This window comes from Lygodium microphyllum, chromosome 7 (genome assembly GCF_053477565.2).
Source record: "Lygodium microphyllum isolate KBCC chromosome 7, Lygodium_microphyllum_v1.1.10, whole genome shotgun sequence".
Taxonomy (NCBI): Eukaryota; Viridiplantae; Streptophyta; class Polypodiopsida; order Schizaeales; family Lygodiaceae; genus Lygodium; species Lygodium microphyllum.
The window spans coordinates 115,771,588-115,843,676 of NC_141141.1; the positions used below are offsets into that span (position 1 = coordinate 115,771,588).

At 38.1% G+C, this 72,089-nt stretch overlaps 1 protein-coding gene across 1 annotated transcript; it reads right to left on the reverse strand.

Moving 5' to 3' along the window:
- Positions 1-17,840: 17,840 nt before the first annotated feature.
- Positions 17,841-20,839, reverse strand: LOC148033864 (uncharacterized). Its single transcript, XM_087681863.1, has 5 exons — positions 19,666-20,839; positions 19,420-19,509; positions 19,101-19,270; positions 18,653-19,010; positions 17,841-18,513 (listed from the first exon to the last, which is right to left on the reverse strand). Exons 1-5 carry the CDS (start codon positions 20,575-20,577, stop codon positions 18,286-18,288), a joined length of 1,758 nt encoding a protein of 585 aa, XP_087537989.1. The 5' UTR covers positions 20,578-20,839; the 3' UTR covers positions 17,841-18,285.
- Positions 20,840-72,089: the final 51,250 nt, after the last annotated feature.

The following is a 72,089-nucleotide window of genomic DNA, read 5'->3' on the forward strand; positions in this document are numbered from 1 at the left end:
CGTCATGGTCTTGTGCAAGGTATGGATCTTAAATCTCATCCACGTATGGGAATATGTGAGTACTGTGCACTTGGAAAACACCATCGTTCGCCTTTCCACACTTCTACTTCATCACATTCCTGTGCTCTCTTGGATTTGGTTCATACCGATATTTGCGGTCCTTTTCCTGCCTCAAAGTCTCAATATCGATATTTTATAACTTTCATTGATGATTTCTCACGGTACACACATGTCTATCTTCTTCGACATAATTCTGAGGCTTTATCTATATTTAAACAATACAAGATAAGTGTGGAGCTTCAAACTGGATTCTCTATAAAGACGCTTCGCAGTGACAATGGCGGTGAATATGTATCCAATCTATTTGATGACTTCTGTAAGGATCAAGGTATTCATCATGAGTTTACAGTTCCTTATTCTCCTCAGCAAAATGGTGTTGCTGAGCGCAAAAATCGCACGATTCTTAATGCTATACGTTGCATGCTTATACACTTTGGTTTGTCTCGAAAGTTTTGGACTGAAGCACTTCTAACAGCTGTTTTTATTCAAAATCATCTTCCAACTACTGCACCTGCTGGTAAAATTCCTATAACAATTTGGACAGGGAAGACACCTTCAGTCTCTCACTTTCGCACATTTGCCTGCATTGCTTATATTCATGTGCCCAAGGACACTCGACATAAGTTGGATTCTCCAGGTTTGAAGGTTATTTTTCTTGGTTATTCAGATCATTCCAAAGGTTACAAATTTTATGATCCTTCTTCTCAAAAGGTTATCATTAGTCGTGATGCTATATTTGATGAGAAGACTATGGGTGGCACATGGTCGTCAGATGTTTCAGATGATACACAATCTTTGCTTAGTGCATTTCCTTACTTGCTTTGTGATTCTACTAATTCTGATGATCATAAACCTCCTTCACCTCCAAAGAAGATTGATGAAAATTTGGAGATCTATGTTGATCTTCCTATTGAGATAGAGCATGGATTCTATTCTAGTGAATATGATGTCTTTGATGATGCTATGTCTGTCCAAGAGGATCCAATATCATATATGGAAGCTATCAATTCGTCTCAAAGGGATCAATGGCAAGAAGCTATGCAAGCTGAGTACGATTCTTTAATCTCCAAAGGTACATGGATTCTTACTGAACTCCCCCCAAATCGTGTTCCTATCAAATGTAAATGGGTTTATAAAACCAAGACCAAAGCTGATGGCTCGTTTGATAAGTTCAAAGCACGACTTGTTGCAAAAGGTTACTCACAGATTGCAGGAGTAGATTATCAAGAAACATTTTCTCCCGTTGTGCGCTCCACAACTGTTCGTATGATTTTGGCTTTTGCAACACTATTTGATCTAGAAATTCACCAAATGGATGTTAAAACGGCTTTTCTCAATGGAGATCTTGAAGAAGAAATCTATATGGAGCAACCTGAAGGTTTTATGATTGCAGGAAAGGAGCATCTTGTATGTCAACTTCATCGTGCATTATATGGATTGAAGCAAGCCTCTCGTGCTTGGTATATTAAGATTGATCAGTTCCTCACATCTAAAGGTTTTGTTGCATGTTTTGCTGACCCAAATCTTTACATCAAAAGGGAGGACAAATATTTTATTATTCTTGCTCTATATGTTGATGATACTATTCTTGTGTCAAATAATATTGCTTTCTTGGATGCTATGAAGAAGCTTTTATCGACTGCATTTGAAATGGTGGATCTTGGTGAGATACATTCTTGTTTGGGTATTCAAGTTCAACGACACCGACAACAAGGCATTCTTCTTCTTCGCCAGACAAAGTTTATTAATGATATTATTAAGAAGTTTGGGTTGACAAATGCGCACTCTGCTAACACTCCTATTCTTTCAAGCTCTACCAAGGGTACATCTACAACACGCAATGAAGAATCAGTCATTCATCAACCTTTTGCTAATCTTGTTGGTTGTCTTCAATTTATTGGTTTAAACACAAGACCAGATATTTTATTTGCAGCTAACTTTTTGGGACAGTATCTTTCTTCCCCTTTCACTATTCATTGGAGTGCTGCAAAACGTATTCTTAAGTACCTCAAGGGTACTAAGGAATTTGGTCTTATTTATCGTCGTCGAGAGGATTCTTCTTTATCTTCTTCAACTTCTCTTGACCTTATTGGATATACAGACGCTGATTGGGCAAGTTCACACTTATCCATGAGATCTACAAGTGGGAATTGTTTCTTTATAAATGGATGTTTGGTTTCTTGGTCCAGCAAGAAACAACGATGTGTTGCGGTTTCTACAACTGAAGCCGAATATGTTGCTGCATCATTAGCAGCTCGCGAGCTAGTTTGGCTTCGACAACTACTTGCAGATTTGGGACATCCTTCATCATCTAGTACACCTCTTCGATGCGATAACCAAAGTGCTATTAGTCTTACGAAAGACTATATATAACATAGTAAATCAAAGCATATTGCTATTCATTATCATTATGTTAGACATGAAGTCAAGAAAGGTTCCATTATGGTGGAGCATTGTCCCAGTGATCAAATGGTTGCAGACATCTTCACAAAAGCTCTTAGTGAAGCTCGCTTTAGCTCATTAAGACATGAACTTGGTATTGTTCCAAGTTCTTGTCTCACTGATTGAGGCATGTATCATTGTATTCAAGAAAACTTTATAGTAAATCATTTTTGTATCGTAGGTATGTGTAGGGGCTCGGGTTTTTCCCTTGTTCTCCCCAAGGGTTTTTTCACTCGCAGCCAGAGACCTTTGTTTGAGTGGGGATGTTACAACTATATATATCATCTCTCACTTGACTTGGGTCTCACCTATATATACTAACTTTACATCAATATGAATCATTCTTTGGGAGCATGTCTTGTGTATCTCTCTCGTACTCTCTCTCTCTCTCTCAACATAAAAGGGAGAGACATGTAAATTTTCACATCTTTTGAACATTAATACATTTACTTCTCTTGCCTCACCTTCTTCTTCACGGTTCTTATGGCTTCTCTCTCTTATTTCGTGTCTTTATCTCTTCATTTTTAGTATTTCTCTCTCCTCACCACTTCTTTCTCTCTCCTCTACTCTTATTTCTCTCACCTCTTAATTCTCTCCTTTTGAGACAATTAATAAGCCACCCTATAGATTGTCCAAGTGTGAGCATGAAGAAGTAGCCAAGCAAATCAAGGAGCTTCTAAAGATGGGGTTCATTGAATCTAGTTCTTTACCTTATGCATCTTTGGTCTTGTTAGTAGTGAAGAAGAAAGATGGATCCTTCATGATGTGTATTGACTATAGGGATCCAAACAAGATCACACAGTGAAGAACACGTACCCAATACCCAAAGTTGATGATTTACTTGATGAGCTCATGAGGGCTAGATTCTTTACCAAGATTGACTTGAGGTCAGCTATCATTAGATCCGTATGTGAGAGGGTGATGCACTTTTAAGACGGTCTTTAAGACTAGTTGAGGGCTATACCATTTTCAGTGATGCCATTTGGACCTACTAATACTCTAGCTACCTTCTAGAGTAGTCTGATGAACAAGATTTTGCAGCCTTTCCTCTTTCAATTTTTCCTAGTCTTCTTTGATGGCATATTGATTTGCAGCAAGACTCTACATGACCATTTATAACATATGAGGAAGGTTTTTGATGTATTGAGACATCACACACTCTTTCCTAAGGAGAAGAAGTGCTCTTTCATGCAAACTGAGGTGGACTTCTTGGGTCATATTGTCAGTGAAAAAAGTATACATGAGACTGACCCTAAGAAGGTGCAGTGTGTTAAAGATTGGCCAATACCTACTACCACTACTTCACTTAGAGGGTTTCTTGATCTATCCTCATTTTATCGCTGATTCAATAAGAATTATGCTGCTATTGCAACTCCTTTGATTGATAGGTTGAAGAAGAAACTTTCTTTTGGGATCCACTTGCAGATAGTAGCTTCAACCACTTAAAGGAACTCCTGGCTTCTACTCCTATTCTAATATGCTAGAATTTTTTACATAGTTTACTAGACAGTGTGATGCCAACATCTATGGCATAGGGGTTGTTTTGTTACAAGATCATGGAGTCATTTCCTTTGAAAGTCACAAGCTTACAAATAAGAAAATGGCTATGAATATCTATGACCAAGAGATGTTGGCTATCTTACATGTGATAAAAAAGTGGCACCGCTATTTGTATGACAGCCGATTTAGAGTTCAAAGTGATCACAAGATCCTAAAGTATTTTCTCACTCAGTCTAATCTCATTCCTAGATAGTGTAGATGGTTTTCTACTCTACAAAATTATGATATTGACATCATTCATACGAGGGGCAAAGACAATGTAGTAGCTAATTCGCTTTCTCACATGTGGGCATATAAAGTTTTAGCTACATGGCTGAGCTACATAGTGACTAGATTGAAGAATTACATGAAGCCAATCTTTTGGATGATGACCTTAGCCATGTTTTTTAGGAATTACAGCAAGGTCTCATAAAGAAAAACTCACATTATCAGCTTAAAAATTGCCTAATTTGGTTAAATGGCAAGATTATTATTTCCTCTACTTTTGTTTTTACATGGAAATTTATGGAGTTGCATTCTTCACATTTAGCTGGAAATTTTGGATTTTTTAAAACTATGATAAGATCAACAAAAGCTTTTATTGGAAAGGAATATGGAAAAATGTTAAATATTTTGTCGTGAAGTGTATGCCTTGTCAGCAGAATGAGGACATCACCCATAACCCAAGTGGTTTGTTGCAACCACTACCTATCCCTGAGGGCAAGTGAATGCACATCACCATGGAATTCATTACTAGTTTTCCTACTACCAAAAGGGGATGGAATAGTATATACATGGCGATGGATAGACTCATCAAGGTAGCCAATTTTATTCCTACTAAAGTACTGCTTCATAGGTGGCTAATCAATTTATGGACTAGATCTTTCAATTACATGGATTACTGTAGATGATTGTACATGACAAAGATTCAAAGTTCATGAGTAACTTTTGGTAGGCGGTATTCAGCTCCATGGAAAATAAATTGGCTCCTTCTACAGCCTATCATCCATAGACTGATGGCCAGACAAAAAGGGTAAAGAAGTGGTTGGAGACTTACCTTTGCCATTTCTGTCGTGTTGTGTAACATACATGGGATTATTGGTTAGATTTGGTTGAGTTTGCCTTCAATAACTCCACTCATGCTAGTATTGGATTTTCACCCTTTGAGGCTATGTATGATTATAAGGTGCCCTTACCCACAGTCATTTTCAATGAGAAAATCAATCTTCATGGGAAAGATAAATTGGAAAGAATATAGACCCTTCTTCAACAATGTAAGATAAATCTTAGGAAGGCCCAAGATAAGATGAAGATGTATGCAAATGAGAAGAGGCAATCCTTAGAGTTTCAGGAAGGAGAATTAATTTTGTTGAAAGTGCCCAAGTCTCGTTACTCTACCTTGAAGGATGGATCCCATAACAAGCTTGCTCTCAAGTTTTATGGACCCTACAAAATCCTAAAGCGCATTGGAGACTTGGCATATATATTGAAACAACCCTCCTCCACTAAGATTCATAATGTACTCCATGTTAGTCATCTCAAGACTTTCTATGGTACTCTTGTGGATACAAATGATGAGCTACCACCTATAAATGAAGAAGGTCTTATTCTGTACATCCCCAAGGCTATCATAGGTCAATGTGAGAAGAAACTTCACTCTCGCTCTATCATTGAATATTTGATTAGATGAAGAGGTTTACCACCTGAAGAAGCTTCTTGGAGGCCCGAATCTATATTAGATTAGTTTCCTTATCTATAGGATACATTCATGATTGAAACATAATTATTATGGAGTCAGTTATGGTGCAGATAAGGTCTTGACAGTAGCCTATTTTAGAACAATTTTTATTCTACCAAATTTTCAGAAATATACCACCTACATAGGTCAACATACTCTTCAAGAGCTGTGTTTTGACATCTAGCACTCTTCATTTGGATACTTCTACCAAAATTTATAGCAAATTTGGTTGAGCAAGGTCCATTTTTACAACAAGCTATCTTCTTCATTTTGAGTCTATTTATTGAAGAGTTAAAGGCTCCAAACTCTTTTGAAGAACTCGAGATCGTATATAAAGCTGAGGCTTACTTTATGTCTTCATTTCAGTCTATATCTCTTCAATCTTTCATTCATTTCCTTACTTTGTATAGCTAAAAACATAGTGGTACTCTGTTTCATCCATCCTTTCCAACTCTTGTAAGTTTATTTTATGGGCAAAAAACTTTGGGATGGGATGGATTGTAAGAAGATTGGCAGAAGATATGTTTAGTATGGAACTATTAATAATACCTTGCTTCTATGGCTTTTCTCTCTTCTCTCCTATCTTTCTCTCTCCATTTCTATTATTTCTCTCTCTTCACCACTCATTTCTCTCTCATTTGCTCTTCTTTCTCTCACCTCTCAATTCTCTCCTTGACAATAAGTGGTGTGGTGGTTTGCACTTTTCGAGGAACTAACTGAATATCAAATGCGACATATGTGGAAAGTCTGGCCATTCACCTAGTACTTTGCTGGAGTAAGATCAGCTACCTATAGCAAGAAAGTAAGCAACCAAGTATAATTAATCATCGAGTATAAGGAAATAACCTTCAACAAGATGAGGGTCCAAAGCAAATATTACAAAGAGGAAAAGCTATGGTAGAAGAGCTACCTAGTTGTAGTTTTGTCAGACTTATCGAATTTGTGTGTGTCAAGACCATTGAGGCTTCCAATTATTACAAGCCATTACAAGAGGAGAGAAGGTTAGAGAAGGTTTTAGATATAATGGAAAACTTGTTGAGGCAAACCCTAAACAAGATTACAAGTGGATACAAGTCCTTAATCTTGATAAGGAAGCCAATCCTTTAAAAGCTACTGGTGGCAAAGCTAACTCCAATAAGGAGTTGTCAAAGAAGAAGGTACAAACCAAGAAAGAGGCACCTAAGCATGTTCAATGATGACCAAGAGAAAGAATGGTATGGCAAGCAAAGAGAACCATTGCTAATTATCATGAATTTGACTTAGCCAATTCTCTTTGTGAAGTAAATCCTGATGTGAATCTCCTCTAGTTGATGAAGTTACCTCCAAAAGTTCACAAAGAGTTCAAGAAGATTCTTTGCATTGGGTATATCGTTGAACCCTTGGGAATAGCCCGTGTGGGAGATGACTAGTTTGAACATGCTGAAATGCATTGCCCAAGGGTGGCAACATATGTTGACGGCATATTAGTGGATCATGCCATTGTGGATACAAGATCTTGATGTTTCCTCATAACAGGATCTTCACAAAGGTAACTATTAATATGATCAACATATGCCTTCTTTTCAGATTCACTGAGTGTATGTAGCAGGGTTATGATGCATCTTCAGAAAAGCAAATGCATTCTTTGAGAGCTCCACCTTTAAGTCCCCATTCTTTAACAAGTATACATACATCTACAAGAAAGCCTCAAAGTCAAGTCTAGCATCCAAATTTAGCCCTTCCTTTGTTGATATAATTATGATGCATCTTGTGTTATCAGACATTGGATTCCTTTCATTATGCTTAATCCTAACTCTAAATCAAAAATTGACACCAAAATTGATGATCCTTTGAGGGAGTCAAACTGAGACTTGAACGTATAAATCTCAAGCTATGTAAATTGTGTAGATAGCCAAGGATCAGTCAATACCAAATTTGACACATTCTGTGGGTCGAGATTTCATTGCCTCTGGTGCTAGAATAGGTGCAACTCATCTTTTCTCATTGAAAGCCCAATTTTTCTATTGGCCTTGATGAACATTACCCAAACTTGCTAACTCTTAGGCAATAGATTTATGTACTAGGAACTATTAGTCATCTGGTTCCTCCCACTCAATTCTTCTCCGTACTAATGGGAATTTTGACCAACAAGTGGACTTGGATAGATATGCTCTTTGGTGGCCACATCATGGATGGGTCTAGGAAAAGATGCAAAACCATCCATTTGAAACTACAAATTCTTGAATAAGGAGTCTAAACCATGGACTTCCCCATACGTTGGTCTACTAGCACATTTAGACCTCCAATATATTGCTCCAGTTCAACATTCTGTTTGTCCTAATAAAAGGAGGTAGCAAGTAGAGCTCCATCCCTATTGCCTGCATAAGGAGAACGGTCCACTTGCACACCCTTAGGAAATATCAATTGCAAAGCTAGATTATGGTTATGTTGAGAGGGTACAAGGGATGCAAAGTAGAGATTAAGATTGTCGACTCCCAGAAGTCTCTTTGGGGGGTCTTTCTTGGTAGTTGTTATTATTGTCTTTTATAAGAGCAGTGGTAAACAAAACTTTGTGCAGAGCTTCTTTCTAGCTCGATCAGAAAGAGATTACTTTATGCTCAATGATATTTTGAGGTACTTGGATGACAAACCTCAGCTTGTAGAACTTGTTTATCAAATGGTAAATAATGCCCCCATGGCTAGAGCCCCAAAGCAATATCATTATCAATAGAACATGAGTAAAGAGACCTTTCTCATCTGTATGTGGTAAAGGAGGATATAGCTTTTGGAGAAGTTAAAATTTGCGATGAAAGGAATGCTATTAATCTTAATTCATGATGGCTATAATCAAATGGATTATGGTTATGATTATGGGGATCTTTCTTCCTACCTGTTTGACCCGGGTGGTCAAGATTATGAGTTTGATGACAGTTTTCATTAGGCCAACATCCATATTGGAGTCCAAATGTTTATCTTTCAAAGGTTTATTTGGTTGAAAACTACTCATTTTATCTCTTATTCGACTATAGATAGTTTGTAGACAACTCTTCGTTTTGGCTCATTTTTATTCTAATTTGATTATAGAGGAGTCACACCTATATGGACTGAAATTTATTCAATGTGCTTTATTTTGACTCATAGCACAATTGATTTGGATGTGCCCATCAAAAGATATCTCAATTTTACTACAGCAAAGTTTGTAGTAGACAGCAAGCTGCCTATTGTTTATAGGTGTCTTTTCTTAAAGTTATGGTAGTCTAGTTCTCAATTTTATCATTGCAAATAGATGTCCATGTGGTCTATTTTAATTTCTACTTCTAATTCCATCCATTACTTAGTACACATTAGTGCTTTTCCTATTTTTGTAGCCACTTGTAACATAGTACTCGGATTCCCTTTACATTCAGCCATTGTACACGGTCCACCAATGTTTTTAAGGACAAAAACTTCTTTTGAGTGGAGATGGAATGTAAGAGATGGAAAATAGGGTACATAGGGATCGGTATAAAAAGTGAAAGTACTAATTATTTTGTATCCAGTTTTATCATAATACAAGTCTCCTTCATCTTCCCTCTCTCTCAGCTTTTACGACTGTCTTCTCCCTCTTTCTATCTTTCTCTCTCCTTTTTAGTATTTCTCTCTCCTCATCACTCTCTTTCTCTCTCTTTTGTACCTCTTCTCTCTCTTTTGCAATCTTCTCTCTCCTCTTTCTCTCTCTCCAGTCCTCTCCTTGACATTCAAGACAACCACAAGGTTGCATCACCAAAGTCCATGTGATTGTTGCTAATGTGGAATGCATTTTGGACTTTAGGGTTATTAGCTTTGCAAGGTGACCAAGCTATCAAGTATTATTAGGAAGGCCATGGATCTTGCAATCCAACTATCAAGTTGATACACCTGTTGGTCGTCTAATTTTTGGCAAAGGTGCCTGACACATAATAGTGGATGCATATCCTGAATCTCCTCAAAGCAAGTGAGTACCCTTATCCTCGATAAAATTAGATGCATTAGAGGATTATTCCAGTAGTGAGACTTCATCAACTGATGAATCAAGAGAGGGGTCCACTATAGAAGATGTCTAGCAAGTGACTCTGAATGAGCCAATAGCAGTTCGAGACAGAATTAGAGACATGGATGTGATTGAGCTAGATCTCAGTACATTGGATGATCCACAGCATATTAAATTAGAATCTATGCTCAATCTAGAAGAGAGGAAGGACTATGTGTCCTTGATCCAAGAATTCTGTGATGACCTCATGATTGAATTTGAGAGAAGATGGATCAAATCTTCTTTTAAGGTCATGTTGATCAAACTTTTGAAGTGCCTAATGGGCACATTCTTTTCAAGGGTGATCAAAGAGGTGCGAAACTGCTTGTATCTCAAACTAAGATTTTTTCTTAGGTCTCCAAATTAATTCTACATCATGATACTATTTCAACGATGTGTCTAGATTTGGATTCCTTGCGTGTGCAAGGGAAGCCCCTTCTACAAAAGCTATAGATACCAAGTCTCAAGTCTTAGCATCCCTTAAGTGAGAAAGGCTTACTAGAAAGTGAGCTAGCCACCCTTCCTACACCAATAGTTGATATGGTAAGTAACAAAAGGGTTGCTACACACATGTCAAGAATGGACAAAAGAGTGAGTCCCATACGAATGTGCAGACCACTACAAATCAAGCTATCTATGAGGACTTGGAGGATGTTTTGTTAATCCTAAAGATCAAGATTAAGTGCCTCCCCCCCCCCCCCCCCTACTTATATTTTTTTCTACATTCTATGGTCTTCCTGGAGGGGATCCTATGATACACATAGAGGATTTCGATCTAGCATGCTTTGCTAATGGGTTTGATAATACTCATTGTTTATTTGGGTTCTCTAGTACCCTTAAGGGGGATGCTTTAAAGTGGTACAGAAATCTACCTAGAAGGACCATAACTTCAATCCAAGACCTTTATCACCTATTTTTGGATGAAATTCAAAAGATTTTACCCATTGATCAAGTGCTTGGGAAGCCATTGGCTCTTAACAAGCATGATTTTGGTGATACTAAGTCTTATATAGCTACCTTCAATGATTGTCTAAGACTTTGGCCAAGGAAGATTAGCCCTTTTTCTAACAATGTATTATGAGAACTATTTATCAATGGGCTAGACTTGATGCAAGTGTATGTGTTACATTGGGTAATCCAAAAAATCCAGCTAAGGCCAAAGAACTAGCCATGCAATATGAGCATGATGTCCAAGTTGCTTGCCATGAAAAATTGTGAAGTTTTTCCCACGAAAATTTGTGAAGTTTTTCCCATAACTTACATGTGCACAAAGATTTTATATACCTTTTCCAACAAGGAAATGAGAATAGGGCCACTAGGGTATTTTCTAGGGACCTCAACTACAAAATCTTCCAAGAAAGGGAAGTCAATTTTGTGCATCCATTCATGAGTCAAGAGACCCTAGGCACTACGGTAGGGATCTCAATTCTATTGGACAACATGTTGACATTGCAAAACCTTCAAGTCTTTTTCGGCATGAAAATGGATTGAATGCATCCACAAAGAGGCCATGTGTTTCCCTAATGTGGTCAATTCATGATAGTTTACTCTAAGTTTGTGCAATGGATTACTTTGGAGAAAGAAAATGGGATGTATGGCTTTAGAACCATTAGCTTTTCTTTTGATGTAGCAAAGATCCATGTTTCAAGGAGGCCATTAAAGGAACTAGGCCCTATCACATCAAAGAAGATGAAGAGAAACAAGAAGAGGGGTTTAATTCTTTGGCTCACTATGTCTCTAACCCTTTACAACAAGTTTCCTTGGGAGATAATTGAGTTGATAACCAAAGAACTACATTGACTACTAGACAAAAGGCATGTCCTTAGTATGTATGGAAGCCTTAAAGTTTAGTTAAAGAGAGCAATGTTGTAACTAGTAGCTTAAAGGACAAGCTAAGTTTATATGGGTTGGAAAAGACATTGATTACACCAAATGTAGCCTAGTTTCAAGTTGGACATGATAAAAGTGTCTAAGTGGAGGACAAAGAGTGATGGTTTAAGGTGACATTAGTCTCACATTATGCAAAACCTTGCAAAGTGTTTGCAAATAGGGGGTGTGGACCTAATTGTGATTGTAGGTTAGAGCTTTTTTTCTTCTAAACATGACATTAAGTGAGCATCTTAGATTAAAAATATATTTTTGAAAAAGGTAAACATTGAAAATCCCCCACTCCCACCCCCAACCTCTCCTCATGGAAAGAATTGTAGACTACAAATTAAGAATTTCAAAATGCCAAGCTATCCTTCAAGAAAGACACACTAAGAAAATATATTTTTCTTGTACATGACACAAAATGAGCATATATTACCCCTTTTGAAAAGGGGAATATTGTGAACTCCCCCCTTGTCGCCCACCCGAACCCCCAAAAAATCACAAGAATATTGGAAAGAAAAAATAAGAACACCATTTTCATATACTAAGTGTCAAATTGCATAACAATTATCGATATCAACATAGCTAAATTTTTTATGTTTCCAAAGTTAAGTAAAAGGTAGCTCATATCTAATCAACCAAAGACCTTGAGGTATTATTGTACTTTCATTTGCTTCAAGGAATATATCCACATGATTTATAAGGAAGGGGTTTTTTTGTAAAGAAAATAAGAATTTCAAATTGCTTGAAAATTTCATCCAAGGATAAAAGTACTTCATTTTTCATATATCTAGGAAAGTCAATTTGGAGTTTAGTCAACATCATCAAAGGCAACCTCTACATTTGGTGCAAAGCAAGTCCAACTTAATCAAAATCTTGCATGCCATTTGTCTTGCATTTGTGTGGATAAATCTCACATTGTTAGCCATAAGTAAAGGCTACTTGCATGTACAAGACTTTATAGGATGTACAAGGACCCTCATATTTTGAGGCTTGTTTAAGGTTAGAGTTACTCAAATTAGTTGAAAAAGTTGCACCCAAACCTCCAATTGGTTGTGTAGTCTAATGTAGAAACATGCTTCAATGTGGATAAATCTTGCATTATTAACCATAACCAAAGGTTGCTTGCATGAACAGCTCATGACTTTGTAGGACATAAAAGAACCCTTATATTTTGAGGCTTGTTTAAGGTCAAAGATGCTCAAATTATCCAAAAAAGTCACACCCACACCTCCAATTGGTAATGTAGTCTAATATAGAAACATGGTTGAATGTTTATTTGATCTACCCCAATACCATGCAACCTCTATGATTAATATAATACTTACTTTCCAACTCTTCTATTATTGTGTTACACTCATCTCTTCGTATAGTAGCATACTTTATACAAAAAAATTTACAATATTCATAAACTCTAATGAAAGGAAGCCAACTAAGACAATCATCAATTCTAATGTTATATCTTAGTGTAAACAAAATACGAGAGATTTGCTTCTTAATATCTATATGGTTCTCATAAGCAATGTCAAGAATAGGACTGAGAGGAGAGAGAAGACTGTAGAAAATAGAGAAAGAGGAGAAAGAAAGACTAGAAATGGATAAATAAAGAGAGAGAAACCATGAAAACTACAAGAGAAGGTGAGATGAAAAATGCTATCTTTGTTATTGTGAATGATAAAAAAATGAAAGTCCTTTATATCTTATACCTAGCCAATATAGTTGGTATTTTATTTTTCCCAAATTTTTAATATATTCTCACCCTTTATATTCCATTCGACCCAAAGGTTTTTACCCTCAAAAACAAAATAAGACTTATTACAATGATTGGAATGATGGGAATGACATAGTACTGCTCTGTTTCAGTATCACAAAGATACAAAGATCTTGGGGAATCTCAAAGAGTTGATTTAAATGAAGACTAAAGAGTAATTTTCTCTTATGTACATCATATAGATGTCTCCAAAGTGAGTTTTTAGCCACCAAATTCACTTGAAAAGATACCCACAATAGTAGACAATTTATTGTCTAATGCAAACCCTACTGAACCAAATCTGAAATAACTTTTCATAGGCTAGTCCAAATGAAGGATACTATACCATCAAAAAAAAGCTCTTTTGAAGTACTTTTAGCCTATGTAGGTTACACTTTGCTATTCTTAAGGCAAAGTAAAATATGTTCTAAAACAAAATGATGTATGTAGTAAAACAAGGCTAACTTTAGCTAGATCTCAACCAAAAGAGTATCTTTAAGATAGGGAAATTCTTTCATAACGATTACTAGCCTTCAAGAAGCTTCCTCAAGAGGTAAACTCTTATATTTGATCAAATACTCCATGATTAATTAGGATTAAATCTTCTTTTCTTGCTACCTTATGACTTCCTCAAGGATGTATTGTATAATGTCTTCTTCATCTATGGGTGGCAACTCTTTCACATAATCAATTTGGGTGCCAAATAAAGACTTAAGCTAGATTACATGGAAGACATTATGAATCTTTGTGGAGGAAAGAAGTTCAAGATGATTATCCAAGTCTCCTATATACTTGAGGATCATGTAATTCCCATAAAACCTATGCGTCAACTTATTACTTCAATCTCATCCCAAAAGTCCACAAGCTATAATTTATTAAATAAAGCACCTCTAAGCATGTGCAAACCCTTCCAAGTGTAGAGTGACAAATTGTATCTTTTGATCAACTGTCCTTGAGACAGTATCACAATAAGCCTCCAATTTAGAAATCCACTCATCAATTTGGACACAAATGAAGATTGATCATTACATTTAGGTACCACTATCTTGTCTCTTAGCTCATGCTCATTGTAAGTAGGTTGTCCATTATAGAGCTGATCATTATGAGTTCATGCAAGGTCACTAATACTTGAATAATTTATGCCATAAGAGAATTGAGATCTCACTGCAAGAATTGGCGCTCTTAGAACATGAAAATTTAACCCATTGGCATTGCCAATATGGTGCTCATTTATATAAGTACGCTCACCCACCTCATGGGTGCTATTAGGAATTTCCAATTTCTAAGAATGCCTTATATTTATTGATTGAAATGATACTCTTTCCATGTGCTTGTGGTTTTTTCCTATTTTTATTTTCCTTCATTTAAAGTTATTATTCCTTCATTTAGAATCCTATCCATTTTACAAATTGACATGTAAGTCTATCAATAGATAGCCTAGTTTGATTCATCACATCATCAATTGCTTATGCCTTGGGTGTTGAGTTTCATGCTCACACAAAATAACATTCAATTGAATAAGCTCCCCATAAATTTGAGCATCATCTAAGGATCCTTATATCACTCTCCAAAGAGAATCTTTGATTTGAAGTACATGCTCCTCCAAAGCCTTATTTTTGCATTCTCCAAAGAGAACCTTTGATTTGAAGTGCATGCCCGTCCAAAATTTACCCTTAAGCCCTATCAACATTGTACAATCTTACATTACCTACTATAACTAAATATGCTTTAACTCTTATCGAGTAACTCTAATAAGCAAATTTATTTATTCAAATCAATGCTTACTTCACTCTCTTCAAATAGAGCACTTAATCTTACAAATTCGTTTAATATAGGAAAATTTCCAACTATTGAAAGTTGGCCAATCTCCAACGATAAGAAGAAGATATGACAAAGGAAGGTCTAACATGACTCCATGCGATGGGCTCTCAATTCTGAACCAAAGACCTATGGCTTTTGTATTACTTGTCAAGAAGAAAACAAATATGAGAGAGAGAGAGAGAGAGAGAGAGAGAGAAAGAGAGAGAAGAAAGTTTAAATGGAAAAACTATTATATTACTAAATCATGGAAAAATCAAAGTCTTTTACATCTTATACCTAGCTAGTGTAAATTGTACTTTATTTTGCCCAAATTATTAATATCTTCCCAATCTTATACAAGCAAGAAAACAAATTCTTGTACGTTCCAAGAGTATCTAATCTAATGTGTCCATCTATTGGCACTAATCACTCAACACTCCAAACGACTGCATTACTATGAACAAGATCTTATGAAGTTTGAAATAGATTTATAAGAAACATTTTATTGTAGATACAATTATTTAATTACAAGTACCACTATACATTCGCATTACTTTTACAAAACATAGTATATCATGCCATAGTTGTGAAGAGTTTCAAAAACGTTGTATGGGTAACAACAAAGCTTTGATACCCACCTAAAACAATGAAATAAGAAAGCTTGTGTATCCATCTATAATATACTACTACATTTAGCCTTTGTATATTGTGTGTGTGTGTGTGTGTGTGTGTGTGTGTGTGTGTGTGTGTGTGTGTGTAGCTTTTGCACATTAGATGCTTGCATTGATACACATACACATTAAACTCATTGTATAGTAAATACTTGCTACTAGCACGTGGGATGAGGGATCTAGTAGCCCCAATGGCATATTGCCACGTCAAGGGCAAGCAAGATGTGTGGGGTGAAGCCAATCCTTCACTATCCCTCTTAGCACTAATGGAAAAGGCCATGCTACACTATGGTCTCAATTCATTGGTGGGAAAAGTGGAGACTCAACCAATGGAATCCTTGCAATGAACATTTCTTGCAAATGATGGAAAGGTGCAAGCTTTTAATACCATTGGAAAACCCTCCATACAACCGTTTAAGTTGTCAAGATCCACTCCCCAACAATGAACATTTCTTGAAAATGATGGAAAGGTGCAAGCTTTAAATACTATTGGAAAACCCTTAATACAGCCATTCGAGTTGTCAGGATGTACTCCCCCCCTCTAACTACATTTCCATTGCCCCAACACATGCCAACACAACCTAGTTAACAGTTAGCACTGTCTTGAAAGGCTACACAAATCTTTGATGGGTACCGACTCCAACATTCTCTCTTTGTAGATGGCGACCTAGTTAACAGTTAGCACTATCTTGAATAGTTGCACAAATCTTTGAAATGGCTAATGGCTCCAACATTCTCTCTTTGTAGATGGCTATACTGAAGAGAAACATGGTGCAGCTGCATGCAAAAATAAGTGGAATTCAAAGACTAAAAATGAAAAATAACACTAAAATGCCTATTGACCAAAAGGGGAAAGACATGTGGGTGACCAAGGCCTCTATTCCTCATCAACTTTTTCTAGACCTCTATAAAATCTGATACCCCAAAGGAAATTTTGCTGTTCCTGAAGCATTTCAGTTTCTGCTTTTCAGGCAACTATCCATATGCAGGCAGAAAGGTATCGACTTCCTAAAAAATGTCAAACAAATTCTCAAAACAAACATCATTCCACAGCTCAAACATGTAAAGCACAAGGCTTGTGCATAGATTTTGAGGAGTTTGTTGTGAATTATCCACAATTATCTATAAAGCCCTGATGATATTTCTTCAGACACTCCCATATTTCTGGATCACCTGTTCACCACTGAATTTGTGCACAAACAGTGTGTGTTTCAGACATTACCTTACTGAGATTAGTTTGCCATAAGCTTTAGGGCATATATTTCAAATAATTTGACCCCAACAAAGCAGCCTGTTCTTGCTGCAACTACTTGATTCAACTTTAGCACAAACCAGGTGACAGCTGCTCCTGTGCAGCGCAAATTTCAGCAGGCTTCAACCTGAATCAGTTGTTGCAACATCTTACAAAACAGGTGACAGCTGCTCCTATGCAACCCAAATTTCAGCAGGCTGCAACCTGAGTTGTTGCAACATCTTACATTACTTTACAATAGTACCCTTTTAACCCAATAGAGAAGAAACAGAAAAACAACCATTAAGACATGAACGTGCAAAATCTCTCTACCAACAAAGAAAACCTTCAAAGCTTTACCTGGGGAAAGGAGATGCATCACAGTACAATCACACAAAATGCAGGCCTAACTGTCACAGTGCAATCACTGAAAATGCCAAACCATAGATGCAAATAAGCCTCACCATCCAGAAATCATGTTCCTGAAATCATTATACCTGCACCTTGAACACGCTCGAGAGTCACCTAGTGACATCAATAAATGGACTACTCAGGAACTGCTGCTTATCTGTAGAGGGCACCAATCCTACCTCAATAAGTTAAAAGCCTTTACCTAGTGACATCAATAAATGGACTACTCAGGAACTGCTGCTTATCTGTAGAGGGCACCAATCCTACCTCAATAAGTTAAAAGCCTTTCCAAACACGAATTACGAACTTAGTAACATAGCACTAAGAAGACAAGATATTACAAAATAACAAGAAAAACATGTCAGCAATCAGTTTGTCTGCTAGGAGGGGTAATGCATTGTCTTGATCAGGGCTAGAGCATCTCCTCACAATGGTGACACAAAAAAGAGCATCTGCATAGTGAACTTGTCCAGATATGCTTATGAAAACCCTCCTTGCAAATATATGTTACCTGGCAGTTGACCTCTAGAGTTATAGGTGCTACTTATAATATATTATAAGGTCTGTATAGGGACATTTTTTGAGCCATGTTATAAAGCACTCAGTGAAGACCACTACCATTTCCAAAACAAAAGCCTCCAAAGAGCAATTGATCAGCAGTTCAATAAAGATGCCATAATCAATTGGACCAAAAGTCTGCTGAATGGAGCTGGTGAGCAGCAGCATCACTACTAAAACCTGGAGTTAAAGGGATAATCTGAGTTCCAAATCCAGAGAATCATTTACTGCGTTGGAATGTGGAGATCCATAATGATTCTTAACTTTGTGCCACGGTGAGTAAGAAGGGAGTTCCATGTCAATATGCAGAGGAGTATAGAAAGGCTCGCTTTCAATTTCCTCTTGTGATGTCATCTTAGTACCATTATTGCCCCTCCTTGACACCAAGGGTAATAGCTTTATAAAGTCCTTTGCCTGTAGATGAATGCAGATATATATCAGAAAGTTTCAACAGTCAGCACATTGGTGCCTCAGGTGATTACAGCACTATTTTCACAAGTATACACAGAATCAAAAAATCACTTTTGTAACTGCTACAAATAAAGATGTGCACCTTTTCCGTCAATCCTTGTCCCGGTAAACAAGTTGTCATACTGTTTCTGTCATTGTGAACATTCAAAGGTTCTGTGCAGCTATTGTCCACGGCAGTTCCCACACTACCATTCCCTTGCTTGAGACTTGGTAGACCAGAGGGCCCAAGCGTTAAGAATTCACCACACGTCACTGCATCATTGACATGGGATGCATCACAATCATGCCTTCTTAGAGTCAAGAAAGGGGTTTCAATCTCGAATGTAGTTGTCGAAGACACGTGCACTTTTCCTGCCAAGCTTTTGGATAGATAGCCAAATTCTGTACAAGATCCTCTCAAGTGAAATACTTTGGAATTAGGCAATGAGCTGCAAGCACCCCTGCCAGGCCCAAGGCACTCTAGTTGTTAGCAATATAACTGGCAGCATGTATCAGAGAACAGAGAGAGCAGAACAGTCAATTCCACATACCTTGAAGCACCCATTGTGCCAGATACAATGTCATTGTTCTCTAAACTGCTCTTGTCAGATGCATCAAATTCGACTTCATCTGCTGAATTATTCAAGTCCACACCCTTGAAAAAGTCTGAATTTCTCGATGGCTCTAGTGTGAGTTGCCATGGTCGTTTCCGGTTCGATACCTGCAATGTCCAACCAAAGTATAAGGTGTTTCTTGAAGAAACAGTCAGTGTGATCGCATAGCTGGCTTTATTGCTATCCATTAGCATTCAAGGTTGCAATCCAAGCCTGGCAAAATGGTCACATAATTCAGGTTATGAAGGATGGATACCTGGTCTCCAGAAGACCATGTTGGACTCAGGGAAAACATTTGGAAAGAAGAGAGCTCCCTCGCCTGGATGCCAGTGGAAGCGATGCTCACCTGCAGCATTAAAATTTAGCATTCGCTAGAATGTAGCATGATCAACACAGGAAGACAGAAAACCCATCTAGTGGTATTAATAATACAGTGAAGGAGAATGCTGTCATTACAAGCATAGCACTCTGTAAGACCAAGAGCTGATCAGATAACACACACCATAGGCAATCCCAAGCTACTTCGTGGCGCGTCAAAGGCCTGGCTGGAACGGTGCAACAGGCACAGGTCTGTGATAGGGATCGTGTGCGCTTCATTCTGTACACTGTTGGTTTGAATCAAACCTTCTGTTTGCTTCTCCTCACTCAGGCAAGGAGACGGAACCAGAGATGCCATTGGATCCTTCTTCTTAGTGCGAGGATCGTCCCAATCTTCATCTCGAGACTGATTCTTCGCTCGTGTGGTAGCATCAGAAGCTTGTGGGAGAGCTCCAAAGCACATGGCATGCGATCCTTGCCAGGAAGATCCGTTGAGAAGGTTCTGCTTGGACGAGACGTTGCAGGAAACGGTAGAGCCAGGGCTACAAAGATCATGCACCTGCGAGAGAGACGACAGGCAGGGCTCGTTTTCTTCTGCTGCTGATAACGGCAAGCCTTGCCGGTGGGCGAGGAGGCCTGCGAAAGGCAGGTAGGAGATATGCGCGCTCCCACAGTTGAGTGTGGAGCAGGAGAGCAAGGAGCAAGGCTCGCGGAGGAGGTGAGGGAAGGATGATGGAGGGGACGAGGACGAGGAGGAAGTGGAGGACGAGGCCGACGCAGGGGCGTGGGTCGGTTCGAGGAGGCGGATCTGCATAGGGAGGCACGGCGGCGAGGGGAGGGGATGCTGCTGCTGCTGGTGCTGAGCCTGGTGAAGGCGGAGAGGGAGGGGAAGAGGAGGGGCGCCATGGTGGAGGGAGGCGAGGCAGGCGGCCTCCTGCTTGCTCTGCTCTTCGAGGCGGAGCTTCTCGAGCTGCGCGACGCCGAGGCCACGCTGGGGCTGCTTCTTGGGGGCGTTCTTGGCCTTGTGAGGGCGGGCGCGGGGGCGGGAGGCGCCGCCGTCGGGGGGCCGGGAGGGGTTGGGATCGCGGTCCAGCATGGCGGCGTCGGCCAGTAGGGGTCTTTGTTTTTCTCTCTCAGCAGGAGGAGCTGTAATGGAGCGGCAGCCGTCGGCCCGCCATGAAAACAGGGAAGGGAAGGGAAGTGAAGTGAAGTGAAGGAAAGAAGGATGAGAGCTCTCAGTGGCTATGGCGGACGACGAGAGCGCACACTCTTCTCTCTCTTTCCTTCCAGGCTCCCTCTGTTCTACCAACGGCAGACCGAAGAACAGTTCGTCTTTCTTCTACTTAATTCCTCTCATCATCTTTTATCAGAAAATGTTCTTTTATATCAAGTTTCTTTTAATTAATATCGGTAAATCTTCTAATTAAATCTTCTCGTCGTATTTTTGGTTTAAAAATGTTATTTTTTATATCACCTTTCGAAAGAAAAGGAAAAACATTTTCGGACAGATGAATCACCCTCACAACCCCTGGGCCCTGGGTCCTACAGTCCCAACATCATCCATCCTCCGCCCCCCCCGCCCCGGCACTAGTAGCCCAATTGGTGGGGGTAGAGTGCGTGCGTGCATGGATGTCAAGCCTTTGAGACCCGGCCTGGCAGCTCAAGGGAAATTTACATCAACACACAAGCAAAGACAGCTGGCTCAACCTGTCTAATAAAATTCTCACGCCAAGAGGCAGTGCAATTTTTCTCAAAAAAAAACATCATCACTACCATCACCACAAAAGATTGCTCTTTATTTATACCCCTTGTCACTACTCACCATCTGCCATCGCAAATCTATACTATTAGTTAACAAGAGGTGGGGGCGGGTGCCATGTGGCAGCCCCCCACCTCCCCCACAAGAAAAAAAAGAGAATGCGGGGGCAGGTGCCACGCGTCCAGCACCTGCCCCCGCCCACAAAAATCGCGCCCGCCCCGGTGCGAAGAGTCTAGGTGTGGAGCGCCCAGTCTCATCTATCCGCAAGCCAATGTTGATGGAAAACATTTTGCAAAGCCAATACAAAAAAGCCTTCAACTTAAAGTTTTCTTTTCTTAATGTGAGGCGGTATAAATAAATTATTGAACATATTTACATCCTCTTATAAAACGAGTCAAGGAAGCCCAAAATCTCTATATCTCCTTCTACAAGAGCTTATAATGTAGAAATTACACGACACGGATAGAATCTGAGCAAGGAGTAGAGAGCACACAGCAAATATGAGAAGAATAGAAACTGTTTTGATCTCAAACGAACTGATTTAAAGATGGCTTTGTCCACTTCTGTGTTTCCACTGTGAAGCTTAGATAGCGATCCAAACAAATGATAGGCAAATAGCTTAAGGGTAGCTGGCAAAACTCTAATTGGGTGAAAGATAGATTGACAATGGCTTTGGAAGGGTCTTCCTTTTATAGTTGAGGAAGGTAGTCTCGTCCGCCGGCAATATTATGAACCTGCCCTAGTTGGCCAAGGAATATTCCCTTTAACGTCAAGCTGAAGGCATTGCCCCCAAACCCCTGTTAGGGGGGCCACCCCACAACTCAATGCATTGTACCTCGAGTTGCTACCCATATAACTACTCTATCTAACCCAATGGCTAGATCCACACAGGTCACCTTTTAGCCATCCAATCACATAGACCTTGTACTCTGCTTTGGTAGAAGGCAATGCCATAGTTGGTTGCTTCTTACTAATCCAAGAGAATATTCTTAAACCTAATAAAGAGAAACAATACCCAGAAACTGATTTTTTGGAATCACTACTTGAGTCATAGTTCTCCATAAGAGCACTTTCGGAACTATATGTGATACTATAGTCAAGAGTTCCCTTCACATATGTGAGAACCCATATTCCAACTTTCCAATGACTTTCTCATGGTTTGTTTAAGAACCTAATTAAAACACCAACAACAAAATTGATATTTGGCCTGGTGTTACATAAGTAGATGAGGTTGCCAGCCAACCTTCTATACTTCCCGACCTCCATAGGTGTAGCTATCTCCTTACACTTGGTCATGCCAAATGCTTTTAAGATCTCCCATGCGTACTTCTTTAACAATAGTGTTACTAGCCCAAGTATGTCATTTCAAACTTAGAGTTCAAAGCCTTTTGAGTCTAATAGATCATATCTTCATAGTCACTTGTAATAAGAAGGTCGTCCACATATAGGACAATCGCTACAGACTTTTCACCATCCTTGTAAACATACAAGTTAGCATCTGAGGCACATCTTTTGAAATTCAAGCCTTAAAAATTTTGCCTATTTACTAGTACCATACTCTAGGGGCTTGTTTCAACCCATACAATGCCTTCTTTAGTTTACAAACTTTGTTCTCACAATGGGGGGGGCTCAAACCCTAGTGGCTAACCCATGTGTACCTCCTCCTTAAGGTCTCCATTCAAGAACATAGATTTAACATGCAAACTAGCCACTTCTTATGAGCGGCCATTGCAAGTATTAAGTGAATAGTAGTCATTCTAACAGTTGAAGCAAAAATGATTCTTGAAAATCAAATCCTTCAACCTATGAAAATCCATGTGTAATTAATATGCCTTTGTACTTTTCTTAGATGTCATCAGACTTTACCTTCCAGACACACTTGGTGCTCCCAATAATCTTCCTCTTTTTTGGCCAATCCACTCGCTTCCAAGTATCATTCTTCATTATACTATCATACTCAGCTTGCATAGCTACTCTCCATACTAGATAGGCAAGTGCTTCTTCCAAGTCTGTTGGCTCAGTTACTTCTCTCATAATTGTTAGGGTTTGAATTTCATCGTATATTTAATGCTATTTCATACCTTAGTCTTTGTGTATATGTAGTCATGTGAGATCAGCCTATGTAAAAATGACCTTATATGTCATATGATGTCTTTACCTGAAATACAAGCATCTGTCTTGAATTCGAGCAGTTGTATCTTTTGATATAAGATGAATGAAACTGAAAATGTAGGATGACAATGCCATGCTTTTGCTGGTCGTTGATGGTTGATCTTTACTATTGCATTTTGTTTCCCTAATTATTAAAGTTTTGATTATGAATTCCTACATTTCAGCAAATCTGTATGTTCTTGTATTTTTTGTTTGGTTCTGAATATCCAGAACACTTTGACGATCCTACTAGTTTCATGGAAATAATTTTCCTAATTTAGGTATCAAGCTTGGAACCAACTCTCATAAGTAGCTAGATCTCAAGCTACAGGATTGCTAATGGAAGTGAGGGTGTATCATGAGCCTTTTATGGGCAACATTTATGTCAGACAACTATCATCATCTCTCCAATCCTATCCTTACTAGGAGTAAACCCTGAGATTTCAGGGAAGCCTTGGCAAGGCAAGTATAGTAGGCTGTAGGATTGGATGATAGGAGTGGAGCAAAAGAATTAGGAAGGCTAGATGAAGAGTAGTTTGTTGATGTAGGGTAAAATCCTCTTGGAGTACATATCTCTACAGGTACTTCAACAATGTATCACTCTCCTCCCACTTCTACATAATCCCATCTCCTTCAAATACACCTACTTTGTTGGAATGATTATGAAATTGTATTACCCTCTAACTATCAAGATACTCTTGCTGCTCAAGCATTTGAAAGATTGAAACATATAGTGTCAAGGAGAACATTCTGTTTGCACAGTGCAAGGATTCCAGCTAGAAAATCTTTGACATTTAATCCCTTACTACCTCAAAGGAAGTTAAAAAAGAAAAATATCATGAATCTAAATCAGTTAGTTAATCCAAAAGTGCAAGCGTCTAAATTTTCAAGCAAGAAGAAGGAGGATCCTGGACTGTCATGTTGCTCAATTTGAAACTAGATCGACAGCCATTGGATTTAATCAAATGTATGGTGATCAGGTTAAGTTGCAACAATTTGCAACTACTCTATAAGAAAAAGCAATGGATTGGTTTTCTAGCTATGGCATGGCAACCTTTAGTACATGCGATGACTTAAAGATTGTATTTTTGGATAGCTTTTGGAAGGATAAAACCCTTGGAGATATATTGAGAAAGATCAAGAATATAAAGCAGAAGAGTATGTTGGTTGAAGATTATGCCCAAAAGTTCAAGAACTTGCTAAACAAGTTGAATGCTATTGATGCACCTTTGATGGAAGATGCAAATAACTTATTTTATTAAGGGCTTGAGGGGTAACATCACGAACCCCATTACTAATGTGGTGTTAGGTCCAAATGGTACATTGAATACTATGATTAGGGCTACTATGTGGGTTAAGAGAAGGTTGGGTACTTCACAATCAAGGAGTCATAAGGATGATGATTCTTCAAGGTCTGATTCTGATACAGATGCAAATTCCAAATCAAAAAGTGATACCAATGATCAAGATAATGCTTATAGTTCAAACTCAGAGGATGATTCCCTTGATTTGGATGATGAGTCTAGTAGAGGGAAGCATAGGAGGAAGAAAAAGAAATCAATTTTATATAAATCTAAGAAGAAGAGATCAAAAGACAAGTTGAAGAGGAGGGTACAGGAAAGCAAACTAGATAAGAAGATTAAATAAAAGTCTAAGGATTTAGGTATTTCTAATACCAAGAGGAAAGAAAAGTATTGTGAGACATGCCAAAGAAATGGCCATGAAACCAGGACTTGGTACAATCTTAATGTTAGGATGGCACAACATATGCCAATGATGCAATCTAGACCAAGACTTGTTTAGCCAGCTGCAGTCAATCACATTATTTCTAACACAATACCTCAAAGGCCCTTTAGGAGACCTATAAGAATGCAGGCAAGATAGCCTTGGGAAAATGTTCATCCATAGTAATAAACCACCCAAACGGAAGCATGCCATTATTGTGGAGGCCAAGGACACTTTGTTGAACCAAACTGCGAACTTTGGGCATGGCATAGGACTAAGAGAGGAATGCCAATAGCAAGGACTTGCAATGATAGAAGAGCTATAGAAGCACCTCATCCATTTGCCCCAATTGCAGCAATCCTTATAGAATTACCTGACCAAGATGATCAAAGGCAATCTCTTAGTATACAGGTGTTGCTGGTTATGAAGAAATTCAGCAAGAATTATTTCAAGAAAATAGCAAGGAGGTGTCATGTAATTTGAATAATGTAAGTATGCATGTTGAATGTGATTGTTCTAAATGTATTAAAGTTGAGGATTGTCTAGACGAACCTATGGTATTAGCTATTACCAAAAGTCAAGCACGTCTTGGGAGGAACAAGAGAAGACAAGGAAAAAGGCATTAAAGCAAGTTAGGAAGTTGCAAAAACTTGCTGAAAATTTGGAATTTGATCAATTTGATGATGTAGGGGATTTAGGTATTCAAAAGCCTGAATTGCAGGAGCAATTTCTTGGATAGCAAGATCAATTCTCTGATCAATAGGGATAGTTTCTTGATAATGTAGTTTGTGGAAAGTTACAGCAAGGAGGTTTAGAAGAGCTATTTCAAGCTCTTGCAAAGTGCTCTATATAGTTAACCCCAAAGCAAATCTTGGATTTAATAGCAAGATTTAAGGAAAAGTTTCTCTTGGAGATCAGGCAAAAGCAGTAGGAAATTCTTGAATGTATAGTAATACAAGATCAAGCAGTTCCTGACTATCAGGTAGTTATACCAACCCAACAAGAAGTTGTGGATTATCAAGTGCCTACCATTCAAGTTGAGTATCCAGGAAGAAAGCATGATGATGTCCTATTGGATGGGGGTTTAGGAGTTAATATACTTCTTGAGCACACATATTTGGCAATCAAGTAGGAGGAGCTACTACCAACCCCATTTCAGGTCAGCATGGCAGATCAGAGAAGGTTATAACCCTTGGGTATCCTTAGAAATCAACAAATTTGAGTGGCTAGCCTAAAATTTAGGGTGAGTTTTGTTGTGTTAAAAATGTCAAAAATTGGGGATTCTGATATAATGCTCTTGGGTAGACCATGGTTAAATTAGCCAAATTGAAGTAGGACTGGGAGAATGATTGGGTGCGTGTCCCCAGAGGACTCAAGGAGATTAGATTGTCAACAGTTAATAAGGTAATAGTAAAGAGTTCCTCTAGACCTGTAGTAGCTCATACTATTAACCTAGCAGATGAAGTGGAAGATGACGAGGAGGAATTATTTCTTCAGGAAAATCCTTTTGTGGTTCCAGTCTTTGAAATAGATGTTGACGGTATTATTTAGGAGTACCAGGATCATCCTGTGTGTAGGAAATGAAGTTTTAGAACACCAAGTTGTTCAAACTGTAGTCAAAAATAGTTAGGACATAATCTTGAAAGCTGTCCTAAAGGTTAGAATCATTTTGAATTTTAGGACAAGTCAAGGAATGAGTAGTATAAAACGGTTCAAGACCAGGAAATCGGTCATCCTGAAGTTTCTCAGTAAGAAACACCTAGAAATCAGCAAACTAGTGTGGACAATTCTATGGACAGTTCTGATGTATTGGATGCAAAAGGACAAAAGACCATTATTTAAGCTGAGTTGAGATATGAGCATACAATGAGAAGATTTGCAAGGGTAGTTAAAGATGAGGTTCAGGAGGTTAATTTAATACGGAAGGGGAGGCCAAACCCATTAAGGTCAATATTTTTGTGGAAGAAAACTTCAAGCAATATCTTTTTAAGCTATGCAAAGAGTTTCAGAATATCTTTGCTTTGGATTATATGGACATGAAAGGATTTGATCCAATTGTGTATTAGCACATGATAAATTAAAGAAAGATACTGAGCCAATCATTCAAAAAAGGTATAGAATGAACCCTAACTATGCCAAACAGGTCAAGGAAAAATTTGACAAGCTTTTGAGGGTTGGGTTCATCAAACCGATAAATGAAGTTACTTGGTTATCCCCTATAGTGGTGGTGCCCACGAAGAACAAGAAGATTAGAGTCAGTGTGGATTATAGGAAATTAAATGCAGCTACCATTATTGATCCCTTTTCGATTACTTTTACCAACTCTCTCCTTGATGATGTGGTAGGCCACGAAATGTACAGTTTTCTGGATGAGTTTTCTAGATACTATCAAATTAGGATGCATTCAAAAGATATGGATAAGATAGTCTTTATCACTGAATGGGGAGCATCTATTAGCATAGTCATTAACTTTGGATTGAAAAATGGACCTCTTGAGTTTTAGGGAGCTACTCATAAGACATTTGAGTCATATTTAACAACTTTTATGAGGGTGTTTATTGATGATTTCTATGTTTTTGGCAATAGGAGAGAGCATTTAAAATATCTTAGGTCCAATTGAGAATGTAGGCTGCAGTATTAATAGCTTCTATCCAAAATCAATTAGACAATCCCTTGCCTTTAAGCATGCACCTTGCCATTTCCACAATGTTACAATTTCAACATTTAACAACACCTTTCTGCTAAGGTGTATAAGGCATCATCAATTTTGATGCTTAATCCCGTTGCCCTTGCAAAAGTCTTCAAACTCCTTTGAGTTGAACTCACCACCACCACCTATTCTAAACTTCTTCACACTTTTTCTTGTTTCATTCTCAACAAGTTTTAGCCATTCTTTAAACTTACCAAAAGCTCGAGCCTTATCATGAAGAAAGTACACCCACATCTTCCTACTATAGTCAATGATGATCAACATAAAATAAGAAGATCCTCCCAAGGCTTGTGTAGGCATTTTACTACACAAATTAACATGCATCAACTCTAGAGGAGCCTTCACTCAGTTCTTACTTTCTTGTGGAAATGCCTTTCTCTATTGCTTGCCCATCATACAAGCTTCATATGGTTCCTTCATTTCAATTACTACAAGTAGGTGAGCAACCATACCTTGCTTATGCATCTCCTTTAACGTTGCAAAACCAATGTGACTAAATCTTTCATGCCAAAGTTTACTTGTGCTAGTGGTGGCTATAAAAGCACTTAGCTCATACAAGTTGTTCCTTCTTTCTCCTTTGCCAACAACTTTGCTAGCATTGTCGATGATTTTTGCACCTTGTCTTAGTGAACCTCACCTCATGGCCAAGCTTAAAGGTAGCTCAAAGAACTCAAATTGGGACAAAGATAGATCGACGATGGCTTTGGAAGGGTCTTTCTTTTATAGCTCGAGAAGGTAGTTTGGTTGGCCTCTCTGACCATATTATGAACCTTTCCTAGTCAGCTAGGGAATATTCCCTTCACCATTGAGTTGCGGGCTGTGATGGGGAGGCAGAGCATCACCCTACTACATGGTGATTGTCACTATAAGAAAATTTTCAATGACAACAATTAGTTCACCCCCAAAAGTTAGAGGTAGATGGCTATACTTTTTTATCTCACCTTCGATCTTCTCAACTGGCCACCACTGGAGTTTTTGCTGTTGTAAAGCTACTCCTATGCCCAGTGGGATTTCGAGGTAGTGGAAAATACTCCATGTTTTCAACTCTTCAAAGCCTAATTGAGTGATCCATTGGGGAAGGGGGATCATCAAACTCAAGGTATAGAATTTCAATTTTGGATTTACTCACCATGAAGCTAGACACATAGTAGAAGCCTTCAGAGATGTTTAAGAGTTGATCCACATTTTCTTTTTTTACTGCAATAGGTGGAATTATAGTTAATGAAGAGATAGAGAAAATCCATTTGCTATAAGGCAAAAGGAGGCCACACAAGCCTCTTTGAAGGCTAAAATCAACTCAAAATCAATTGCCTTCAAGAGTGGTTCAACAACGATAGCAAATAATATGGGTGCTAGAGGACACCTGTTGGACTGACCTCTTTAGCTAAAACAAATTTGATATGAGTCTTGCATTGAAAAAAAGTACAACTACCATCTTTCAAAAATGCATCACAAATCCCAATTTTTTTAATACCACAAAAATGAAATCCCATTCATCCCTATCATAAGCTTTGTCAAGGTCCATATTTATTAGAATCAATTGACCTTTTATTTCAAGAGTCTATTGAAACAATCAAGTTAATCACGAATCTTTCTTCCGTGCAAGAACCCATATTGTGATGGGGGTAATATTTTGGACTGGATGGATTTGAACCTCAGGGCCATTGCTTTGGCAATTATCTTGTAACAAACATTCAACATGGTGGGACCACTAACCCAATTTGCTTCTACAATGGGATATGGGCAATAGCTTAATTCTACCTTTGTTAGCAAAATGAAGGATTCTTCCTTGTTTATGCATTGGCAAAACTCATAGATTTTTGTGTCAAATAACTCCAATAGGGATTCATATACTTCCAAAAGGATGCCATTTGATCCAATGGACTTTATATTTCTTCATTTTTTAGCACCACAAATCCCATCTTCTCAATGGAGGATGGTCTAAAGAGGAGAACATAGACCTCTAGAGGAAAGATCTTCTCAATAGGTAACATGAACTCATGTAGTGCCTTAAGGTACACCTAGCCTACCTCAGATTCCTTTCTTGCAATAATTGACAATTGACAATAAATACTTTAGCAATTTCCTAATCACTATTATGACTTTTACCTTATTTATCTTTACTCATGGTGGCGAGTACCCTCCTCTTTGAATGTAAGGCTTTTAAGAAAAAAGGTGTTGGTGCATCTTCATCCACCAACCATTTTCCTTTTAAGTGTAATAACAGCCTCAATTTTGCTATTATTTTTGTTTAAAATGTAATATATAATATTTTATAAGAGCCAAATAATAATATCATCATTAGGATAAATAAAAAAAGAAATAAGCATATGCCTTTGACATCGAGTTAGCCAAATCCAAAGCATATGCCTTTGAGATCGGTTTAGCCTCATCCAAAGTTTCCCTCTTTAAAAAATCCTTATTGCTTCCATAATTTTTCGAATATTCAATTATGGAAATATACATTTCTTGAGTCTCATAGTGTTAGATATGATCAATGCCCCACCCTCGTAAGTTGCCACCAATGATCCATGGTGCTCTAAGTTGTAATGCCCCATTATGAGAATAAGCCATGTGAGAGCCCAGTGGACATTGATTGGGTCCTAACTTGTATGTTAGATGAGGTCTATGTGATGAGATGGCAAAACGGTGACCTTTGTTGTGGATCTAGCCTTTGGGTTAGATAGAGTAGTTATGTTGGTAGCAACTCAAGGCACAATGCATTAAGTTGTAGGGTATCACCCATTGATGGAGGTCTAGGGGCAATGCCCCCAACCAATTGGTAAAGGAAATATTCGCTAGTTGACTAGGGAAGGTTCATAATATGGTGACAAGCTAATTAGACTACCTTTCTAAGTGATAAAAGAAAGACCCCTCTAAAGCCATCATCAATCCAACTTTCACCTAGTCAAAGTTCTTTTAGTTATCCTTGAGCTCCTCGCCTATCACGGGTTTGGATAACCATCTAAGCTTCATAATGGAAGCGCACAAGTGGATAGGGCGATCTTTGTATTAGTTCATTTGAAATTAAAGTAGTTTTTATTCTTCTCATATTTACTATGTATTCTCTACTCCTTTCTCAAATTATATTCTCTATCCTATGTAATTATTACATAAAGATGGCTTAGGATTTTATCATTGATTTATTTCTATCATGTTTTCAAATGATCCAAAAAGAGCTTGTCTTTTAAGAAGGTTCTATTATGGTAAAGGGAATATTCCCTAGCCAACTAGGGAAAGTTCATAATATGGTCGGGCAAGCTGACTAGACTACCTTTTCAAGCTGTAAAAGAAAGACCCCTCTAAAACCATTGTCAATCCATCATTCACCTAATCAAAGTTCTTTTAACTATCCTTAAGCTCTTCGCCTATCATCTTTTTGGATCACCATATAAGCTTCACAGTGGAAGTGCACAAGTGGAGAAAGCCATATTTGTATCACTTCATTTGAAATTAAAGTAGTTTTTATTCTTCTCATATTTATTGTGTATTTTCTACTCCTTGCTCAGATTCTGTTTGCTACATCGTGTAATTTTGACACAAAGATGGCTTAGAATGTTATCATTGATTTCTTTCTAGCATGCTTTCAAATGATCCAAAAAGAAGCTGTTGTTTAAGAAGGTTGCATTGAATAGAAATGAGGGTAGCCTATTATTAGAATAAGTTAGGGAGATAAATCTAAAAGTGCTTTTGATGGGACAGTGGTCCAAGTCCATCAAATCTATAAGCATAGTTCTTTTGGGGGTGGGAAGCAGCCACCCACTACCCCCCTCAATGACATAAGCCCTATCAAATATGACTTCCCTCCATGATTTTTCCTTATGTTGGTTGTGCCAAGTGAGGCCATTGTCAACCCATGTTGTATGTAGGACAGCAAACAATTTTTGACTCCTACACCAATCATCCCAACTTTCTCTTTTTGCAAATCAACATAATACTGCAACTGTGTGATTGATCATGTGGTCATATTCCATCTCAAATTAGCACAATACATTTTAAGGGGATTTCTTTATTGATTGCTTTCCACATGTGGGCTCTCATTGCTGTAGTCAGCCCATAACAATTTGTTCCTTGAGCATATCCCTTACCTTTGGCTCCAATTTTGGTTGACTCCTTAAGTGCCTTCTTAGTAGTTTTTCTCTTTTCTTCCACCTCATCTTTTTGCTTGTTCAAGCTAACCTACATGCGTGTGGTCTTCTCAACCATCACAAAGCATAAGGGAAAGTTTTTTGTCATCATTGCTGACTACAACAAGCTAGATATGGGATGGCTCCCTTGTAGTAACTCATGATAGGGATTGCATACATGTGGAGGCATCCACCATCCTCAATTAAAACAAGCTAAATATGTAGTGGCTCCTATAACAAAAAGTACGATGTTGACACTAGTATATGACAAGGGAATAACATAATACTCCTAGAATGGAAAACAAGGAATAACTTGCCTCTTGTAACCCAAGTCTATTAAATTCTAAGCTTGTGAAGCTATGCATAAAGGGGATGCCTAAAATTGTACGAAGTCTTTGTTCACGCACTACACTTGTAGGCATGAGTACATGTAAGTGGCTAGAGAGGCTCCAAAGACTTGAGAAAATAATTAAGGGTCATCAATAGTCCAAGGGATAATGTATAAATAACCATTTTGGAAAAAAAAAAACTTGCTTCTCAATGGTTTGAAGCTAAGGAGATATTTGCAAAATTTACACACTCTTTGTAACAAACATGAGGAATTTGATAGTATTCAACCACTTTCTAAGTTTTCTGTCAATGTATACATAAAATTGCCATTCAATCTATTTAGTGACTATACACACAAGCCTTTACTATTCACCTTCTATTTCAATGAATAGTTGGTTTCTTTTTTTCCAATATGCTCAATTAATTTTTGTATGACACTTATTTTGGCACCAAATGTTAAAGGTATGGTGCTAGAGGTAGAAACAATGTATGGTTCAAAAGTGACAAGTGATATAGGCACAAAGACTGTATCCCATTGGCAAAGAGAGGGAAGAGTGGCCTAGCTAAAAAACTATAAACGAATGTACTTGCTCACTATCAAATCAATCAAGTCTATTTTATGTCATCATGTTTCTCCACTTTTCTTCTTCTTTCCTCCATATCTCATCTTATCTTCTTACTCAACCATGTTTTGTAACATGGTATCAGAGCCTTTTTCCTAGAGGTTGTGAGGTAGAGAGGCATCCATTGCTATGCATGAGGTCCAAGAAGCTCAAGCATCAGTGGTGTTGTCCAAGAACCTTGTGCTATGAGGAGTAAAGATGTGGGAGGTACCAAGATCATTGGAGAAGGCAAGAAGGTAGCCATCCTTGAGGTGCAGTTCTTCATTGTGTCCATTATCACTTTCAATCCATTCCTTGAATGCTTTTCATTATCAAGAAGAAGAGCAAGGGAAATTATTGGAAAGCTTTCACAAGTTTCATTTCTTAGAGGTTTGCATTATCTCCCACTTGCTAAGGGGGTAGCTTGTCAACAAGCTGAGGGCCTGCTTGTGGCTAGAAGCATAGGGGTTGCTTGCCAAATAAGTTAGGGTGCAGCTTGTTTAAAGGAGAAAGGGTCTTGCTTGTCTCTATCAAATATAAATAAGTGAAGACAAAGAGAAGAAAGAAAGATTATTGCTGCCACTAAAGCTCAAAATCCCAAATTCCATGTATCTCAAAATGGTCCATACAATGTCCCATCAACCCATGTATGTCATGAAACCATTGAGTCAAAGAAATTTATGCAAAAAGGATTATGCTCAAAGAAAAAAAATCTTTTAATATTTACTTATTAGGAGTAAAAAACCCTCAATTCAGAAAAAATGAAGGCCATGAAGAAAAAGAAGTCCAAGAAGACGAAGAGAAGAAAACAAGAAGAGCAAGACTAGAGCCAAAGCTAAGTAGAAGAAGATCATAAGAGGATATAATCAAGGCTAAAGAGTCAAGTAAAGCACCAAAGATGGAAAACAAAATTGCAATGTCCACCATTGGCACTAATGATGTAGTTAAGGGGACTAAAAGCATCCAAAATTTTGAGTTGTATTGCTTACACTTTGGTTGGCACTACATGAATTGGAAGCCTTGTATGCATTAAGGGGGGGGAGGGGGTGGGAAACCTATGTCCTCCAGTGTAGTTATCTAGCGGGTAAGTTGGCACCAAGGGGGGTGTTGAAAATATAGTACTAGAGGCACAAACAATGTATGGTTCAAAAGTGACAAGTGCTATAGGCACAAAGATTGTATCCCATAAGCAAATAGAGGGAAGAGTGGCCTAGATAAAAAAAATTATAAAATAATCTACTTTCTCACTATCAAATCAACCAAGTCTATTTTGTTTCATCATGTTTCTCCACTTATTCTTCTTCTTTCCCTCATAGCTCATCTTAACTTCTTGCTCAACCATGTTGTGTAATAACACTAGAACTATGCTCAACACTAAACTCACACTTGTATGTGGAAGATGATTGGGTATAATGACATCACCTTCACCCATAGTTTGCTTATATGGGATCAACCCACCATAAATATAGCAATGGATGCAAATATTGGATAATTTTCACTTGTGTGCGTCCAAAATAAGCACAACTTTTTGTTGACCTATGAAGCAAGATCCATAATGGAGGAAGTTTGCTCTCTATTGCTCTATTACAAACATGATAATGGAGCTAATTGTAGCGATCCATATCCTCGAAAACCCCGCACATCTTGTGTAACAAGATTAGCCCTTATGCATTGCAATTCTAGGGACTATGAATTTTAACATAGTGAATTGTCCAACAATGTCAATAATGATGTTATTTCTTGCCATCACAATTTGTCATATAATGGAATGCAGGCTTGTGAGAATCCATGGTAGCATCATTTCTTTAAGTTGTTTTCCCAAGGGATGCATAATTTCCCTAACACTATAGCCACATGTAGGGTTTTAACTCTCCACCTCCTTTTATTTGGGCTACATTTCTCAATCACAAAATTAGACTTGCCATCAAAGTCTTTCCATAGCTTTTCCACTGAGCAAAATTGGGACATGGAAGATATTATGCTAGGGAATCCTTTACTTTAGTCTATACTTGAAAATTTACAAGTGATTTTGCTTTTGATGGCAAGTTGGAACCCTCCATGCCTACCTCACAAGACAACAATGTGCACCAACAATCTATATTTGGAAAAAGAGTACAATATACAATGCAAATGTGGATATTCATATAATGGATTTTATTTAAATGGCCCTACTAAATAGTGAAAAAACCAGCATAATAACTAATTGACACTTATAAAGAAAGCAAAAGCAAGAGAAAAAGCTAATTAGGATATCCGAGTGGAAAAACATATTTGCTTGAATTTTTATCCTTATCTTGGTTGCTCTTCTTTTTTGGAATGGGTGTTACATCAAATTGTACCCTTGTCCATTTCTCTCTATTTTTGGAATGGGAATTACTAAAGTTCACATTTCAATATATCTACTATTTTTCCCTACCAGATGGCTCCATGTGGGTCCAAAGATGGAATGGAGCACCTTGAGAAATCTTTTCAAGCACATCTACAATTTCCACCAAATGTGAAAAACCTCTTCTACTCAATGGAAGGTGAGCCAAAAGGCAGCTATTTAGGAAGAACATGCTATTTCGAGTCCAAGAGCCTTGATTTTTTCTACTTTCATTCATTGTTTTTCATGTATTGGATAGTACGCAAAACATTGATGGTACATGTGAACAAATATTTAGAGTATATGTGATTGGATGGTATGTGGGCATTGATGGCACATATGAAAATATATTTAGAGCATATGTGATTTGCATCCTAAGGTCATTATGCCATGCCATAGGTTGTAGCACATCTAGGCCATAAGAGACTAACAACCCAATGGGCATGCACAATGTGTAAAAGCCAACTCACTCTGTTTAGCACTTCAAAATGAATATATTTTATCACATGAGAAAATAGATATACTTCCCCCTACAATCTTTTAGTGCATATATGCTACACTTCCATAATTTAATTCAAAAGTATATTCTATCATTGTTTTGAGACCCCCTTTGAGATTTTATATTATTTACTTTAGTAGACCACTTCATGCTTTTCTTATGAACATCCTTCAAGCCAAAGTGGAAAATGAAATAAAGGAAACCACAATCCATCACTCTATCTAGGAGCTTACTCACAAGTTCTACATGGATTTGCCTTGGATCTATTCATAGATTATAAAAATGCTTAGAGTTTACTTAAAAGAGCCCTTTTTCAATTGGATGTTGTGTGTTTACTTAAAGAAAAGCACTATAAGAGCACATGTATTCCACTTGCCCCAATGCACCCCTTCTACTTTTAAAGAAAATAATATTACAATTGTAGGATCAACTTGTTTCTATTTTGGGATTTACTTCTATTTCCAAGGCTTCTATTTATGTTTTTCTTAATGAATATTTTTCCCTTTATGTGATCATGGGGCATCTTTACAACATAAAACTTGTTTATAGCATGCTAGACATTCCATGCTTGACCTATCACTCTCTTAAATATTTTCCTTCCTCTTTCCATAGCCATTCTATAATGTGATTTATCACCCTTTACCTCTCTTTAGTTGTTCTTGACATGATGTAGAATGGAAGCACTAAGTATAACACTTCATTTTTTATTTTCACACTTCATTGCTTCCCAAAAAGATGGGAGATGGTAAGATGATATTTCTTCACCCCATGTGTCTTTTATCCCACACCACTCATTGGTCTCCAAACTCATTTCTCTTGTAATTCAATCTTCAAGTATCATACTTTATAAGAATCAAGGCCACTAGCTTATTAGAAGCGAGCCCTTCCAAAACATGCCGCTACTTTCTATACAACTAAGCACTAGTAAACATGCATATGGCAATGTACACTTTGGAAATATCACATTCAGTAGCTACTATGCATCATATTTGTTCTCATTTTGGAAATTCAAGGTGTAAAACAACAAATTTATCTAGTTTTCTTCACTACATTGAAATGCAACAATATAGATGTTATGTTAGCTTGAATCACTCCGCTTCAAGATATTTTATGGGCTTCAACTTGTAGTATTGTAATTTACGATTTCACATGAAAGACTAAATACAACTAGGACTTGATATTGCATTATTATTTATCATTAACTTGGTATGCTTCATACATACTTAGGTAATTTTGATGAGGAAGATATCAAAGGAAACATTAATACATATGAATATAGTCTCCATGCTCATTTAAGTGTAATAGCGCAATCTCAAGTTAAAGATTGATTTGTTTCATCTTAATATAGATGTTAGGCCCAAAAATAGGGCTCACATTGGCCATTGTTATGGAAGACCAAAGTCAAGAAATTGATAAATTCAATTAGAAGGCATTCTCTATCAATGGTGGTGACATCTATTTATTTATAGAGCAAGATTAGATTGTGTTGGTCTAGTTACACACACACAACAACCATAAAAGTTTGTGATAAAATGTGAAAGCATGGCCACTTGGAAGAGTTGTACAAAAGGATGTATAATTCTCTTAATATTGCTTTTGCAAGTCCATTTCTTTAAGTCTCACATGTTTTTAAAAGCAAAATTTTTCCCTTCTGCGTAGTCAAATGTGCGAGGGATAGATACTTCTTCATGTCAATCATTATGCTAAGAAGATGACAAATATTTCTATCACATGCATAAATCTTGCAATCTCATTGTGCATCTTATCGAGATTTGTAAAGTATACAACTACTTTCAACAGTGGCTATCATAATCAACCCTTAAGGCAAATCTTTTTAAGGCCATTGCGTTTTATGTGTTGGTTAAATAGTCATATTAAGATGTCTAATCATTGGGCTTATGTAACATGAACCTTTTAGAAAAAGACTTATCAATATAAGTCAAGGCTTAAGGGTACTATGTATAGTTGTTGATTAGTTATTCATTCGGGTAAGTTTAAATGCTAAAGCTCGTTAAAAGTACTTTAACAAAGTTGATCAATTATTAGACAATAAATTTTAGAACTTTGAAACTTACAATATCTTAACCTTTGTAAACGCACATTGTTTATATACATCTTATTTTAACTTGCAAATCTTCCTTCCACTTGCCAACATGATTCATTGTTATCTTATCATAAGCTTTAGTTGCAATGATTGTGACTCATTCAAAGTCACTCTATCGTCACAATTTGCAAGGTTATAAGAATGTGTAAGGCTAGCACTATTTTAAGTCGATTAATGATTGTCAAATGTTTGTTCATGATGTAAGCATCTATCACCTCCATGTCTAATTAATCTTTTATTTTTAGTAGTGAACAATGTATTGTTCAATACTAGATTGTCTCCATCATTTTTTAGTACTCAATCCAATGCACATATTCAATGAGTCATTATCTTTTAACTCAAATCATCTCAAAAGCTTAGACTTATTTGTAATTTAATGCATACCTTCTTATCTATTTGAATCTTTCAACATCATTTTCCTTACCTTCTTTATATGATCATTCTTGAACATATATGCTGTAATTTTAATTGAAGTGTGAAGTTACAACATTGGCATCATTATAATGTGTCACTGCTTGACTAAACATATAATATTATTACTGTTAGTAGTCGATGTTTTGTACTTGCTTGGTGAGATGTACCTTTCTTCAACCTAAGTCTTTCCTTCATTAGATCTAATGTTTACCACCTCCCTATGCTTGTCTATTTTTGTACACATGTACATATATACACACTCTCTTATACACATATGTCCATTGCCATATACATATGAGAGAGAGAGAGAGAGAGAGAGAGAGAGAGAGAGAGAGAGAGAGAGAGAGAGAGAGAGAGAGAGAGAGAGAGAGAGAGAGAGAGAGAGAGAGAGAGAGAGAGAGAGAGCATGTGTGTGCAAGTGTGTATGCACGTGTGTATGTATAGACATGTAATGTATTGTGTGTATGTATAGACATGTAATGTATTGTGTGCGCATAATGTTCATGCATTGGATTCATCCTTGGAGGCATACAAATAGTGCATAAACATATCTAGCTTCACTTGTATAGCCATTTGTCCTTCATTAGAATGTTAACTTTTGTACGAGAAAGAACCTTTTCAGAATTTATAGGATTAAGCCTTTTATTCTTGTACTATAAGTTAGGTCACAAAATTTTCCCTATCAAGAACATAGAAGGAAGTGTTTCTTTCATACAAATACCTTACGCACATAGATCAATGATGTCCTACTTTTGCACCTAACAAATATATGGTAAAGCTAGGATCGTATGTTTTCATCAATCTAGATGTGCTAAAGGTAGGGTGTTCTTAAATGGACCTAAAACTTTTTTTTAAGGTTTTCTCCTTGTACTATGAGAAAGTAACGAATATCTTCATGGTAAAGTACAACTTTAATGGAGAAGGGGCCCTTTCTTCTTAAAGCCTTAAAAGGGTTCCCTTACCAACCTAACTCACATAAATATTCCCAACTCAAATTTCAAAATATTGTGTATGTTGTGTGTACATGTTCTAAAAATTGTGCTATTTATTTTTTCCTATGTCTCCATGGGCATATCTAGGCTGATGCATATGCATGCATATCTTGTTATAGCAAACAAGGGGAGTTGGACATATATCTCTAGCGTATATCCAATTTTCATAGGAAACATTGTAATAGAATAGAAAATTACCAAATCTTACTCTTTCAAAGGAGAAGTATGTCCACTTTTAACATGAAATCTTATAGTAGAGGAGTGCCCAAAGCACTACTCCTTTAAAGGGAAAGGTTGGCTTCACTAAGATGGATTCATATATTTATGTAGTAGTACTTGTCTTGGGTTCTAAATGACTTAATCATCATAGCTGGTTGGCATTCATGTGGTAAAGCTAGTATACATCCCATTCATGGATAGAAGATGCACTCAAAAATACAAAGCATGATCTATGATGATATAAAAGAGAGCTAGGACATGGTTCAAAGTCACAAGTGATTCCTTGATGTTTAGTGGTCGTGGTTAGATATTTAAAGGGGAGGTCAAATAAAACGTCGGGAGAAAAAGTCATGGTCATGCATGCTTGCATGCACAAACTATGCATGGCAACTTGGTTTGCTAACTAGTAATGATAGAAGCAAGGCAAGATGAGATTGTACACAAGGGTTTAATCCCTTTTCTTGAGATATCACATTTACAAGAGAGAAGGAATATTTAGCCATTGAGGCCACTCTTATTGAAATTATTTTGGATTCCACATGAGGTGTTTCAATCTAGATGGATGTAAATGGTGCATGAGAAGTCATTTGCATATTTGGAAGTGGATCTTTGTGTATCTAGTTGGGCCTTTTATCTTGAGCAACCTTGTAGCCAAACCATCTTTCATGCATCCTTTGATGTTATTGTAACTACAAACACAAAGAGCTTTCTCTTTTTTGTTACTATGGTCTTGTGCATGTCGTGATCGATGATTGATCATTTTGCTATGCTCCTACATGATCTTACATTAGTCCTTGTATTTGAAGTTTACTTTGGTTGGTTATTTGAATTGCAAAAGTTAATAATGATAGAAGTAGAAGTATTGATAGGTTTGTATCAATGCTCACAAGCTAGAAGTATATGAAGCAAATATCCTTAGATTCACTTGGTTAATTAAGGTCTATACATCAACATCAACAAAATAACTTCCATCAATAAGATGAGTTTCCACTTGAAATAATAGTTGTAATAGGGATTTGTAGGCTTGCACCAAGGAAATCTCACACAAAATATACCCTAGAAGTGATTTGAAAAGCATGCAATGCACAAAAAGAAGATATAATTTGGAGTCACACTAGGAAAGAAGGACATATCTTCTTAGCTATCTTAGTGTATTGGCTAGGTAATTTCATGACTTCATGAAAAAGGTGTAGCATGAGAAAACTAATATCAATCTAAGAGCAAAGAAATGGAAAGTATAAAGTGGAACTTGGTGGAAAATTTGAAGAGATGAGTGAAACTTAATAGAAAAATAGTAGAACATCTTTCATGTTGGGCTTATGCACTCACAAATGAATGACGATTTGGTGAAAACACCTAGCACAAACTTGAACTCAAAAAAGAATGATTGCCAATGATGGTTATCTACCTTGACAATCAACAAACTCAGAAGGAAATCTTGATAAGACTCATGACCAAGGGAAGGTAAATGATAACTCAACAAACAAGTGTCTCTTCTAGCTTAGGGTAAAGTATCTTCAAAACTTCTCCTCTCTTTCTTAGAGCTTCTAGATACTTGTTGCAAGGGGAGCATCTAGAAGTTCCAAGAAAGAGAGGAGAAGTTTTGAAGTTCTAAGAAAGAGAGGAGAAGTTCTAAGAAATATACTTGTTACAATAAAAGGAGCATCACCCTTTAGCACTTGTTGCAAGGGACCAAAACAACTCCACACAGTATCTCAAAGCTTTAAAACAACTTATGCAAGTGAGGAATAGGTATATGGTTCAAATTTCTTGTCTTAATGGGTATCATCTACAACATTTAGTATAGGGTATGGGGCGTGTCGTATACATCATGAGTCATGAGTTTCTTGCAAGACACAAGCGCATGCTATGTATCTTTTACAAGACGGTTGCTATGTAGGCACACAAGGTTACTTTTTGTAGTAGATGACCCTTCAATGATTAGATTGTTTCAAAATGATGATAGAGAGATCCTAAAGACCACATGGTACATGCATGTTTCTTTATAGCTTTTGGCATGCAATAGTTGCAATACAATCATCCATATGAGGCTGTAAGCCACGATCTCTCCTTGGTACAAGAGGTGTTAGGCATCACATACATCATTCAACTAAATACAAAGTTGATCATATTGCCAAGAAATGGGCAATCTAAGATACCAAAACAAGTTGCAATAAGTTGAGATACGACATTAACACAAGTGAGCTCCACAAACCTACCAAAACATTGTCACATGATAAAAAATACTTGTAGGCTAGTAGCCCACAACACCTCAATGGGAATGCAATATTTCCACGCAATAAAAGTTAGTTGGTTAGTTCGAAAGTTAGTTAGTCAATTAATAAGTTAGTAAGATTACTAACTACAGACTAACTAAGGTAAAAACTAATTAACATTAATAACTAGCAATTTTTATTTAATTAAAAATATATTTTAAAAAAATGAGAGTCATAAATTTGATATTTTTCTCGGATTGACAAGGACCGTAGCCACCCTTCATAGAAGTTACAACGTGAACGAGACTTATGAGCCATATTAATCACTAGTATTAATGTGTATAGTTTGGATGGTCCAAAAATATTAGATTTTTGGGCAAAAAACTAGCATATTTTAGATATTATCCTAAAAAGATAGAACTGGATGTCATTTAAAAAAAAAGATGAGTGATGTTTTAGTTAGTTTTGGAGATTTTATAAAAAGAAAAAAATAAAGAAAAGTGATTGGTGAAATCGTGCACACCACGATCGCAGTCTATAGGCAGTAGACAACACTTCGAACATAGAAAAGAAGAAGGAGTGAATTGAGAGCTTTCTAATGAAGTGTCTTGAGGTTTTACCCCCCTTTTGGAGCCAATGCAACCATCAGATTTATGATCTGAGCATCAGATCACTAATTCTTCCAAGAGCCCCTCCACTCTTGTTCTCAGTCTCATCCCCTCCTCTCTAATTTGTTATAAATATGAGGCATGGGGAGGCACAAGGGAGCATAAGGAGACCCCAAGAGGCTGCGAGAGAGAGGTAGAGAGAAGGATACCCTGAGAGAGAGAGAGAGAGAGAGAGAGAGAGAGAGAGAGAGAGAGAGAGAGAGAGAGAAGAGTTACCCCGAAAGGTTGCACAATTCCCTCTATCTCGATCCTCGACTTAGCCGTCTTCTCTTACACTCTCCCATCTTGAATCTATTTCGCCTTCTTAATCTCTTGAGTCTACTTGTCGACGATGGCCTCCAAGCGAAGAATGTCGCGCACGGATGGAAATCCTACAACTAACAACAAATCTTTGGGCGAAGGCATCACTGTCAATCCAATTGAGGTACCGGTCATAAGTAAAGTATTTCTAAATTGATAGATGCTTGCTTTGATTCTTGCATGAGATACATTAGGCCCGTGCTATGATGTATGAGAATAGGTCATGGGAAGGAATAAGCCTCTTCTCACATATTCAAAAGATGGAGTTTGCAAAGCGCATGTATTAAGGGAAGTTAATTGCACTTAGTTGCGTATGGCTTATTCGTTGATAGAGCAATTGGTCAGGGGTTATTAATAGCATAATTGTAAAAAGAATGACAGTAAGAATTGTGCATACAAGTATTAAGTTAATTTTTCTTAGAATCACTCTTTGATCCCAAGGGGGAGAGCGAATATACAATGGAATTATTATCATGTCTATTCTTATATTGTTTGCAAAAAAAATACAATTAGTTTTGTTGGTTGACTAAACAACACCCTAAATACTTTTTACAATCAACTGATTATTGCATTGTGATTTGGATAAATACTCCAAGTGCTTGCGTTTGATGGTAAAAGCATAGTAAAGGTCAGTAATTACAAGTAGCCATGGGAAATAAAGGAATGTTTCACTGGAAGATGATATTAGGCTGATTGCTTTGATTATGCCTGATTTTTAATTGGATTAATTAAGGAAGGATATTTTGCACGGGTGGATCATCTCCAAGATCTCACCGTGGATTACCCCGAGTGGGCACTGCTCGATTCACGGGCCGAAGGTTGAGTGGTGAAAAGGACAACCATGGAAATGGCATCCCACTCCTAGACCGCTTATGGGTCAGGTGGAGCTCTGGACACCCCTTGCCTCTCCAGAATGGAGTTTGAGATCCCCATGAGCCCAACGTTTGGGGCATTGGAAGATCCTATTCTAGATACTGGATAAAAATTATGGTGCCATGTGAATTGGACCGAGACTTCTGTTGAACAGAAGGGATACATAATTCTCATGTATGGGCAGGAGACAAAGATTAATTTGAAGATAAAGGAACTTGTTTGTCAAAAGGATTGCTTGTTTTGTTTTCGTGTCTGTGCTATAAATTACATGAACGAACCATGTTCCCTAAAAGGCTTAATTAATGAAGTTGATTTTAAATGTCGCACATAAATGTGGTAGGACCTAGTTATAAAACTAAAGCTATCAAGGGAAAAGGGTGGATGGAATCCCCGATGGGTCCGTCCTATGGCAGGGTGGTCCCAGAGAACTAGAAGGCTTCTCACAAGGATCTATCGTCATTCGACTTTAGGTATTATTAAGTTAAAACCCGATTCATGCCATTTTAGGGGACTGGAATGGGACTATGCCCTATGGGCAAAGAGGTTGAGGAACACATCCCTCTCATTTCCCATTCTCTTTGAACCAAGTGCGGTATGGATCTGCTTCGAATTGGGTATCTTTGCATAAATTAGAATGTCCAAAACCCAATGCTAGAATGTCATTAGGAGACCTTGGCCCTAGGAACCCAAATTTTAGGTCGATCCTAGTGGGTTGGTTGTAACGTTCCGTTGCGAGATGGACTCGAGAAGCCCTAGGTGACAAACCCCAAAACATTCCCTAGGAATGCCAGGCGATGACGCTTAGATTTGTTTCTCGATGGACCGCTAAAACGTGCTTAGACAACCAATAGGCGGGCACGTTACAGGCAAGCCCTAGCAAGACCTCCAAAACACTCAGAAGCAGTGATCCTTGTGAGGTCACACACAAGCCTCACAGCACCAATAAAAAAAAAAAACTTTCCATGAGCCAAATATCAATAGCACCTAGATATTTAAAATCACAATATCAAATAATACATTTTCAATTTACATAAGTTGCATTGGTTCTCATAAAGAATAGTCCAATCCCACTTTGTGAGAAGTTGGCAAGACCAATTGCAAGAGTAGTTTTGAACTTGTCTTCTTCTTGCCACAAATAATTTAGCACAAGGAAACCAGGTTTGTCAATAATAGGAAAGCAAGATAGAGAGATAGACCATAAACCATAAGGATTTTTAAAGGTAGATGCTTTTGATATTAAACTTGTATAGCATTCGATAATAGGTAGACTCGTATGCCAAACTTACATACCATCTGATAGGTCCACAAATCAAAATTGTATAACATCTGATAGGAAAAAGGGAGGCATGCCACAAACCATAAGGATTTTTGAAGGTATATGCTTTGGTTCAAGCATGGTCTTCAAAGTCCTTAATGAAGTTACTCTTCCCCGCAATTTGAGTCTTTGTTCCTAATGCACTTTGACTCTCTTACTCTTGTGCATAGTTCTAATATTTTCATGAATTTCCACACCAAAATGATCAAGAAAAACCATATCGTATAGAATAGGAGGGAAGAAAGAGTATTCCAATTTCTCAAATAGGCTACTTAAGATGGAAATGAGAAGAAGGGTAATAACCCATGCACCATCATGGGTTTGTAAAAGGAAAGATGAACAATGAGCAACCCATGCTCATTGGTACTTCAAAAAAGGGAATAGGAAGAGAGGTAATAGAAACTTATTATCTTTAGTTGGAAAGAGGCAAAAGAGTAGTGGCAAGGTAGATGTATACTAGCTCATATTCACCACATTATGAAGAGGGAAGAAGAAGAAAATGGTAGTTAGATATACAATTGAGTGGTCTCCCATTTGTTGATTATCTTCTATCCCTTTTTGAACATTATGAAGCACACTATTTATAGTGCTCCATATTTCACTTGTATGCACTTGCTAGGCTATGCATTTACTCTCATGATTAGTCCAAGTCCTTAAAAACATGTAAATGGCTTGTGAAGATGCCCCTTGATCCAAGCTATGAGGTGCTCTACATAGATCATGAGCATAACTTCATTGCGGAAGTACCTACATGAAATAAAAAAAGAAAAGCAAGATTATCAATTTTTTTTTGCAAATTTTATCTATGGAAAATGTTCTTTTACTACTTGCACAAGGATGAAGGGAGTGAACCCTCCTCTCCGATCCTCATCTATCTTGTGCCATGGAGCAAACTAGAACAATGTAGACAATGAAAAAAATAAGTCGGCACCACAAAAGATTAGAAGATAGTAATTAGGAGTAATGAAAAGAAAACCCTAGCATACATATTTTTCATTGCAAGAAATTTGTCAAAACAAATATAGATGAAGAGAAGAGGATGTTGGAGCTACAAAATATTCATGATGTCCTTGAGTTTCACATGTACATCATGAATCGTGCACATACTGTCTATTTTCCTCCCCCCCTCGGGCCATAAAGGGTCTTTGGGGGGGGGGGAGGTGCAACCCTCTTTGCATCTATTACGGTGGGGATGAGGGGTTAGCACAAAGTCCATCATAGTAGGGTGGGTGGTAAGGCCAAGCCCTCTCAAACCCTTTGCGCATGAACAAATGGTCCCAAGAGATGTGAGGACAGTAGGGGGGACATATAAAGCCTCTCCCCACCTCACTCCTTGTAGATGTGGGAGGGGGGCACACAAGCCCCATTGGATCATCATGCATATGGTATTGTGGGGTGCAGGCCCCTTGGGATGGGGGGGCACCCTAGAGGCTAGAATGTTTGTGGGTGTAGGCCCTAGCCAAGCCTATTATAGCAAGGTGGGGATGACTCCCCCACTTCTTAATAAAATGGGCATATAAGGGGGGGACATATGAAGCAATTGTGTTCTTGGGGATGTGGACCCTTAAAACTATGTATGCATAGAAAATCTTGGGGGATGCAAGCCTCTTGCAATCTTAGGGGTGTGTAGCCCCCTTAGGTCGGGAGCACCCAAGCCCCTTAGATTGTCTACAAGTGCAAGGCCATCATCCATGCCTATTATAGTGGGGTGGGGTGAGTCCCCCACTTTCTAATAAAATAAGTATATAAGGAGGGGCATATGAAGCCTCCCCCCATCCAAGGCCCCCTAGATTATCTACACATGCATAGAGGGACTTGGGGGGCTATGGGCTCCCCCAACAATGCCTATTATGTTGGGGGTATGGGATGGGTTGTGCCTATTACTGAGGGCTCTGAGATTTGGTTTGCCTTTATTAGAATGGGTGTCTAGACCCTTTGGACATGCCTATTATGGTAGGGGTGGGGGTGAGAGCGGGGGGTGCATAAGCCCCCTTGGATTGTGTGCACGCACAGAGAGTGACGGGGGGTGTGGGCCACCCCAGCCATGCCTATTATAATGAGGGGTGGGGGGTGGATGAGAGTTGTGCCTATTATGATGGTAGGACCTCCCCCCACACCTCTTCTTGTAGATGTGGATGGGTGGGCACCTAAGCCCCCTTAGATGTGCATGTAGACAATTCGGGGGGATTGGGCAACCCCCTTCCTAACAAAATGAGCATATAAAGGGGAGGTGGGGGGGACTTGTTTTTTGTTGCTTGTGGAATGGTGATTGCCATATGATATATGGCACCAAATTTTGGCATTTTTACCAAGTAAGGATGCTTGGATCTGCTCATAATGAAGACACGTAGATGTTGCGAACAACGAGATTGCATGCAAAATGTATTTGAAAACCCACTTGCACATTTGAATATAACATGAGAAGTTTAGGTCATCCCACATATTTTTGTTTTAGAAGTTATTTGAAAATTTCACAAATTTTTTGTTTATCAAGAATATAAATAAAAAGCCTAGTTAGAAATAATATGAATAAAATTTGATATTAAAACTTGAATAATAATCAAAATTTAGTGACAAAAAATTGGTAAAAATAAGGTGTATAGTTAATCCAAGAAAGATTTTAAAGTTAAAATCAAAGGGAAGATTATTATGAAATCATTACAAACAAGACTATAGGGTTAGGGCATGAAGAAAACTTAATAAGAACTTTAGTGACGCAATAAATTAAGTTGTTAGCCATGAATAATTATGAAAATCTTGTAAATAAAACTATAAAAATTGGGATAATTTGGGAGTAAGAAATTTTATTTAAATATTTAGAAAAATAAATTACAATTACTTAAATAACTCTAAACTCCAAAATGAGTAGGAAAAATAGATTGTAAAGCAATGGGCAAAACACTAACTAAATAATGCTATAAAAAATAGATATAGTCATACAAAGAAAAATAGGGATTTTTCCACAAGGAAAATAGGAAATCAAGTGTTAGAATAAAAAACCAAAAAGAAATACAAAGAAAATAGGACAAATATGATCGACATAATTAGGAAGAAGTCCCCCTTTTTAAAAGAAAAGCCTTAGCTTAAATAGTATGAATCTATTGCTAGTAAAAAAGTTCCTATGGCCCATTTTAAAAAAGAAGGCTTACATAATTAAAAATAAGACTTATTTGTTAAAACCAAAGTCCTCATTTAATAGGATGCATTTATTGCTAGTAAAAAAAATTAATAATTGAAAGTTGAACTGTTTTATGTACAAGTCAAATGTATTAGGGGGAGCATAATCTATTGTCTTGTTTGGAAAGGAATGCCTACCAATGTAGCATTAGCTATATTTGTGACTTCCAAAGAAAAATAAATTTTGATTAAGTTCATGCTCCTAGTTAGTACTGCACTTGAGTAATAGGCATCACACATTCCAAAGGGCCTTGTAGGGGATCCATCATCCCAAGCCAACAAAGATTACCTAAGAGTAATTGATCAACATTTAAGTAGGGGTCCCAAACTAGAGTGAGAACTAGTAGGGCTTTGATAGGGTAGTCCTAACTTTTGGTTCTATGATAGGAAAGAAGTCCACTTTGAACCCCATGTGGTGGGTGTCAAAAGTTGAGCTAGATAAGAGTAGGGCGGTTATCCTAAAAAGGGTGGTTTCTTTTCTCCAACTATGACTCTTTGTGAGTAGATTATGGACTTACACATATCTAGCAAAATAAAAGAAAACTCATTTTGAAAAGATTACCTCACTTATTTTTGTGTATGTGACCTTAATAAGATGTGTAATGAACATCATCCTAAGGATTAATTAAGGAAGTTATTTGTGAATGCATTACAATGTGCATAACTTCTTGATGGGAGTCCTCCATGATGATAAGTAAGACTCAATAGCAAAATAAATTTCTAAAAAAATTTATAAGAAAAGTATCAAACATTGACTTTCTAGGGTCAAGTCTTAGAACTTGACTAGCACTATTTTAGAGCGGCCAAAGTGAGATTATGCTAGGGCAGAGAGGTCATTACTCATCTCCCCCTTGTCTCTTACTCTCTTTGAACTAAGTATGGTAATTGTTCACTCTTGGTCTTGATTGGTTGTGGAAAGTGGCATTGCTTGATTGGGCATTAGATTACTAATAGAGACCAAGGAGTCATAGCCTCAAGTCAATCCTCATGGGATGGAGCCATGGTGTTTCCTTGTGAGATAGACCTAGGGATCATCCAATTAGCTAAATTCGTGAAATCTACAAATGCTAGGTGGTGTTGATTGGGGTTGGATCTTGAGCAACTAATGAATATTATACCCTAGGAAATAGTTTAGAGTGCATACATTTTGGCTACAGTAGTGGAGGGTAGTTGTACTAGAGTAGTGACAAGTAGAGAAGCAAGAAGGCAAGAAGATTGTGAGTAGAGACGTACATGGAAGAGAAAGAGAGATTATGAAGGGTGTAATTGCACGTATCAAAGACCCAATAATCTTATGTGAGAGTATTTGTGGAGATGGCTCAAGGATTGGAGATGATCTATGTGGAATCAAGAAGACTTTGGACCTAAGGTCTCCACGAAAAATTGACTAAGTGTTTCTACTTGTCAATTAATGTGGGAGATTTCTGAGCATTGTGATGGTATTGAGTTGTGAGAAACTACATTGCATTTATATGACCATATAGATAAGAAATATGTTTTATATGTTTAATACCTTTGTATAATCCATATAATATGCTAACTACTATATAATCACTAATCTTTGATAAAAAACATTATAGTGTGCAAAATATCAATAAAAATTAAAAAGAATATTTAATTAATAACTATTATTTGAATAATATAGATTCTTTAATTTAGATAAAATTTTAATTTGTACTTCTTATATTTAATCTTTAATAATATTAGTTTTTTTTTCTATATTAAAAGGTACAGAGTAGAAAGCTTTATGCTTTTTGGATCGTTGATATTTCATGATGGATGTGGGGTTGATGATAACAGTGGCAAAGCAAGCCATGGCAATGAATTTGGACGTAGGGGAGGTTCCACTTTTCATTTATATATATATATATATATATACATTTGTTGAGCTTATATGGGCTATTGAAGCATGTTCAGGACCACTAATATTCCCATCCTATTCGTGGAGTTGATTCGAAAAGAGAAGTGTGTATGCTTAGGTGCCATATTGTTGGATCATCTGATGTCATTGGTAGAGCTATTGTGGTAAAGTTAGAGGTGGGTATTAGCCCTATTTTCTCATTGATTGAAGTTAGGAGCTGCCTCTCCGTTTCATGGTGTTGAAGGTTGAAGCTAAGGTTGCTTGCATCTAAGGGCTCAACAATTACAAACATGTTCATGGAGGGTCTAGAGTGTAGAGCATAGTTCCTAACAGGTTGGAAAAGTCTTGAGGGAAGAACCCCCTGAAGGTTATTCAAGGAACACTACTTGCCTACAAGCTATGGAGTTGAAAAAGGATTGGGAATGATGGTGCTCTTAATTTGTAAACCTTGGTTGGAAAGCTTGGTGTTCCCTGACAAAGGTTATGAGTATGATTAAGCAGTCCAAGTCAATTGCCAACAACAATACTAATGCCCATTGAAGAGAGAGAAAGTTGCACATATGCTACATGAAACCCTACACAACATGTCTACACCATTCAAAGCAACCCACAATTATCATTAGCACAACATGAAAGCCTTTCACAATGCTATTCCACCTTAAGCACACTTGGAGAAGATGAGAAAATAAGCTATTTTTTTAAATATACCCGTTCTAAGAGAGAAAATTTTCATGATGCTATCCCTTTTCTTGCATGCCATGACTAACACAAAACTCCTTTCATCTGCCCTAAACTAGCACATAAACTTGACTCAACCCTAAGCTTGGAAAGATATATCCTAGTGTCAATGAGCTGTAGCTTAGTTGGTAGAGGTGGGTGTGTGCATTTCAACTAGTTGAAAGATCAATGACTCCAAAACTACTACATGTGACTCTACAACACTTGCCATCCTTGGATGGTGCTTTGGGTGATGTCTCATGTTATGAATTGCATGACGGGGAGACTTGCTTGAGCTACTATGTTGAACACACAAAATACACATAAAAGGAAGCTCACTCAAGAACACAAGAAGATAGAAGGAGGTCAAAACGTTTTCTTTTTGGTTTTTCTTCTTTCTTCCTCACACAATAAAATGTACACGAAGTATAGATAAGATACAATATAATAGAAAGTGGCATACTAAGCAAACATTGCATAACTAACTATACTAATAATCGATTCACATTATAATTGTGCTAGCTATTGGTAGGTGTAACAAACCAAATATAATAAGTAATAAGTTAGTGAGATTGCATGAGAATCATAATCACCACTGACATGTTAAGTGTAGAAGTGCAGACCCATCTAACCAGGTGGTTCATCATCAATGTCTAGATGTGTTGAGCTTGCCATCTCAACATCCTGCAATAATATAAAAGCAATTTGGCAATGCATTAAAAAAAGAAGACACATCCTAGTGACATCTTCACATTAGTTTGGATATCCACTTGTTCTTGGTGTTTTTTTGGTTTGTTCAAATGATTGCGACTTTCTAGTTTGACACAATATGGTTTCTTACTCAAAAGGTTTCTAGTTTGACACTACATAGACATGATATGGTTTGAGGCCTTTTAATCTCATCTTTTGTTTGTGATACTTGATTGAGTATAATAGCACAAGATTACTTCTTCTAAAGTTTCTCAATTGTACTTGTCAATTAAACCTTTAATTTGTCAATATTTTTTAGTGATCAAGGCATGAGTAGCTAATAAATAGGTTTATGTTACTCTTTCTAGCTTGATTAAGGTGATTGGTCCAAGTATTGGTTTCTTCAAGGTTCCCAATGCTTCTATAATACTATTTATAGATTATGAATTGAGCTCAACAAGAATAATGGCATAAATGCCATAGGTTAATCAAAATGGGCTTTGCCTTGTTGTTTTCTTGTGGGTTGTTCAATAAGTCTACAAGGTTACCATGTTTTTTTTATCCCAGTTGCTCCTACAGGTTGAGATTATTTTCTAGTTGGCCGATTGGCTTGAGGATAGAAGGGACTTGATTTCTTGTGAATTCCTAGGAACCTAGAGAGAAAATGACCTAGTCAATGAAGTGTAATGTTTGGTCATTCATAATCTTGATGGGGTAGCCAAAAGTAGAGATGGCTTTCTCCCATAAGGACTATTATATTATTTGGGTATCATTCTTCTAAGTGGCCCTAGACTTCACCCGCTTTACTCTTGACGTACCTCACAAATGTTACATAGCTAGATTAATACATTTGATGAAATAAATCCCCCATTTCTAAGTGGGTTGACAGGATATGATTAACATTATCTCCATTTTGACTTGACTCCTTGCCAATTGGTGCTTTTGTACATTGGTACTTGTCACAACACTTGACAAATCTAAGAGTGTACTGAAATAGGATAAGCAACCAAGGCCACCATAATTGTGATTGAAGAACCCTTATTGTAGTGGTATTTGTATTGAAGTGGCCTCCAGTTATCCCTTTGTGTGCTTCATGAAGCACATCCTTCATTTTGTGTTGGTAAACACATCTTCTCAAAAGAATATTCTACCCTAAATGCAATTAGATTTGAGTCTTTATTGAGGGATGTGGAAAGTGTTGTGGTACTTAGTATTTATATCAAGAAAGAAAAAATTGTGGCTTCTTTGTTTCCTAGCATTAGAATAAGTTGATACTATAGAGAAGTGGAAGAACAAAGGAGGAGACAATGACTAGAAGCTAAGGAGAAGACAATAAACATTTATGGTTCTATGTGATGAAATTTTAGGCCCTTCATATGTACAACCAAAAGATTCAAGAAGCAAGTACATGTGAGATAGAAAGAGCATATTGAAGGAAATAAGGCTAATTTGTAGACTGATATTCATAGATTGATAGATAAATTGTGTAATTTTAGCATAATTATGTAGGCTATTCAACACCAAACTTATAATTGAAAGTAGCATAATGAAATAAGATAGAAGCCATGGAGGTACAATCCTCCAACTATGGTGAAAGAGGCCATATCATGCCTCAATGTCCTTATCCCATGAGGAGATCTAGGAGAAATCTACCTTATTAGAAGGCTAGAAGAGAATACAGGAGGAGCTCCTAATATGGGTAGCAATGGAAATGCTAGAGATGCATGCCCAAGTATAGGTCAATGAGGTGTAAAGCTAATCAAATTAGAGAAAAAAATATTTGAAGAGGAGAAAAATGAAATGATTATTGAACTCATGGTACAATATAGAGCAAGAAATTGTAGGCCATGCAAGGAGCTAGTGGTAGATGCAACCAAAGTAGTTAGACATACTAGAAGGAGAACGGAAACAACTATTATAGCACCACAACCTATGGAAGGAGAGACTAGTAGGGTTCCTAAAAGAAGGAGAAGAAAGCATATTGGCATGGGAAATTATTTGTTTGGATAGGGATATATGCCTTATAGACTTTTGGAGGACATGAAGCATAAGAAGGTGGATATCACCTAAAATAATAATTGCAACTAAGGTTAGGTTGAGGAAGGAGTTGTTTCAAATTGGTAGCATTAGAATTAAGAGAAGAGAAGGGGAAGAGGATATTCATCTTAACAAGGAGAATGACGCCATTTCTATTCTTAATGCTAATGTAAATAATGTTAGGGTAGACCATACCTATGTGGATGGAGGAGCCTAGGTTTGTGTTACAAATAATGTCAAGGAGAGAACTGAGAGGTGTCAGAAAGAAGTGCAGAGGAGAAAGAAAGAAGTGACGAGGAGAGAGAAATACTAGAAATTTATGAAAGAAGAGAGAGAAGCCATAGAAGTTGTGAACAAGAAGGTGAGATAAGAGACAATAAGTGTATTAATGCTCAAAAGATGTGAAAATTTACATGTTGCACCCCTTTTATACATATGCTAGTGTGACAAGGTATTATTAATAATTCCACACCAAAATACATCTTCTTCTTAGCTTCTTACAATCCATCCCTTCCCAAAGGTTTTTGCCCACAAAAACAAACTTACAATGGTTGGAAAGGATGGATGAAATAGAGTACTACTCTATTAAATTTAGCTATACAAAGTATGAATATGAATGAAAGATTGAAGATATATTGACTAAATGTCAGAGAGAGAACCAGGGAGAGAGAAAGACCGCAGGAAGAGAGAGAATAAGAGTGACGAGGAGAGAGAAAGACTAGATTGAGAGAGAGAAAGACAAGAAAGATGAGGAAGCCATAGAAGCTGAGCAAGAAGGGAGAGAAAGACTGTAATTGTATTAATTTGTCAAAAGATATGAAAAATTACAACTTCTCTCCTTATATACCAATGTCAGTGTGACATGGCATATTATCAACATTTTAACTATTTCCAACTTCTTACAATCCATCCCTTCCCAAAAGTTTTTGTCCTAAAAAACAAACCTAGAAACAAGCTAGAGAGGAGATGGATAGAACAGAGTACTACTCTGTACAGCATTACAAGGGGTAAAGGAAAAGATTACCTAATACTCAATAGTAGTACTAATCTATACAAGAGGTCAAAATCAGCCTGTAGCCTCCCGGATCAAAAGGAAAAGTTGTATTTTTGCTATGCATTGGATCAACTTTCATAAGATCGAAATCAAATACTGCTGGAAATATGATCATCATGATGGTACTCACTAACGAAGTCTCCATTGCATGATGGTCCTCCAAATCCACATGTTGTCCATAATCTGCCTTCTTGAACTGAACTTCTTGTTGTGGACTCATACCAAAATGGTCTTCAACAAGATGTTCTCCACCATTTACATCATAATATTCAAATAGCAAGATTACTTGGCAGACTTTGCCCTACATGTGGCTTGGTGATTACAAGATAGCGGCTTAGCACAATGATAGCGTAAGCCCGCAGTATGCAGTTCCCGTATTGTATCACTAGTAAGGTGTCTAACATGTTTAGCCTTAGATAGCAATTTACACACGTGTTCATCACCATTGGTCAGCTCTATGATAGTTTTGACATGCTGCTCATAGTCATCTTGCTACTCATGCATAACAGATGGCTGTCCATGCTCATCATGTACAACAGATGGCTGTCCATGCTCATCATGTACAACAGATGACTGTCCATACTCATAACCATATTGCTCATGCTGTCCATACCGCATATGGTGATAATAGCCCTACTGCACATCAGAGGGACAGTTTGGTTGAGCATATGCATTTGCTTCCACTAATGTTTGCTGCTCACATACATAAGCATGTTGCCTTTGATCATTAATCCCACAGCATTGATCATAATCACTTGCTTGTTGTTGATCAAAGCTAGAAGTGTACTGATAAGCATAACCATTTTTGTCACATCCATAAGAACTGGGCTGGTCAACCAAGAGAGCTTCACAAGTATAATCATAACTATTTTGCTGAAGAGATGGATGCTCATAAGCATAAGCATGTTGACCATAATAACCATTCTGTTGCCAAGGTTCAATGGGATGATACTCTGCATTATGATATGGTACATCATATTTATAAGCATTAACATGCTGTCCAGATGTACTAGCATACTGCTCATATTCATTTGCATGTTGTTGCTGTTCATATTCATAAGATGCATGTAGATCATAGTGTGTACCATCAGCATATACATGTTGTCCATAAGCATAAGCATTTGATTCAAGTGTACCATCAGCATATAGATGCTGGCCATGAGCATAAGCATTTGATTCAGGTCTTGCTGTTTTTTCCATAAGTGCCTTTATAAGAGCAATACATTGTTCAGTCGAAACTACAAGTTTGTCAATATTAGCTTGTGTTTGAAGCCAACCTTGTACAAGTTTATCAATATTAGCCTGTGTTTGAAGCCAACCTTGTTTACTAGAGCTGGAGCTATTGTTCTCAGCTGCCATTGCAGTCAAGTTGAAGAGATATGTTGTTCCTTGAAAAATAGAAGTCCAAATAAGGTGTATGATAGCTTGACTCGAAGGTTAGGATGTCTAGTATCAAGTAGAAATCCTGGTTTGAATTTAGGAATAGCAATACCCCTCTCTGTTTAAGAATTTCCAGAACTGTCCACAGTAAACTGCTGGTGAACTGCCGGTACCAAATAGGCTCTAGCTCGAGAAATATGTGTCCAAATGAGACGTTTGATGGCTTCACTCGAAGCTTATGATGTCTAGTATCACTTCCAATTGTTCCTTTGTCGTTAGAATGATGCTATTAATTTCTATAGCAACTTTTCCAAATCTGTCCCTGTTTGGACTGCACCCTGTTTTAGCCCTGTTCCAAGTGTTTTGAGTACTTCTTATCCAACTTGAGTCGATACCCAATGCCTATACACTCAAATGAGTAAGAAACAACGTTCCATGAATATGGCATTACAAGATTGCATCCATCTGATCATATTCTTCAGGGTGTAGGAGGCAGGGATCTATCAGCTGCTATCTCACATGATGAAGTACATATTGATGCTGATGGCAAATGCCTGGAGTTGAATAAAGTTTCTGATTCTGAGAACATGGGTAGAATTGCAGATGAGGAGAAGGGAGGCTGCAATATCATCAATGGAGTATTGACAATGGAGTATTGATCAGAGTTGCATCTGTAGAGACAGGATCTGAAGGTTCAAGTTCTCCTTCAACAGCTATACACAATGTGCTTGGAAGGAATGCTTCAGCTACAGATGAAGTCACGTCTGAACTGGAAGGTGGGGAGGAAACTACTGAAGAGGATTCAAAAGGCGGTCATACAAGTAAAATAGAAAGTGTATACATAAAGGATGGTTGCAATAAAGCCTCAGAAGACTTCATCACATGACAACGCATCATTAGACTAGATGCAGTTCGAATGAATGCTGAATGGGTTCCTTACTCCCCAACTCAAGCCAATGTAATAGAGGAAGTGGCATATGAACTTGCCTCTAGTGTAGGTTTGAAGGATGATGAACATCTGGAGCCCTGCAGACAACATCATGCAGCCCGCCTAGTGGCTATTTTGGAGGCATATGCTATTTATGATCTGAAAACAGGTTACTGTCAAGGAATAAGAGTGACGTTCTTCTTGGAAGAGCCTCCTCACTTCCGCACAGAATGCCTACTTTTCCTCAAGTTGAAGCAGAAGATATAGAGTTGTCAAAGCTCTCTTTACTTTCACAGCAATGGTTTGGTAAAAATGGTCTTATGCAGCTAGTCCCTGAGCCACAGCTCAAATCCATGGGTTCTTTGCCAAATTTTGTGGATCTCCTTCAAGTTTTTCTGTCGCCGCAGCAAACACATCTCCCAGCCATTGATTTATTGCCTGGCTCATCTATTTTAGATCATGGAAGGACTGAGAATGTCTTACAGCATGCGCATGATTTAGATACTTTTCGTATGCACTTATTTCAGCATAGGAACAAGCACCAGCTACAACAACAACTTGAAGTTGAACAATCTAGGATTCCTTCATCTCGAACTTTTCAGCAGCAGCAGCAAGCACTGTTGCAGCAAATCTTGAGCCAACCACTACATCCAGGTGCTTCTTTGCCAGAGCAGCTTCTTAACTCACGTTTGGCTTGGAATCTTAGCTTGGATGCATTGCATCCACCCCCTATACCACAAGCACATTCTCATTTATCTGGTCCAGACTCAACGTCTATTTTGGATCAGCAGCTTTTAAGACTTCAACATCATCAACATTTGCAGCTTCCATCGCAGCCAGTTCTAGATCATCTTCGTGTCACCTCTCCTTTCATCGTATTTCTGTTGAGTCAGAGCCAGTTGTAGTTGAATCTTCGACTGCTGCTTCTGAGAAAGTGGAAGAAGTCAAGCCAGATGCCATAACTGAGGAGTCTGTCAACTCTACATCAGCATCCTCAGAACTTCCTCAGTGTTCTACACCACTATCCCCTTAGACACAGTTTCCAGACCCGAGTAAAGCAGTTGAAAACCATCAAGTGATTCTGAATCTACTGTGAGAGCAGAAATCGTTCCTTCTTTCTTGGACAGGTCTGTCATGGAGAATGACAATTTCAGTGGAAGGGTTCCCGCTCTTGACAGCTCTGCTCTCCAAGATTTTCTTCCATTTTGCCTTCAGCTTTTAAAAGAAATCTTCAGTGCTGCCTGTCTTTAGGGTTTGAAGAAGAACAAAATATCCCTAAAGCCTCTTCAAAGCCTTCAATAATGGTGCTCCACTTGTTAAGAATGAAGAGTAAAGAAAGTTTCCAACATGAAATGCCTTCAAAAACCTCATGGTTGAAAGCTAGGAGAAGATATGTGCTGCAACTCCATGAAAGCTTGGCAAAAGCTTGGAGAAAGAGGAAAGGAAGACCTCTTTTGAAAAGTAACCACAGTTGAACCCCAAACTAAGCCCGGTTAACCATCCTTTACCCTAATTACCTTCAATTTTGCATAAAATTTGATGACGTCCAGCCATTTAAGCCTTTATCCACCATATCTGACCTTGGATATCTCCAGATGTAGTCACTTGCTAACTATAGATGTCTTGCAGCACTCCACTAGTCACTGTCCTGTACCATTTTTGTCTGAAATTGGTTTTGAAATAGGAAAATGAGACTGAAATTGGGAGAAAATAATGGATCAAAGACTGAAGCTCTGATACCACTTGTCAGAGAGAGAACCAAGGAGAGAGAAAGAGGAGAGAGAAAGACTGTAGGAAGAGAGAGAATAAGAGTGATGAGGAGAGAGAAAGACTAGATTGAGAGAGAGAAAGACAAGAAAGATGAGGAAGCCATAGAAGCTGTGAGCAAGAAGGGAGAGAAAGACTGTAATTGTATTAATTTGTCAAAAGATACGAAAAATTACAACTTCTCTCCTTATATACCAATGTCAGTGTGACATGGCATATTATCAACATTTTTAACTATTCCCAACTTCTTACACTAAAATGAAGACATGAAGGTAAGCCTCACTATATACATGATCTCGATATCTTCAAAAGAGCTTGGAGCCTATAAGTCTTCAAGAAATAAACTCAAGAATGAGAGGACAACTTGTTGTAAAAAAACAAACCTTGTTGAACAAAATATGCCATAACTTTTGATAGAAGTATCCAAATGAAGTGTACCACATATCAAAACATAGATTTTGAAGAGTACTTTGACCCTATGTAGGTGGCATATTTCTTGAAAATTTGGTAGAATAAAAAATATTCTAAAATAGACTATTGTCAGGACCGTATTTGTTCCATATTAACTAGCTCCACTATAGTTATGCTTTAGCCACCAAAAGAAAACTCATCTAATATAGATTCAGGCCTCCAAGAAGCTTCTTCGGGTGGTAAACCTCTCTATCTAATGGAATATTCAATGATAGAATGAGAGTGAAGCTTCTTGTCATGACACTAGCCTATGATTGCCTTAGGGATGTACTGAATAAGACCTTCTTCATTGATAGGTGGTAGCTTATTAATTGTATTTACAAGTGTATCATAGAAGGGCTTAAGCTAGCTAACATGGAATACATTATGAGTCTTAGTGAAAGAGGGTAGTTTCAATATAAATGTCAAGCCTCCAATGCGCTTTAGGATCCTTTAGGGTCCATAAAACCTATGAACAAGCTTGTTACAAGATCCATCCTTCAAGGTAGAGTAACGATACTTGGGCACTTTCAACAAAACTAATTCTCCTTTGTGGAACTCTAAAGGTCACCTCTTCTCATCTACATACATTGTCATATGATATTGGACCTTTGTAAGATTTATCTTACACTATTGAAGAAGGGTCTGCATTCTTTTCAATTCTTCTTTCCCATGATGATTGATTTTCTCATTGAAAATGACTGTGGGTAAGGGCACCTTATATACATAGCCTCAAAGGGTGAAACTCCAATACTAGCATAAGTAGAGTTATTATAGGAAAAATGAGCAAAATGCAACTAAGAATCCCACGACTATTGCATATCATGACAGAAATGGCAAAGGTAAGTCTCCAACCACTTATTTACCCTTTCTGTTTTGCCATCACTCTGTGGATGTTGGCTATAGAAGGAGCCAATTTAGTGCCCATGGAGATGAATACCACTTGCCAAAAGTTACTTATAAACTTTGAATTTGTACCATGTACAATCACCTATAGTAATCCATGTAATCTAAAGATCTACTCCATAAATTGATTAGGCACCTATGAATCAATAAACTATGTCTTGGTAATAATAAAGTGGGCTACCTTGGTGAGTCTATCCACTACTGCATAGATACTATTCCATCCCCTTTTGGTAGTAGATAAATAAATAATGAAGTCCATGGTAGTGTGTGTCTACTTGCCCTTAAGAATAGGTAGTAGGGCTACAACAAACCACTTGACTTATGGGTGATGTTCTTATTCTATTAACAAGGCATGCACTTCATAATAAAATCCTTAACATAATTTCACAGTCCTTTCTAATAAAAGCTTTTGCTAATCTTATCATAGGTTTTAAAAACTCCAAAATGTCCAGCTAAATGTGAAGAATGCAACTCCTCTATAAATTTCCATGTGAAAGAAGAAGTAGAGGGAATAAAAATCTTGTCATTTAACTAGATTAGGCCATTTTTTAGTTGATAATGTAAGTTTTCCTCCATGAGACCTTGCTATGATTTTTGAAAAACATGACTGAGCTGATCATCTAAAAGATAGGCTTCATGTAATTCTTTAATATCCAGTCAATATGTAGCTCAGTCATAGCTAAAACTTTACATGCCTACATGTGGGAAAGAGAATCAACTACCACATTGTCTTTTCCCATTGTATGAGTGATGTTAAAATCATAATTTTGCAGAGCAGTTATCGACCTACACTACTTAGGAGTGAGATTGGATTGAGTGAGGAAATACTTTAGGACCATGTCATCACTTTGAACTCTAAATTGATTACCATACAAGTAATGGTGCCACTTCTTTATTGCATGTAAGATAGGCAACATCTCTTGGTCATGGACATTCATAACCATTTCCTTATCTGTAAGCTTGTGACTTTCAAAGGCAATAACTCTATGCTCTTGTAACAAACCAGCCCCTATGTCATGGCTACTAGCATCACAATGTATGGTAAACTCTTTTCGAAAAATCTAGACATACTAGAATAGGAGTATAAGTAAGGAGTTCCTTTAATTGGTTGAAGCTACTATTTACAAGTGCCCAAAAGAAAGCTTCTTTCTTTAACTTGTCAGTCAAAGGAGTTGCAATAGCCACACAATGCTTGATGAGTCGGTGATAAAATGAGAATAGACCAAGAAGCCCTCTAAGTCAAGTAGTGGTAATAGGTGTTGGCCAATCTTTAACACACTGTACCTTCTTAGGGTCAACATGTATCCCTTTTCCACTAACAATATGGCCCAAGTACTCCACCATAGTCTGAATGAAAGAGCACTTCTTCTCCTCAGCAAAGAGTTTGTAATGCCTCATTACATAAAAAGCCTTCCTTATATGTGATGAATGGTCATGTAGAGCCTTTATGTAAATCAATATATCATTAAAGAAGACTTGGACAAAATGGAAGAGGAAAGATTGCAAAATCTTGTTCATCAGACTCTAGAAGGTAGCTGGAGCATTATTAAAGTTCAAATGGTGTCGCTAGAAAATGGTATAGCCCATGATTAGTCCTAAAGGCAATCCTAATTACATCACCCTCTCACATACGAAGTTGATGATACCCTAACCTCAAATCAAGCTTGATAAATAATTTAGACCCCTTGAGCTCATCAAGAAAATCATCAACTCTAGACATTGGATACCTGTTTTCACTGTGATCTTATTTAGATCCCTATAGTTAAAACACATCCTGAAGAATCCATCACTAACAAGACCGGAGATGCATAAGGTGAAGGACTAGGTTCAATGAACCCCATATCTAGAAGCTCCTTGATTTACTTGGCTATTTTTTCACAACCACACTTAGACAAAGTGTAAATCGATAGGATGATCTATTGCTCTCTTTAGGAGGTGATGAAGTAGGTACTTCAAACAAATCCTTGTACTTCTCAAGAAGAGCTTGCAAAGCTGGATGATCTGTTGAACTTTTGGACTAATCTTCAACCTCTTTATTCATGTATACAATTAAAAATTGTGAGCGCTTCTTGCACTCATTTTTGAGTTGTTGAATGGTGATTGTGGGAGCTTTCGCTCAACCGCCAAGACCCACGGACCGCTTATTGCAAGCGTTCCAAGCCAAGCACTAATGGCTACCTCTCACATAGCCAACGTACCATCCATATCTACGGGTGTAGTGAGCTTACCTCTATGCCGATAGAGTTATCTCCTCTCCCATGCACTCTGGTAGCTCCACAATCCAAGTGTAAGCTTCAAGCAAGCTCCATCCTTAAGCTCCAAGCTCCAAGCTCCATTGTCACGAGCAAGATAAGAGAAGACAAGAAGAGAGGAGAAGATGGAGAGCTTCTCCTTCTTGATTCCTCACCCTCACACACTCACTCCCTCACACTCTCACACTCCCTCTCTCAAGCACAAGCTCAAGCAAGCAAGAAGAAGAAGAAGAAGAAGAAGAGGAGAGCCACTTTTGGCCACACACAAGAATGAGCTTCTCATTCACTTTTCAACTTTATATACAAAACCCTAAATCCCTTTTGGGTGGTCATCCCCTTATCCCCCTTTTTTACATGGCCAGATGTGGCCTAGGCCCTTTTTCCCATTGTCCTTATATCTTCCTAGCTTCCTTCTTACCGCCCATCTACCTTTACAAATTGCATGGGTGAGAGCCCGACGCTCTTTAAATTAAACCATGATGTGCTTGTGCTCTTTTACAAAAGTATTGACTTGCACTTTTTCTTGTGCACATTTTTTCTTTATTTAGGACTTTTTTGCACTTCTTGTGCTTCCATATTTTTCTTGGTGTGCCTTCATCTTCCGTTTCACTTTTGCCTTGGCCTTTGTCTTTTGCTTTAGATTTTCTAGATTTTCCACCTTGTTTGTTTGACGGTTAACATTATCCCCTTCCTAGATGAGTGCTAGTCCCATGGCACTCACCGTCGTAGGTAGCAGGCTTTGTTATGCACTAAAGACATGGGTGGAAGGGACATTTGTGGTTGCCATGGTGGTGGTGTGGAGGAAGGACATTGGGGACATGTTGGTGGTCTAGGTGACTAGTGGTAGGGTTGTTCTTTATTGGGGATTGCTCTGATGGCCAGCATAAGTGTTGGTTGGTTGGGGATTTTGCACATGACAATTCTTGGCGGGCTTGCAGGATGATAAAGGATAAGAATTCAAAGTTGAATGTCGATGAAGAGCGCAAGGAACTTTCGTTGGAGTCTTCAATACATGCAATTGAAAACCTCTCATATGTAGTCTCTCCCTAGGGGTAGTGCTAGTCCTTTCTATCATGCACAAGACGTAGTTCAATTAGTTTGGGAGACAAGTCAAACTCTAAGCAAGTTGAGAGTATTGTCCTGCACTTGAGGACCCAAACTGTGTATATATTTTGGTGCAGATTGTTGGGGGTAAAGGTGCCTCTGCCTAGCCGCCTGTGTATTACGACACTGACAGTCACCGCTACTACACATTGCAGGTGGCGGGCGCCCATCACCGTCACTTTATTCTTTATTCTTTTAGTGACAGTTTGAATAAAGGAAGGCCCGGTCACACATTGTTTTCTAGTCTCTCCCTTTCTTGCTCTTGCTCTCCCACCATAGCTCTCGAGTCCAACCTTTGATCCGTCGCTTCCTTTCAATTGGTATCAAAGCTTTGCTTTCTGACTCTTGAGCTTGGTTCGTGGCATTCTCAGCATCCCATCGACTCTCTACTTGCATTAGGTCTCCTTCCTGGTAGCCATATCCGACTCCTTCGAGCTCCCGCCACTCCCCGGCTTCCTGAGCACCTTCCCGGCATTGTTGGGCATTACATCAAAGGTATTTGATCATTTTCTTCAGGGTTTACTTTAGTTCTCAGGTCTCACAGGCTGTAAACAAGATTGGGGCAGCCACCATTGAAGCTCCCTTGCTTCATATCTCACTTGCCTTTAAACAAGACTTGCTGGAGCTTGTTTGAGGCCTTCCTTGGCTTTAACTGGACCCCTTCGAAGCTTGGCCACCATTTTTTGCAGCCCCAGGACCAGCATTTACAGTTGGCAGAATCACACAGCCCTCCCATATATGTCTTCAGCATTGACAATCACAACAGCAGCTCTCCCCCTCCATCAGCACTTGGAAAGGCTCCATTTCAGACATATGAACATGCTTTGATGCTTGTTTTGATGGTTGATGTGTTGGCATAGCATTTGGATTGATTTAACACTATTTTGGGACTGTCATAACAGTCCACAGGTAGTTTATGACAGTGTTACACTGACATTTGATGCTACAGCTTGTTTAGCATTGTCATTTGATGCCCGGTTGGTCCCATTTGATGCCCGGATGTTAGGGGAATGTATGCCTATTGTTTGGCAACCATTTGGAGTTGATTTTGGTGCTGAAATTCTCAGTTTTGAATAGCAAATCAGTACTATACACAGTTGGGCTGAAGTCATTTTACTCATGTATACTTATGCCTATGCTTTTCGGGCTATGTTTTGGGCATATATGGTGATGTACTGACACTTGGGGCTCGACATAGAGCTTGGTTTTGATTCGGGATTGTTGGTTGAGCTTGAGCTAGCTTTGCAAAGCATTTGGATGCTCTGTGTACTTATGGCATGTATGTTGCTTATGTCTGACCGGTCTTGACATGCTTAGCCTATGCCATTACTACATGCTAGTTACATTGTTTGGAGCCTATTGCTACTGGAGCTCAGTCTTGGCTTGACCTTGGATTCTAAGAGCTTACTTGAGCTATTTATTGGCTTGCCAGAGTTGTATCTTGGGATGTACTTGATGTCTTACATGCTTATGGATGCTACTTACGGATGCTCTACAGCCTACATGTTCGGGATGTACTATTGATGTATTGTCTTGGACTTATGTCATTGGCACTGTGTCTTGCCTTGGCTTGAGCTCTTGAGCTTGTACATACGGCTTTTGTGCCAGTGGGAGCATTCTTGAATGCTTATTAGACATTGAGTAGGTGGTACTTTTATGCATTGAGCCGTTACAATGCTATTGAGCAGTTATACAGACACTTGAGACTTTGGGACTTCTTACCTTTTGGGATGATACATCATATGTCTTGGTTCACTGTATGCTTATGAGCTAAGTCTCAATTTTGGATCCGTATCTTTGTGAATTGACACCTACTTGTGTCAAGTTTTTGGTAGTGGCAGGAACACTTTGCCTCGTTGCCTGGGGGGTGTGCCTACTCACTGGCATATGTTTGTATGACATACTTGGGTGTTGGATTCATGCTTATCGACCGTCATATACTTATGCTATGCCTGCATGATGTCGGCTTTGGTCTTGGCAGTATCTGATTGCATTGGGATTCGATTTTGGCATTGTTAGCTCTCTTTTACTGAAATCTGAAATTTATTACAGCAAGCATATATTGTCACAACTCTATAGAAACAGAATTTGTATCCTTTTTCATTAATTTGTCTATATAATGATTTATTAAATTTATTTCCTTTGCACTAATTAGATATAAAGAAAAGTGCATTGGAGCTGGCCATTGATGAGTGGTCACAGGTTATGGTGGACCCACACGGTGGGTTAGAGAAAAGATAGTTCACACTTCCACCTATATGACCCGATTGGGCGCCTGTGACTAGAACTCACGCATATCAGGGTTAGACTCGCACACAGAAAGGATTGATGCCTTGAAGTGTGGGCTAGATCCACCAGAACAGACAGTTACAATCAACAAGATGGCATGATCATGAAATGCTTGTATAATGTGCATGTGTGGGCTGAAAGCTTGAAATGCACATTTCTTTGCATAGGAAAGTCACATGAAGATTCGGATACCATTTTTGCGATGTACACGGAAAAAGCTTTCATATGATACCCATATTGGGGGGGTCCCTAAATTCTAGGAGATCCCTAAATTTTAGGAGGTCCCTAAATTTTAGGAGCCTCGAATTAGCCTAAAAATGCTAGTCCTAAAAAATAGGGATGTCATTCTAAAAATAGTAAGTTCTGTACTCTAACTGTGCTTACTAAATTTGGTCGTTTCTATTCTTGACAGTATTCAACCCAAAAAGGAAGGCCATAGAGAAGAGACAAGTGTCAAGACACTTGTCACACAAGTTTCCAAGTATCCCACCACTTGTCACATCTCATGACATGTGGCTGGACACTTGTCTTGTGCTACTCCACTTTCCCCTTTTGTACTAGCTCTCCCCTCTCCTATAAATAAGAGCTCGTTTTTCTTCATTCATCATCATTTTTCTTTGCTGTAAACTCATGTACAGCACCCACAGATAGCCAGAAACTGGCCCTATCCATCCCCATCATCATCCCCCACTTCTCCATTATCAAATTCCTCCATATTCCCTCTTCTATCACTGTTGTTTTACAAGACAACAAGCCTGTAAATTCATTACAGCACCTCCTTCTTGAGCTCTTCCTTCCATTTTAGCTACAAGAAGCAAGCTCTATCCATGTACTGCTGATCAACGATGGAGAATGGCTGAATTCCCATTTTTCTTCTCTCATACTGTAAAGAAATCAGTTCTTATCATTGCATAATAGATAATGCATGTGTGTTTGTACATCTTTGCATGATCTTGTGAGAGTGAGAATTACTTTTTCTCACTCTCAGGTTGATTGTAACTGAGCTCTTCCCTAAGGGACCTGGGTTGAGCAGAAATACATTCCTTCGGGGGGGGTTGCCCATCTTCAACCCTCAATCTTGTCTCCATTACTTTTACATTTTCATGGCTGTAATTTTGTGAGTAATTTTCATTTTCAGCTTTAAGTGTTCATTCTCTTTTATATTAAATCTCGAAAACAAGCAAATATCATAATTGTTAAGCATACTACGTTGTTCGGGGCGTTTACAGTGGTATCAAAGCTTTGGCTCGGTCCTCACCCCCAACACTGGTAGTGCTTACAACTATAAGTTTGCTTGTTTTCAGCCCTTGCATTGAGTGCTTGAGCATATTTTTTTTTTTTAGTCTCAATGGATCAATCAAGTGCTATCCTTCAAGCCATTCAAAGTCTTAGAGAGGAGAATCAACAAATTCGTGAGCAACTTCTCAAACTAGAAAAAGTTGAGAATCCCAAAGAATTCAAGGAAAGAAGCCCATCTACTTCAAGGAAACAAAGCCATACCAATGAAAGGAGCCGATCAAGAAGTCCAACTACTTCTAAGAGGCAGTCCCATTCTACTTCAAGAAAGAGATCGCGTCGAAGCTCATCCTCTTCTTCAAAGTCATCTGGCGCCTATTCTGATGGATCCTCTTCTAGTAATGAAGAGTCACACCCTTCTCGTGGAAGACCTCATCATTGTCAAAGGCGTCGACATTCTTCACCCTCGTCTCCATCTTCATCCCCATCAAGCACTTCATCATCTTCAACCTCAATATCCGAGCATGGACGAAGGCATAAGAAGAAGAAGAAGACTAAGTCACTATCTCAACTTGAAAAGAAGATTAAGTTCAGTATGTATGATGGTTCCCGAAATCCTGATCTTCTTCTGAAGTTTATTCGTCAATTTCAAATTTTGTATGGTCATGACAAGTATAAAGAAAAATAAAAGATTAAGTTTGCAGCTTTACATTTAACCGACTTAGCCCATACTTGGTGGACGGGGTTGGAATATGATCATGCTGCCCCAAAATCATGGCGGTCCTTTGTTCGCCTGATACAAAGCCAATTTCTTCCTATTCATTTCAAAAGAGATGTAAAAATGGAATGGAATCGGCTTTGGCAAAGGAAAAATGAGTCACTTGGTGACTATACCAAGAGATTTTGGGAGCTACTTTTGAAGGTCCAACATTTCAAGAAGATCAGCAGTTCGGAAAAGCTTAGGAAGTTTCAAGGAGGTTTGCATTTTAAACTTCGTACTGCTCTTAATCATTATCATTGTTCTAGTCTCAGGGAACTCATTGACCATGCTGAGACATGGGAAATGGAGCACAATGGCAACAAATCATTCCAAAAGAATGATAAGAAGAGAGTAACTGATGATGAGGAGTATTTAGCCCCAAATGAAGGATAAAAACAGTGGCAAAAGCAGCCACCATCAAATCAAAAGAAGATGAAGCCCTATGCACCTCCTAATGCTCCTCAATTTCGCTCCAATCTATACCCACAAGCAAAGCAATTTTCCGAAGAAGAAAAGCAACGCTTCATGAAAGAAGGGAAGTGCTTTAAATGTGGACAAACAGGCCACATAGCGAAGCAATGTCCAAACAAGGGACAAAGCAAGGTTTCTGACAACAAGCCTAAGTCGCCAGTGAAAATCAATGCTATCAGTGATGTAGTTGCAAACACAACTCACACTCCAGAGACGCGCAAATTATTAAAAGCTTGGGGACAGTTGCAAGGTAAGCAAGCACTATTCTTGATAGATCTTGGGGCGAATGAAAATATTATTTCCTTGCAATTAGCTAAAGAGCTTGGATTAAAGAATGAAGAGATGGACACTCCGGCAGAAGTTTGCCAAGCTTTAAATGCTGATGAAGGTGACACAGTGAAGACTGTGATACCCTACATTGGCAAGCTCAAGTTTCAAATTCAAGGCTACAGTGACGAAGATACCTTCTGTATCGGAGACCTTGATGGTTGCGATGTGATTCTTGGCATGCCCTGGAATCATAGAGTAGATTCAACCATCTTCTCTCAGAAAAAGAAGGTAGAACTCACCAACAAAGGCAAGAAGTACGAGATCCAAGCTGGAGTTTCTGGAGACACCATACCTATGTTCTCCTCCTAATATAGCACCATACCGTGTGAGCCGTCCTCAACAAGAAGAAATCAGAAAGCAAGTCGAAGACCTACTCAACCGTGGGCTAATTAGGCCAAGTAGCTCACCATTTTGTTCACCGGTTCTTCTTGTTCAAAAGAAAGATGGCACATTCAGGATGTGCATTGATTATCGAGCCCTCAACAAAATCACTGTGAAGAATCGGTTTCCTATTCCCAGAATTGACGACATTTTGGATCGTCTAGGAGGCTCAAAGGTTTTCAGCCGTATTGATCTAAAGAATGGTTATCATCAAATTAGGGTAATACCACAAGATGTACACAAAACTGCTTTCCGCACTTCATACGGTCTTTATGAATTCTTGGTGGTTCCTTTCGGATTAACCAATGCACCAGCCACCTTTAATCGAATGATGGAGCGCATCTTTAGAGAGCATCGACAATATGTCGGTACTTTCTTTGATGATATTCTTGTCTTTAGTAAGAATGAAGAGGAGCATCATCAACACTTGGAAATTGTTCTACAATTACTACAACAAAATCAACTCTTGGTAAATGGTAAAAAGAGTGAATTTTTCATGCATAAAATAAATTACCTTGGGCATGTCATCTCTTCTGAAGGGATTCAGATGGATCCTGAAAAGATCAGGATAATCCAAGAATGGCCTCATCTTTGTGATGTACATGAGGTGCGATCATTTCTTGGCTTATGTTCTTATTACCGCCGCTTCATCAAGCATTTTGCACATATGGCTTCTCCACTTCATGACCTTACAAAGAAGAAGATCTCTTTCCAATGGAAGGAAAAAGAGAAGGCAGCCTTCACAAGGCTGAAAACAGCTCTTACTTCTGGACCTGTTCTTATCATTCCAGATCTGGTAAAACCATTTGTGGTGGAAGCAGATGCTTGCGGTGATTGTATTGGTGCAGTGCTAAATCAAGAAGGCCATGCCGTAGCCTTTGAAAGCCGCCGTCTAAATGATGTGGAGAAAAGGTATGACATTTATGAAAAGGAGCTCTTAGCAGTGGTTCATGCTTTAAAGATATGGAAACATTATCTTTTAGGCAATGAATTCCTTATTAAAACTGATCATCAAAGCTTGAAGTATTTCAAGACTCAAAAGCATTTGCAGGAGAAACATGCAAGATGGGAAAATTTCTTGTCTATGTTTCATTTTCAAATTATGTACACTCCAGGGAAACAAAATGTAGTTGCTGATGCACTTTCTAGAGTGCCTCGCATTGCAACTATTACAGTGGCTCATCATGAAGATTTTCAAACGGTGAAGAATACTTATGATGAAGATACTGATTTTGCAGCAATTTGGTCAAATTTACAGCAAGGAGGTTCTCATCCAGATTATTCCATCAAAGACGGTTACCTTCTCATGAACAATCGCCTTTGTGTCACTCTTCCTGTTCGACAAAAGGTGTTTAAAGAAAGTCATGAACCCCCTTATGCAGGGCATAGAGGGAGGGCAGCCACTCTAAGTGCAATTGAGCGCTACTTTTATTGGCTAACATTACGAAAAGATACACATAACTTCATCGAGGCTTGTCTGGTATGCCAAAAATCCAAATATGATAGGCAGAAGATTCCAGGATTGTTGCAACCTCTTCCAGTGCCCAAAGATCTATGGGAATCTATCACAATGGATTTCATCTTAGGTATTCCAAGAACACCTCAAGGTCATGATATGATTTGGGTCATAATTGATAGATTCAGCAAACAATCACATTTTATTCCATGTCATAAAACATTGAAATCCGCACAAGCTGCAAGACTTTTCATTCAACATATCTTCAGATTACATGGTATGCCTTCTGAGATCATTTCAGATAGAGACTCCAAATTCACAAGTAACTTTTGGCGTGCTTTATTTGAGAATTTGGGAACCACTTTAAAGTTCTCCTCAGCTTTTCATCCTCAAACTGACGGCCAAACAGAGGTGATGAATCTCACTCTTTTGGATATGTTGAAAGCTTATGTTAGTGAACATAAGTCACAATGGGAGAAATATCTTCCATTATTGGAGTTTGCTTACAACAATATAGTGCACTCATCCACAGGGAAAGCTCCAAATGAAATAGTACAGGGTAAAGTGATTCCCCCTCCAATTATTCGCACTAAAGATAAGATTTTTGCTGCTGATGAGTTTGCTTCAGATTTAAAAACCGCAGTGGATCAAGTTCGAGCCACTATCAAAGTTGCCCAAGAGCGGCAAAAGAAGCAAGCAGATAAACGAAGAAGACCTTTGGCTTTTGAAAAAGGTCAATATGTCTTGCTAAAGTTTGATAAAAGCAGGCTCAAACAAGGTTCTGGTCAAAATTCATCTTTTCCAAAGCTCTCCAGTAGATACTTTGGACCCTTCAAAGTGATTGAGAAAATAAATGAAGTTTCTTATCGACTTGAGCTTCCTACTCATTGGAAAATACACAATGCTTTTCATGTAAGTTTGCTAAAACCTTACATAGGACCAGAACCAAAGGAACCCATTACTGAAGATCCCCCAGAAGTTGAAGAAACAGAGCAACTCTTGGAACCTAAAAATATTTTGTTTCTCAAGGATCGAACCACGAGAAGTGGCCTTGTGACACGAAAATTCTTACTAATCTACCCACAACAGATGCATAGTGGGTAGATGAAAAATTCATGAAGGATTACCCAAATATTCTACAACAATATCAAGAAGATTTTCAGTTGAGGACAGCTGAATAAAAGCCAGAGGGTTGTCACAACTCTATAGAAACATAATTTGTATCCTTTTTCATTAATTTGTCTATATAATGATTTATTAAATTTATTTCCTTTGCACTAATTAGATATAAAGAAAAGTGCATTGGAGTTGGCCACTGATGAGTGGTCACAGGTTATGGTGGACCCACACGGTGGGTTAGAGAAAAGATAGTTCACACTTCCACCTATATGACCCGATTGGGCGCCTGTGACTAGAACTCACGCATATCAGGGTTAGACTCGCACACAGAAAGGATTGATGCCTTGAAGTGTGGGCTAGATCCACCAGAACAGACAGTTACAATCAACAAGATGGCATGATCATGAAATGCTTGTATAATGTGCATGTGTGGGCTGAAAGCTTGAAATGCACATTTCTTTGCATAGGAAAGTCACATGAAGATTCGGATACCATTTTTGCGATGTACACGGAAAAAGCTTTCATATGATACCCATATTGGGGGGGTCCCTAAATTCTAGGAGATCCCTAAATTTTAGGAGGTCCCTAAATTTTAGGAGCCTCGAATTAGCCTAAAAATGCTAGTCCTAAAAAATAGGGATGTCATTCTAAAAATAGTAAGTTCTGTACTCTAACTGTGCTTACTAAATTTGGTTGTTTCTATTCTTGACAGTATTCAACCCAAAAAGGAAGGCCATAGAGAAGAGACAAGTGTCAAGACACTTGTCACACAAGTTTCCAAGTGTCCCATCACTTGTCACATCTCATGACATGTGGCTGGACACTTGTCTTGTGCTACTCCACTTTCCCCTTTTGTACTAGCTCTCCCCTCTCC

What these genes read in the sequence shown, in the direction of transcription:
- LOC148033864 (XM_087681863.1), bottom strand. Translation starts at nt 20,577, where the DNA reads ATGCTGGACCGCGATCCCAACCCCTCCCGGCCCCCCGACGGCGGCGCC. An exon ending in GTAGCTTGGGATTGCCTATG is followed by an intron (nt 19,510 to 19,665) that starts GTGTGTGTTATC and finishes TTAATGCTGCAG; the next exon opens with GTGAGCATCGCTTCCACTGG. An exon ending in GACAAGGATTGACGGAAAAG is followed by an intron (nt 18,514 to 18,652) that starts GTGCACATCTTT and finishes ATTCATCTACAG; the next exon opens with GCAAAGGACTTTATAAAGCT.